This window comes from Pristis pectinata, chromosome 33 (assembly GCF_009764475.1).
Source record: "Pristis pectinata isolate sPriPec2 chromosome 33, sPriPec2.1.pri, whole genome shotgun sequence".
Taxonomy (NCBI): Eukaryota; Metazoa; Chordata; class Chondrichthyes; order Rhinopristiformes; family Pristidae; genus Pristis; species Pristis pectinata.
The window spans coordinates 12,355,408-12,427,496 of record NC_067437.1 but is presented as its reverse complement, the minus strand read 5'-3'; the positions used below and the strand labels follow the sequence as shown (position 1 = coordinate 12,427,496).

The 72,089-nt window shown below is 42.1% G+C and overlaps 3 protein-coding genes across 3 annotated transcripts; 2 read left to right on the top strand and 1 right to left on the bottom strand.

Annotated features, from left to right (window-relative positions):
• Positions 1–13,139: 13,139 nt before the first annotated feature.
• LOC127585657 (WW domain-binding protein 11) lies at positions 13,140–32,283 on the top strand. Its single transcript, XM_052043291.1, has 11 exons — positions 13,140–13,332; positions 15,734–15,765; positions 17,308–17,401; positions 17,914–18,110; positions 20,666–20,799; positions 21,686–21,885; positions 22,012–22,212; positions 23,942–24,043; positions 25,584–25,865; positions 28,231–28,413; positions 30,204–32,283. Exons 1-11 carry the CDS (start codon positions 13,269–13,271, stop codon positions 30,617–30,619), a joined length of 1,905 nt encoding a protein of 634 aa, XP_051899251.1. The 5' UTR covers positions 13,140–13,268; the 3' UTR covers positions 30,620–32,283.
• Positions 32,284–36,605: 4,322 nt separating this feature from the next.
• On the top strand, positions 36,606–59,913 carry ccdc96 (coiled-coil domain containing 96). Its single transcript, XM_052043222.1, has 11 exons — positions 36,606–36,636; positions 39,834–39,944; positions 40,739–40,888; positions 41,644–41,690; positions 45,981–46,170; positions 50,955–51,052; positions 51,920–52,070; positions 52,678–52,871; positions 55,119–55,331; positions 57,968–58,105; positions 59,476–59,913. The coding sequence occupies exons 1-11, from the start codon at positions 36,627–36,629 to the stop codon at positions 59,728–59,730; spliced, it is 1,557 nt and encodes a 518-aa protein (XP_051899182.1). The 5' UTR covers positions 36,606–36,626; the 3' UTR covers positions 59,731–59,913.
• Positions 59,914–60,491: 578 nt separating this feature from the next.
• LOC127585421 (retinal cone rhodopsin-sensitive cGMP 3',5'-cyclic phosphodiesterase subunit gamma-like) lies at positions 60,492–70,609 on the bottom strand. The gene is made up of 5 exons (XM_052042845.1): positions 70,534–70,609; positions 68,484–68,555; positions 63,033–63,129; positions 61,747–61,787; positions 60,492–60,716 (listed from the first exon to the last, which is right to left on the bottom strand). Exons 1-5 carry the CDS (start codon positions 70,607–70,609, stop codon positions 60,640–60,642), a joined length of 363 nt encoding a protein of 120 aa, XP_051898805.1. The 3' UTR covers positions 60,492–60,639.
• Positions 70,610–72,089: the final 1,480 nt, after the last annotated feature.

Below are 72,089 nucleotides of genomic sequence, written 5' to 3'. Positions count from 1 at the left end.
GACACGGGGAGAACATACAAACTCCTTACAGACAGTGGCCGGAATTGAACCCGGGTCGCTGGCATTGTAAAGCGTTACGCTAACCGCTACACTACTGTACTGTATCATTCTATGGTGTATGATTGTAATTTCTATCATGTAGTAGATCAAAGTAACCAAGGTGTATAATTGTTTTCAAAGAATACTTTCAAACCTATTATAACCAGCTTTCAGGTGATTTAATTAACCCTATATTTATTTTCCAATAAGCTCCGAAGCCCACACTGCATGCGATTTGCTCATCGCCTAGTTCAGTACTAGGAGACTCTGTTACATTCACATGTAAAGCTCCTGGAACTGATTCACCCACACACTTCATGCTGTACAAAGATGGCATGAGTCTGCGATTCACAGGAACGGGAAATAGTTCTGTCATGGCCTTCGAGATCCATCTTGCAACAGTCTACGATTCGGGCATTTACTTCTGCCAGTATCAGATCTCTGAGACTGAGCTGTCGGAGTACAGTGATTATGTGCAGCTGACTGTGAGAGGTGAGTGAGCTCTTGTCCTCAGGCACTATTCCAACCAAGCTCAATGTAATCTCTAGGAGCACCATTTCATTCTTCAGCTGGGTACATTACAGCCATCCAGAATCAACATTCAACAACTTCAGACCATCCCTACTGCTCCAGACTTCAATTCAGAGTTGAAATCAACTTACATTTCTTACCTGTTCAGTCATATTGCTAACATTACCAGCTGAAGCCTCTTGTACTGAGTGCAATGGCCACTTTCCTACTGGTTCACTTCTGCTGGGTTGTTGGCACTGACACTTATAGACTTACTTTCACCTCGGCTGTAGCTGCTGGCTCTTGCCATTCACACCTCCTCTGGACCCATCCTTTGTTTCTTTACTTGTCCCTTGCAGCAACATCCCTATTGTCACTTCATCACTCCTCTCTTCCACCCACTGATTTATTCCTTCTCCTCGTCCATCAACTCTCCCTGTCTCGATACTTGCTTTATGCCTCTAATTATATCTCCAGTATATTCGTGTTTTGGATACTGGTCACTAACCTGGTCATATCTTTGTGTTCTGAACAAAGGTCATTGACCTGGAATATTAACCCTGTTTCTCCCTCTGCAGATGCTGTCTGACCTGCTGAGTGTTTCCAGCAATTTCTGTTTTATTTCAGTTTTCCAGCACCCACAGTTTTTTGTTGGTTTGCAGAGTTTATTTTCACCTCTGAATGTTGGTTTGGGAATGACAGAATACTTGCCAACCGAGCTTAATAAACTGAAATCAGTTTGCTATAGCCTCTGAGATCATAGACGCCACAATTCACTGCTAACTCAGCAGTGTTTGTATGAGAGATGAAAGGTTAGTTTGAGCAAGTAACTGGAAATATGCCCATGTTTATACTTTTAAAAGAATTTGGTAATAGATCACTGCAGTTCAGGAAAAGGGATGGAATTCATCTTTGATCTAACTCACCCTGGGAGAGCCTAATTGTAACATAAAAGCATGTGAGATTCAGCAGTGAAATAATTCACAACAATCAGGAAAAATAAAATTCCCATTCTTGTTTTGCTCCCTCCATGAGTTAGTTTTCAGAGATTCTAGCAAGCATGTTTCAGTTTATTAAACACACCACTGGAAAGTTAGGAAAACTCAGCCGGCCAGGAGCTGACTGTATCTGATTGCACTCCTCAGTTGTGTGACCAATTAAAACCAAACAGGGTTTCACAAAGAAATAAAAACGTGCATTTCTCTTGTGCCTTTTACCATCTCAGTATATTCCAAAGGGTCATACACCCTGTGAAATACTTCTGTCACCGCTATACCATAGTCATTTTCAGACTATGACATAGATTGCTCAAAGCTGATGATCCTATTCAATGTTAGCATGACTCAGTTGAAAGCACAGAGACACAAGAGAATGCAGAAGCTGGAATCTGGAGCAAAATAAAACAAACTGCTTAAGGAACTCAATGGGTCAGGCAGCATCTATGGAGGCAAATGGACAGTCAATGTTTTGAGTTGAGACCTTTCATCTGGACTGAGAGATAGAGGGGAGATAGTCAGTAAAAAGATAAGATCGTTATTAGTCACATGTACATCAAAACACACAGTGAAATGCATCTTTGCGTAGAATGTTCTGGGGGCAGCCCGCAAGTGTCGTCACGCTTCTGGCGCCAACATAGCACGCCCACAACTTCCTAACCCGTACGTCTTTAGAATATGGGAGGAAACTGGAGCACCCGGAGGAAACCCACGCAGACACGGGAGAACGTACAAACTCCTTACAGACAGCCGCCGGAATTGAACCCGGGTCGCTGGTGCTGTAATAGCGTTACGCTAAATGCTACACTACCGTACCTGCCCGCTCGGTGAGGGGAAGGGGTGGAGCAAGAGCTGGCAGGTGATAGGTGGATCCAGGTGAGGAGGGGTGATAGGGAGATAGATGAGGGGAGAGTGGAGACAGTGACAGCGGCCGGGAGGTGAGAGGTGGAGGCGACAAAGGGCCGCAGATGGTGGAATCTGATGGGAGAGGAAGGTGGAGCCTGGAAACAAATCAGGGAGGTGGGGAGGGCAGATGGGAACAGTGGGGGGGGGGGGACCCAGTGGGAGAGGTGTGTGGGTGGTGGGCAGATGGAGGGGGTGGAGGAGGGGAAAGGGGAATGAAACAGGGTGATGCGGGGCTGGGGGTGGGTGTATCAGGAGGGAATATGGACAGAGGAAGAGCAGGTTACCTGAAATTGGAGAATTGAAAGCACCTTTACCTCTGGGCTAGATGAGTCTACCTACAATATAGGGCTGGACTGGCATCACACAATAATGCTGAGAGAGTTCTGCACCATTGGAGGTGCTATCATGGAGGAAATACTGAGTGGAGTCCAGGAAATCTTGTCTGCTGATCAAAGTTGGCCTGAAAGATCACACAGAAGGGGATCTCCTCAATGTGATGGCAGCAATTTATAGGGAATCAGGAAAGAGAAGTTAACCACTACAAAAGCAGGAAATGCTGCAAATGCTCAGCAAGTCAAACAGCATCTTCAGAGAGAGAGAAAAAATATTGTTTCAGCTCAGTGAATTTTCATCAGAAGTAGAAAATGTTAATAATTATATTTTATGCTATAGAGAAGGGTTTGTGGAAGGAATAGTGCTTTGGGGAGAACAACAGGGCAGGACTGTGGCAGGGTAGGTTAGAGCAGTGATTAAAAATCTTTGGGATTTTCCAGTTCCTCATCCCAGGCATAATAACAATGATTACACTATAAATAGTTTTTTTTGTACAGTTCTTAGCTTGTGATTAGGATCAGAGACTCAGAAAATTTTTTGTCCCTTTTGCTGCTAGGTGTTTGAAATTGCAAGAATCTAAAATAGCCTCGCAAATCTCAATAGAGATTAAATTATTTAAAATGGTGAATATTTTCGGTGGATGTTGCTTTATTGTTCTGAAAGTTAATTATGTCCTTGTTCTCTCCATTAGAACTGCTCTGGCCAATGGCAGTGGGCTTTCGATTGATGATTGTGTTCATCCTACATGCGGTTGTCCTCGTTACTTGGTTATTATACCCCGATGGTGGGGAAGATTCAAAGAAAAACAAGACAGAGATGAGAGTACATGAATATGTATAATGTTCACAGATGACTTTAAAGTTAAGCAGAATAGAAAATAATGAATTATTAAATCTTTTAGTAAGCTTCTTCAGTCTGTGGATGCATAGCAACTAAGCACAAATACAACTAATTGTTCAAAATAATTGCACTGCTTGTTCATGGTAAGATAAATAATTTTAAGTAGAAGATGCAAATAAAAGGCTTGCTGGTGCTATATTAGCAAGACCCAATGCTAGAAGCTTGTCAGTAGCCTCTTGAATACAACTGCTACCTTGGCCTAATAGGACCAAGCACTTATCGTAATTGTCATTGCTTAACCATCATGTTATCATGGATGGTATTAACATTAAATTATGTTGATTATGCATCATTATATCTCAAATCATCTGTGGCAACTTGACAACTGCAGTATACTCAGCTTCTACTGCCTGCTAATTCAAAGAGTATTGGTTTTGGAATACAGGATCAAAAGCCCCTGAGCTCGTTCTGTGGCTGATCTACTTCCTAAATCCATTTAACTTTTATCCATCCAAAATTCCGAATAACAAAATAATGTCAATTTCAGAATTTGCTGTTTGCAGAAAAGAATTTCAACTCTCCAACACTCTTTATACATAGAAGAGGTTCCTAATTCCAGTCTCGAAAGCAAAGAAAGTTAACTATGTTCTGGTAAAGGATCTTTGACCTGAAACATTAACTCTTTCTCTCTCTAAGACACTGGCTGACCTGCTAAGTGTTTCCAGCAATTTCTGGTTTTATTTCAGATTTCCAGCACCTGCAGTCTTTTGATTTTTTAAAAGGCTTTAATTTTAAGACAATGCCCACTGATACTAGACTACTAGGAGAGAATATCTTGAAAATTCCAGTCAAATAATCCCTTTACCTTCTAAATTCTGAGAAATAATGACCCTGGTTGGTGTAATCTCTCCTCAGAATTTAACCTTGGAATCCAGGTATCATTTTGGTAAAAATATATTACTCTCCATTCAAGGTCAATATACTGCATCCTTCCTAAGGTGTGGTGCCCAGAACCCCAGCATAGTCAAAGCAGGGATTTCTTCACATGTGGCATTGTATCTATATATCCTCGGATGCCAGTCCTCCAGATATAAAGGTTCCATTTGCCATTCTGATTTTTTTCCTGCACACGTCTATATTTTAGTGGTGTATGGACGTGAACCCCCAGTCTCCCTGAACCTCCACAGATTCCAGATTTTTGCCATGTAGAAACTCAACTTTTTAAAAAAATTTTATTTACAGAGTGGTAACAGGCCCTTCTGGCCCAAAGAATCCGCGCCGCCCACTTTAAACCCAAATTAACCTACCCGTATGTCTTTGCAATGTGGGAGGAAACCGAAGCACCTGGAGGAAACCCACGCAGACACGGAAGAATGTACAAACTCCTTACAGACAGCGACGGGAATCGAACCCCGATCACTGGTGCTGTAATAGCGTCGCGCTAACTGCTACGCTACTGTGCTGCCCCTTCCTTTTATTCTTTTTGGTTCCAGAAAGGATGATCCAATTTGTCTATATCAAAATCCATTTTTCAGAGATTTTCTATACTATTTACATGGCAACTAAGCACAAATATAACAAATACAATAACGTGATATTGTCCAACTTGGATCCATCTCTTTCGATCCCATCAGCTAAGCTATTAGACACTGAAAGTAGTTGTAGCCCCTACACAGTTCATTGCAGGATTCCACAGTTTGATTCCTGTCAATTTGATCATCTGCCCATTAACCCTACTCTCTGTCTCCTTGTTCCTCATCCTATGTTCTAGTTAGGTCAAAAGATTGACTTCAATTTTATGAATTTCAACTTTACCGTCTTATAATAAATTTTATCAAATGTCTTCTGGATGTCCATACAAACATTCATGCAAGAGATAATAAGTGGCATTCATGCCACAATTGTGCCAAGCAATGACCATCTTCAACAGGAGAGAGTTACCCATCTACCCTTTACATTCAATGGCATTACCATTATTGAATCTCCCAACATTAATATCCTGGGGCTCTCCACTGACCAGAAACTCAACTCAACCAGCCACGTAGAAACCATAGATATAAGAGTGGGTATCCTGCTGCAAGTGCCTACCTCTTGAGGCCCCAAAGTCTTTCCATCATCAATATGGGCATGTTGAGAATGTGATGGACTACTCTTCACTTGTCTGGATGAGTCTAGTTCCAGTAACTCTCAAAAAACTTGATGCCATCCAGGACAAAACTTGATTGGCATCCCATTAAACACCTTACCACTTATTCCCTTCCCAACTGGTGTACAGTGGCTGCTGGTGTGTGCCATCGACAACATGAACATAAGAACATAATAGGAGCAGCAGCAGGTCACCTGGCCCTTCATGCCTGACCTGCATTCAATATGAATATGGCTGATCTATACTGGCCTAAACTCACCTTGTGCCGGTTCCCCTCAGCCCTCAATTCCTTGATCTTTTGAAAAATGTATCTCTAGGGTAGATAATTCCACACATTTACCACCCTCTGTGAGATGAAGTTCTTACACACCTCAATCTTAATTGACTGCTACCTTTTCATATAACTATGTCCACTCTTTCAACATTGTCCCCTGGTGGGAACACCTCAATATCTACCCTTTCATGACCTCTCAGGATCTTATATTTTTCAATAAGATCGCCTTTCATTCTTAAGATAAGATTTCTTTATCGAAATACACAGTGAAATGCATCTTTTTGTGTAGAGTGTTCTGGGGGCAGCCCCCAAGTGTCGCCATGTTTCCGGCACCAACATAGCATGCCCACAACTTCCTAACCCGTACGTCTTTGGAACGTGGGAAGAAACCGGAGCACCTGGAGGAAACCCACGCAGACAAGGGGAAAACTCCTTACAGACAGTGGCTGGATTTGAACCCGGGTCACTGGTGCTGTAAAGCGTTATGCTAACTGCTACACTACCGTGCCTGCTTCTAAGCTCCAAAGAATACAGATCTAATTTCTTTAGCTCCTTGTGGTAGGACATTCCAGGAATTAGACTCATGAATCTTTTCTGGCCTGCCTCTAATACTAGTATATCCTTCCTTAAACAAGGGGACCAAAACTGTGCACAATACCACAGGTGTGACTAACACCCTGTACAATTGTAACAATATTTACCTATTTCTAAACTTCAACCCTCTTGCAATAAAGTTCGAAATGCCATTTGCCTTCCTAACTATCTGTTGCACCTGCCTGCTAAATTTTTGTGATGAGTACACAAGAACACCGGGATCCTTCTGTACTTCGTCATTTCCAGTTACTCACCCAGACCACTCCGTCAGCAGCTACAGTCTCTGGAACAAAGAAGAACAAGGGTCACAGGCACATGGGAATACCACCATCTGCAGATTCCTTCAGGCATGGTAGTTTAGAGGGCAGGCATGGTAGTGTAACGCTATTACAGCGCCAGCAACCCAGGTTCAATTCTGGCCGCTGTCTGTAAGGAGTTTGTACCATCTTCCTGTATCTGCGTGGGTTTCCTCCGGGTGCTCCGGTTTCCTCCCACATTCCAAAGACGTACGGGTTAGGAAGTTGTGGGCATGCTATGTTGGCACCGGAAGCATGGCAACACTTGGGGGCTGCCCCCAGAACACTCTACGCAAAAGATGCGTTTCACTGTGTGTTTTGATGTACATGTGACTAAAAAAGAAATCTTATCTTATAAGTCGCACTCCATCCTGACTTGGAAATGGATCGCTGGTCCTTTGTTATCACTGGGTCTGATTCCTGGAACTCCCTCCTCTAAAGAGCCATGGGAGCATCTTTACCAGACGGGCTGCAGCAGTTCAAGAGGCTGCTCACCACCATATTCTCGAGAGCAATTAGGGATGGGTAATAACTCCTGGCCTTGCTCGAGATACCTAGACCACAAAAAATGAATTAAGAATAATAAATAACATTAATAGACACCCCCCCACCCCCATTGACCACCCAAGTTACATCCTCAGAAATGTTCAATCAGGTACACGAGGTAAGACCAACTCCGTACAAATCCATGCAGTCTTCCTAATCAATTGAACAAACTCCAATGCATTTAGTAACCTCATCATTAATGATAGGCTCTGGTAGCTTCCTAACACAGATGTTGATCTAACCACTCTCTCATTCGCTAGGATCCTTTTTCACTTTTCTTAAATAGCATGGTTACATTAGTAACGGCGGCATCGTAGTGTAGCAGTTAGCACGACACTATTACAGCACCAGCGATCGGGTTTCGATTCCCGTCGCTGTCTGTAAGGAGTTTGTACGTTCTCCCGTGTCTGCGTGGGTTTTCTCCCACATTGCAAAGACGTACAGGTAGGTTAATTTGGGTTTAAAATGGGCGGTGCGGACTCGTTGGGCCGGAAGGGCCTGTTACCACGCTGTAAATAAAATTTAAAAAATTTTTTAAAAAAAGCACAATAACTTACACAATTTTCCAATCTAAGCAAATTGTTTCCAAATTAAGAGAATATTGGAAAGAGTGTAAGTAGAAAGTCTGCAATGTTTTCCACTACTTCCTTTGAACCCTGGGATGGAAAACATCTGATCTTGGAGGTTTATCAGCCTTAAGCGCCATTTATCATTGTTTATTTTGCATCTGTTAATTTTGATGAGTCCCTGTGTGTGATTCAATATTACTTTTCTTGGAACATCTAGGATGAGATCCTCCTAAGAATTATTTATCTCACCCAAGAACAAGAAGCCTTAACTGTGGAGGTTAAATAAGGTGTAGAACAACAGGAATTACAGGTTCCAATCAAGTGTCTGAAGCACTTCCTTCAAAACAGACTATTCTCAGTAATCAGAAAAGTATCATTGCCAATGCTAATAAGTAGCACTTACTCAGCTATAACCTGCTCATTGATGCCCAGTAGTTTTTGCCAGGACCACTTGACTCCAGACCTCATCACAGCCTTTGTTCAAGCATGGACCAAAGAGCTGAATTTGAATTCTAGAAGTGAGGTGATAGTGGAATTGGAATTGGTTTACTATTGTCACATGTACTGAGGTACAGTGAAAAACTTGTCTTGCATACCGTTCATACAGATCAATTCATTACACAGTGCATTGAGGTAGTACAAGGTAAAACAATAAAAGAACGCAGAATAATGTGTCACAGTTACAGAGAAAGTGCAGTGCAAGTAGACAATAAGGTGCAAGGTCATAATGAGGTCAAGAGTCTGTCTCATTGTACTAGGGAACCGTTCAATAGTCTTAAAACAGTGGGATAGAAGCTGTCCTTGAGCCTAGTGGTATGTGCTTTCAGGCTTTTGTATCTTCTGTCCAAAGGGAGAGGGGAGAAGAGAGAATGTTCGGAGTGGTGGGGTCCTTGATTATGCTTGCTGCTTTACCAAGGCAGCAAGAAGTGCTCCTAACATTGAGGCTGAGTGTGGTGTTAAGGATTCCTTGTAAAACTGAAGGCATCAAGAAGAAACCACTCCAACAGCTGAAGTCATTCTTCACATGATGGATGATGGCTGTGGTTCTTGCAGGCAATCATCCCAGCCCCAGAACATCACTGCAGGAGTTCCTTAGGGCAGTGCCTAAGGCCAACCACCTTCAGTTGACTCATCAGTGAGCCTCCTTCTATCATCAGGTCAAAACTGGTGTTGTTCGCTGATGATTGCACAATGGTCAATTCATTTTGCTTCTCCTGAACAAATGAAGCAACCCATGCTTGCATGCAGCAAAACCTACCCAATATTCAGCATGAGCTAATAAGTGGCAAGTAACACTTGTGCCATGGAAGTGCCAAGCAATAACCATCTCCAACAAGAGGGAGTCTAAACACATACCCTTGATATTCCATCATGAGGTCCACACAATTAACATGTTGGGGGTTCACCATTGACCAGAATCTTAATTGGGCAAGCTACATAAATACTGCATCCATAAGAGCAGCTCAGAAACTGGGTATCTGTGTTGAGTGATGCACCTCCTGATACTTCAATGTCCTTTCACGATCTACAAGTCAGACGATGAAGTCAAAATATATCACAGTTCCTTTTTTGTTGCTGGGTTTAAATCCTCAAACTCCCTTCCCAACTGCAGTGGTGCCTTTTCACAAGAAGGACTGCAGCTGTGTGTGTGTGTGTGTGTATCTGTGCTTGTATGTGTCTGTGTATGGTATTAGAATATGTCTGTGTGCAGATAAAGTATGAGTAGGCATCTGTATGTGTATATCAACATATATGTTAAGTCAATGCAGCAGAGTCTGGTCTCCAATTACCTTAAAGCTCTTTGCAATTGGACCAAGGCCTTGCACTGCCTGGCCTGTGCAGTAGCTGGTGTGCAATGGCCAGCCCACGTTTAAGGAAATAATGCACAGGCATCTTCCACGTCTTCACACCTGAAGCCCAGGTATTGCTCAAGAAGAAAACCAAGAAAAACCTCTTCTTCTCCTACCACTGTAATCACTGATACAAAGAGATCATTGAATATATTGGTCATTTTCTAGCTTTTACTTATATTATCACAATCATCCATTTTAGGGGCATATTGCTTCTGACTACCTTCTTTATTTAATACCATTGTAAGCAAGTAGTCTGTTGATTTTGATCATGAACATTTGACATGAATAGGAGACTGCAATCCAGTTTAAGTGAGCATGCCATCAGAGAAAGGAATATCAAGAAAGAAGCATATAACAAGCAGTCTATCTAATAATAGTTCTGCACTCTGCAACCACCCCGCCACCCCAACCCCTACCCAGCACTCCAGCCGCAGAGACTGAAGTTCATCACAACAACCATGTCCAGGAAGACAATTTCCCAATTCTACTTGATTGAGAGATATTTTATGCAGGCCAGCTCAGCACATACACCAGAATCTGGAATCTGCATAGAACAGGACAGCAGAGGAACAGGCCCATAGGACCACCGTCTGTGCTGACCATGATGCCAATCTAACTAATCCTATTTGCCTGTATATGGTCTGTATCCTTCCACTTTCTGCCTGTTCATGTGTGTCTAAATGCCTCAAATGTTGCTATCATATCTGCTTCCACCATTTCCCCTGGCTGCATGGGCTCCAAGCAGCTACCACTCTCTGTGTAAAAAACCTGCCTCATAAATCTCCTTTGACCTTCCCCCACTCACAAACCTATGTCCTCTCACATTTGACATTTCCACCCTGTGAAAAAGACTCTATCTACCCTATCTATGCCTCTCATAATTTTGTACACTTCTATCAGATCATCCTCAGTCTCCAACATGCCAGAAAAAAGCAATCCAAGTTTGTCCAACCCCTCCTTATATTAATACACTCCAGTCCAGGCAACACCCTGGCAAACCTCTTCTGAACCCTCTCCAAAGCCTCCACATCCTTCCTGTAGTCCAGCGACCAGAACTGCATGCAATATTCTAAATATGGCCTAACCAAAGTTTTATAGAAAAGTAAGAACTGCAGCTAAGGAAGAATGAGCAAGTAGGTCAGACACAGGATTGTCATTGGCTAATAAACCAATGAATTATGAGCTATCATTAAAACTCAACCAGTTCACCAGTGTCCTTCAGGAAAGGAAACATACTGTTCTTGCCCAATAGTGGTCTATATAGTTTCCCACCAACACCTCACAGCCACTTTTACTGACACCAATAATTTTATTTCCTGATTTTTAGGATGAATTAAAATTCTGAGATTTTAAGTCATGTTCTATATGGATTATCAGCATCTGGACAATTAGTAAAATAACACAGTCGTTAAATACAGCACCTACTAAAATCAAGAACACATTATAAATGTAGATTTTTGTGTAAATCACTTTGATTTGTTGTTGACATAAGGAACTGTGGAAAGGAAATTAATTAATTGAAATTAGCTTCAAAAGCTGAGGAAGAAAGAGATTCTTCAAGAAATTATATACTACCAGTGGTAGTTAGCAGTACTCCAATATTTTATAGCTTTATAAAGCATGTAGCTCACGGAAACAGTCCATTCATCCCCAGAGGTCTGTAATATGTTTATGCTCAACAGGAGCTTCCTCTGACCCCTCTTTATTGCAGCCCATGTACCTATTCTTTTCACTTTCATGTGTTTGAAATTAAAAAACTAGATGCTAGAAATCTGAAATAATAACAGAATAATTGGAATCACAGGAAGTCATGCAGCATCTATGGAAAGAGAAACTTTGTTAAAATTACAGATCTAGAGCCTTTGCCAGTCTCAGAAAAATGGGTGGAACACCTTAGAGAATGGGGCCAGTTGTGCAGCCAGGAGGTTGGGGCTGGAACCTGACTGGGAATGGATCCAGGTTTGTGGGCAGATCATGCCTGGGAACAGGGCTAGGTATGCTGACAGAGTGCAATGGGGAATAGGGCCAGATGTGTGTCTGGGAGCCAAGGATTGGAGCGCACCCGGGACTGAGAAATGGGTACCAAAGCATGGTCAGGAAAATGGGCAGGTGTGCTCAGAGAGGCTGAAGGGAGGCAGCCTGTGGGAGAAGGTCAGAGAGCTGAAGGGGATAGAAAAATCTTAGTGAAAAGGTTGAAACAAATACAACGTCAGGTGTGAGGAGTGAAGAGGAGGATAGTGAGATGGACTGGAAGTGAGGAGATACCTTTGTCCTAGACCACATGCGTGTATGTGTAAGAGAGATGGTGTAAGTGCATACTGATTGGCACAATGTGCACTAATGTACCGTTAAATCTCTGTTGCATAATTATTTTCTATCTCATAATATATTTTATTGATTAAAAGTTTATTTGTACATAATACAGAACATACAAGTCAACATTTTCATCCCAAGTTATGTTATTCCCATTCCTTAACATTAGCAATGGCACCATTTATCATTTATATAACATGCTTGAGCAAATAGTTCATTGGGTTTTAACAGATTCCAACTGCTTCATGTGCAAAGGTGGGAGGACCTTAAACCGTGATCCTTCCCCACAGAACCCTTACAGTTGCTGCACGCAGCCTCAGAACATAGTCCTGGACCTTATAGAGCAGGCCAGTTTGTAGCACTTGGTCATGGATAACACCTTGCTCTGGAATAAAAACAAAACAAAAATGTTGGAAGCTCTCAGCAGGCCAGGCAGCATCTGTGGAAAGAAAAATTAACATTTCAGCTCAAATGCCCTTCAATAGAGTTAGGGACATCAGAACTTGCTCTTGAAGACCTGAGCTTGGAGCAGATCAGAGGAGGCTTTGAGTCATTGGTTCTCCAGCAACAGTTGATGTTTATTTCAGTGAGTGTGTGACAGCAGCCCATTATGTAGTTGATCTGGATGAATACCCCTGCATCTTCCCCCGTCAAAAGTATATTCTGGAATGAGATGTGAAGAGGTCTCACTTGACTGCAGTGGGAGGTGTTGTCCATACTCAGACCTGGCAGGGATGATGTGATGGGCACCAACCAAGCAAGGTCACGGTGCTCGCTTGAAAGGTCCGACGGGATCCATCGCTCCTCACCTCCTCGGCCTCCAGGGCTCGAATATATTAACAGTGGCTCTCACTTTGAAGGTTTTAGTGTCAAAGTGTCTCTCCCTTGCCAGAAATAAAACTCACTCGGAAGCGGAAATAACGGCGAGCCGGGTGAAAGGTCGTTGCTAAGATGAAGATGGCGGGCAGGCGGGGTGCCTGAGGTTGCGGGTGCTCTTGAGTTGCGTTGGTTTTTTAATTTCGGCGGCGGAGGGAGGGAGAAGAGCGGCGCCAAGATGGGTCGGAGATCGACCAGTTCCACCAAGAGCGGGAAGTTCATGAACCCGACGGACCAGGCCCGTGAGTGCGGGGAGAGGGACGGGGGAACCGAGGCCTTGGCTGGGGTCCGGGGTTGGGGCCTGGGCTGGTTTATCGCGGATAAAACATAGTCTGGGACGCTGGATTGTGAATAAAATGTCGAGTTGTGGGTAAAGAAGGCCCCAGACACATCTAAAATTAAACCAGCTTTGACTCCGCACATTAGATCTGCAGCATTAGACTGGTACATCGTACATTGCACTCAGTCTCTCTAATTTTGCTGATCGTGTGTCCAGTGGGGAGCTTTCTGCTCACAGGTTCATGCAGAGACTTGGGCACATCATTCGGGCTGACACATGTTGTTGATGGAAGGACAGCATCACTGCTCTCATAGGGGTAGGGCTGAGGGGGTGCTGCGTTGTTGTAGGACCTTAGACTGAATGCAAGACATCTTCTCAATTTTTCACAAGTCCAATAATATTCCACTACCAGATGCAGATTTTCCTTGCAGCTTCAGCATTTTGAAGGGATTGCTCCCTTTGCAACCACCCCCCCCGTTTGCTCTTCAGTCCCCACCAATCATTCTGTGTCCTTTGGCACTTTCGCATGCAACAGCAGGAGATGTGACACCTGAATTTTCACTTCTATCTTTCTAGTGAAGCAGTGATTTACTTGCACTTTTTCCAATCTAATGTACTGCATTCAATGCTCACAATGTGGTCTCCTCTACATGGAAAAAAGAAAATGCCAATTAGGTAATTGCTCTGTGGAGCACCTGCATTTGGGCTGCAGGGGCAAGCATGAGCTCCCTGTTGCCTGCTATTTTAATTCTCTATCCCACTCCCACTCTGACCTCTGTCTGTGGACTCTTGCACTGTTACAATGAGGCCCAACGTTAGCTTAATGAACAATTGGCAAGTTGGAGCCTTTTTGACAATGTTGGGTTCTCTAACTTTAGGTAACTCCTTTTTTTTTGTTGTTTCTATCAGAACTGGCCTTTTCTGCCAGTCATTCGTCTGTGTTTTTTGGCTCAGTTTTTTCACTCTATTCATATAACCTGGCCTGCTGTATTTGTCCCACAACCCTGCTGTTAGTAACATGTAACACACAAAAAAGCACATGTGATTCTAACTGCTAAACTAGCACATTAGCTCATTTGATCTCACCTTATCAAAGATATTCCCTTTGTCCTACCCATCCTATCTTTACTGATACTGAAAACTAACTTGTTTCTCTCCTTCCCAGCTCTGACAAAGGGTCTTGGACTTGAAACATTAACTCTTTCTCTTTCCACAGCTGCTGCTGTCTTGTTGATTGTTTCCAGCATTATCTGTGTTAATGTCAGATTTCCAGCATCTGCAGATCTTTTGGCAATAGTTGAGGAAGAACAAGCAACTATTTCCTGGTGGCTTGACCATTATTTATTCCTCAACCAACATCACTAAAAGGGATTATGAAGAAAAATACTGCAGGTGCTAGAAATTTAAAATAATACCAAAAATACTGGAATTACTGGGAGGTCTGGTAGCCACAGAGTCATACAGCATGGAAACAGTCCCTTTGCCCCAACTTGCCTATGTTGATCAAGATCCCATCTAAGCTAGTCCTATTTGCCTACGATTGGCCCATATCCCATTAAACATTTCCTATCCATGTACCTGTCCTTTAAATGTTGTTATTGTTCCTGCCTCAACCACTTCCTCTGGCAGGTCATTCCATATACAGACCCTCTGGGTGAAACACTTGCCCCTCGGGTTTCTATTAAACCTCCCTCTCACCTTAAACCTATGCCCTCAAGTTCTTGATTTCCCCAACTCTTGTGGGGTGGGGGGGAGGTGGGGGAAGCCTGTGTGCATTTACCCTATCTATGCCTGTCATAATTTTTCCTCTCCACTGGGGAAACCAAATGCAAATTGAGTGACCACTTTGCAAAACTCCTGTTGCTTTGATCCTCCATCCCACTCCTACTCTGATCTCTGCCTTTGGCCTCATACTGTTTCAACAACAAACTCGAGGACCAGCGAATGATGAAAGAAGGCAGACTTTGTGTTTGTAGTCAGATACCTTTCATTAGAACATATTTCTAAGTAAAGGTTATTGACCCGGAACATCAACCCCATTCCTGCCTCACTTCCAGTGTATTTACAGACAGATTTCTATCACTTTCTGTTTTCATTTCACTAAAATTGATGGTATATTCATTGACACCTTATGGTTTTTGGTAGTTTGCTCTGCAGAAACTGCTGTGATTCTTACTTAACAACAAAAGCTTTGTACTTTGAAAAGTTGTCATTGATTTTAAAGCCTGTTGGGTGTCTTGAGGTTGTGAAAGGTTCTGTAGAACTTGCTTTGGGAAAATTTATGTAGAAGATTGTTCTTTCTTTTTCTTTCATCTAGTCTTCTGTTCCAATCTAATTCACAATTTTTCTTTATTTGAAAACAGGAAAAGAGGCCAGGAAACGGGAATTGAAAAAGGTGAGGCAACTTGTGTGGTATAGCAGAGCTGAAGAATCATTGCTTTGATGTTTTTTTTGGATGTATTTAGTGCAAACCTTTGCATGATTTATGTGCCATAGAAGATAAAGGAACTATTGCATTAAATATCGAACTGCATGAAACCATAGATCAATCAGCTCACCAGGCCTTGTTGGGATATATCCTCCAGGTGAACAGTTGTTCTAATTTTCTTGCCTTGTTGCCATTTCTAGAACATAGAAACATAGAAAACCTACAGCACAATTCAGGCCCTTTGGCCCACAAAGCTGTGCTGAACATGTCCCTACCTTAGCAATTACTAGGCTTACCCATAGCCCTCTATTTTTCTAAGCTCCGTGTACCTATCCAAAAGTTTCTTAAAAGACCCTATGGTATCCGCCTCCACCACTGTTGCCAGCAGCCCATTCCACACACTCACTACTCTCTGAGTAAAAAAAAAACTTACCCCTGACATCTCTGTACCTACTCCCCAGCACCTTAAACCTGTGTCCTCTTGTGGCAACCATTTCAGCCCTGGGAAAAAGCCTCTGACTATCCACACGATCAATGCCTCTTATCTTATACACCTCTATCAGGTCACCTCTCATCCTCTGTTGCTCTAAGGAGAAAAGGCCGAGTTCACTCAACCTGTTTTCATAAGGCATGCTCCCCAATCCAGGCAACATCCTTGAAAATCTCTTCTGCACCCTTTCTATGGTTTCCACATCCTTCCTGTAGTGAGGCGACCAGAACTGAGCACAGTATTCCAAGTGGGGTCTGACCAGGGTCCTATATAGCTGCAACATTACCTCTCGGCTCCTAAATTCAATTCTACGATTGATGAAGGACAAATACACTGTATGCCTTCTTAACCACAGAGTCAACCTGCGCAGCTGTTTCTCTTCAACTTCTTTTTCTTCAATCATTCAAGTTTTGAATGCTGAAATGGCTTCTGCCCAATTGCAAACTGCACGTAAAGAAGTTTTGCCTGGCTTTTCTAAATCTATTGCACTCTCAACCCTTTCTTCATATAATGTTCCACTGATAGTTTGATATGTTTATTGAACAACTTGTGAATCTGAGCCATTCCCAGCAGAAGGTCCCAAGGTTAATCCCTGGGCTCTGCTGTTTTAAGCTGGATAGCAGTTGAGGTTCTGCAGTTAACTTCAATGTTCCTGGTTTTGGAAGTGGATGGAAGGAAAGCATTTTGTCCTAATTTTCTCTTCATAACTATTGAGTTTAAAGAGAGAAAAATCCAAAGGAGCAATGACCATTGTAGCATGGAGAGAATAGAGAGCAGAAAGATTGCAAATTGGAATGGGACGGATTGAGACTGGTGATATTTTCAAAAGAAAAACACCTAATGGATTAGTTGTCATGTGCCAACATGCACGTAATCTTAGCTGCATGGTTTCTTGGCTTCACATTGTGTTAATTCAGTTAAGTTTCTAGCAATGTTTTTTTAAAATGATCTGCAAATCATTCTGGTTTTAAACTTAAGCGGGAGTAATTCCTGGGTAACTTGTGCTTTATACCTAACAGAACAAGAAGCAGCGAATGATGGTGCGGGCAGCTGTGCTCAAGATGAAGGACCCCAAACAAATAATCAAAGACATGGAGAAACTGGATGAAATGGGTAAAGAAATTAGAAGAATATTCCAGGAAAGAACAATAGGATAACTTTATTTAAGAATACATTTAAGATATTGGGGTAACTGTTCTTGTTTTTGAAAAAAAATGTTTCCATTATATTTAAATTATATTGCTGTCCATTTTCATGCTTGGAGTGAAATTGACAAAGGGGTTGGATATCTTGAGATAAAACCCTAATATTCCAATCACATAAGCAACAATCATGCCATTTAAGTCTAATTTCCATTTTGTTTTGTGTATCCAGCACTATTTATGATTATCCAGTGTTCCATTTAGAATGAACAGCAGACTCTGGCTCATGCTTGGAGGAGACCACAAGGATACATCACATTGCTGGGTTGGGGTTTGGCAGATTGTTTTTAAGTGCTTACACCAGGTTTTTGATTGTATTTAGTGTGCAACTTTGGTGCTTAGTACTGTCAGTGTGCACAAAGTAAAGGTGTTTGTTTTGCATGCTGGTTTGAGATGTCTGACTTTTTCTCAAATATTCTGCAGAGTTCAATCCTGTTCAACAACCCCAGCTTAATGAGAAAGTATTGAAAGATAAACGGAAAAAACTCCGAGAGACATTTGAGAGAATCCTGCGTCTGTATGAGAAGGAAAATACTGATTTTTATAAGGAGCTGCGGAAGCTTGAGACCGAATATGAACAAAAACGATCCCAACTCTGCCAGTTCTTTGATGCTGTCAAGGTGAGGGATGTTGGAGCCATTTCTGTGTTACAGAAACGTTTGTATTTAATTTTTTAAACTAGAATGTTCCTTCTACTCGCTTCCATTGAAAGCTCTTGATTATAAAATAATGACATTTCTTAATCACTTAGTTTTAGTGAATAGTTACTTTGCTTTATGTGGTACCTTGTTATTCCAATGTTTAACTTCCTTTACTGGAAACATGCCCTAGTTCTGTGCATTTCTGCTTTGGCCTCTATCTCCTTATTGTGCCGGTATAGTGTTACAAACCAGCAACAAAAGAAACACACTGAGTCATGTCTAAGTGTTTAAAAAAGCTATTTTATTAATAACTACTTATGATAATAAGAAAAATAAAAGTAAAAATGTTAGATCTTAAACATTAACCCCAAAAACTAAACTCAAGTATGTGTGTGTGTGGCAAATTCCCAAACTCCAAGTCCAGGAGTAGTTCTCAAAGTTCAGTTCAGCAAGTCATAAGGTGAAACGTGAGCAAAGTCTTCTTCAACAACCACTGTTGACTGAAGACAAAACGTAGAGAGAAAATAGAGAGTAATTACGAAATGCAAATGTTCCACGACAGAACCCATATGACACCTCTGTCTACTCAGCAGTGACTACTCCGCTGCTTTGTTCCAAAGCATCTGCCACGCCGAAAGGCACTCAAATTGTGGCCGTCCACACAAATACCTGTTTCCTTCTACAGGTCAACAACAAAGTGGACTCCACTGGATTATTCCAAAAATCCATACGTGGATTGTAGTGACAGGCACAGTTATTGTTTCTCATCCATCGATAGAGACTAGCAGACTGGTCTCTCTCGCTCTCCTCCAAAAACGTCATTATGTCCTTATCGTCTGTTCTTGTCATCATCACGCCCCACACACACACACACCCACACACACCCTTATGTCCCATCATAAAGGGACATACCAATAGTAACCTAGTGCATAAGAGTAGAATGCAGCAGTAAATTAAATGTATGTTTTGTTCAACTTTATGTTGTTTTTAGTATGTTTGGAGATAGATTGGAGAATATTTGTTTCCATATTAACAACATCACTCGCAAAGATCACAGAGCTATTGGTGAGGAATATTGTCACTCTAGTTCAGTGGTATTTCTCTTTCAGGATTGAGGCACATTGCTCAGGCAGGATATGAAGTGATGTGATCTCTATTTAACTGTGCTGTACCCCATCTGGCAATATTGATGTGAAACTGAGAGAGGAACTCATCTGTTTTAAGAAAAATGTATTCTGCCTTCTGTGTTTGATTTGTTCATCTGTGTACAATTCCAATTACTGTCATTTTCCATTTTTTTTAAAAATCATTATTTTACGTCTTGTATTCTTTGATTTGAATGCATACAAAGTAGTTGTATTCACATCAGCTATGTGGGAGTATCTAACCATGGATTTGATTGCGATCTGTTGAGCCACACCGGTAAATCTCTGATAAGTTTTTGGTGTAGTCAGCCATTGTTTTATTGGCGCTATGATTTTGCAGTTCTTGGGGTGTGCCACTAAATGTTTGAAGCCAGGTCTCTCCAGGGTCTATGGTGCTATGATCGGAGTTTGTCATCTTTACTTTTCCTTTTGCTTCACACCCATGACTAATGGATAAAATAAACTATAAAGCAGATGCATTGCATTGACAAAGTGAAGAGGTCAAGACTTCAGTCTACATCAGGAGACAGTATTTTAATATTGCACATTGCTCTGTTGACCTTTTTGAAGGTGCTGGTTATCGACCTTTTCTCCTGTCTTCTGCAATGAAGACTAATGCCTCAAGATGGAGATGAGGATTCCAAAGGGGACTTGCATAACTTTGTTAATGGAAGAACATTGCCCCGTGGCAAGGCTCTCTGTTGCAATTATTACCAGATGTTGCTTTGGAAGAGGCTTTCACTTAGAACAGATATTTACAGATGGTGTTTTACGCGTGGAGCTGTACTGAAATCAACAGGATGAGCGTAGCACATTGTATTCTGTAGCCTGGCTCTGATTCAAGATCAAGGGAGGACTGAGAGCAAACTCTGAGCCCAGTAGGAAATGACAAAATGGGAGTAGTTATTATTGGTGAGCAAAGTGTGGTTAAGGATTTCAACTAACGTTATCAGAATATCTTGTTTGTCCTTTCTAAGTGACAAGGGATTGATTGGTCATAAATCTGTGTATTTGAAAATAAATACCTTGTGCTAAAGCAGTCCCTGAAGATGGTATTGCTTTCCTCTGGTTTTAGTCAAGCTTTTAAACCTCAAGCCATTTATTTGGTCCACTGATCAGGGGGAAAAAAATAAAACAACTCAATTGGTAATCATTCAGGAGACCGTCCAAACCGATCCCTGCTGCTGCGGGATATTTATAATTCCAGTGCAGTTCTTGGTAGGTTTCTGTCTGCTTCACTTTTTGAAAGCATTCAAAGCAAAGAAACCTGATTGGAATAATGTATATCAAAGATCATTGTTAGTGCTATAAGATTGTGACTATCCTAAAACAAAATACATTGTACAAAGGAACAAAGATAAGCATGTGGCTGTTTGCTTGCTTGAACAGAATGCCCAACATGTGGAGGTGGAAAGTATTCCGCTACCGGATATGCCTCATGCGCCATCAAACATCATGATTCAGGACATACCCCTTCCTGGAACTCAGCCACCATCCATATTGAAGAAAACATCAGCTTATGGGTGAGCAATAATTAAGTTGTATGAGAAGCTCCTTTGGCAAGCACTTGAACAGGGAATGTTTAAAGCAAGAAGCATTGGCTTTGGGATATGAAGCTCAGTGTTTTCTATTGACATCCAAATCCTGAAAATATTAAACAAAAATTTGGGGGTACTTAATGTTTCTACTGGGCTTGTCAATCAGGAGAGACTTCAGGAATTTATTCTAGGTAAGTGTGAGTAGTGAAGTGAAGAGAGCAGGCAGCTCATTGCTTACTGAGGCTGCCTGGATGGAAGTTACTTCTTTAATGGGTTATACCATTCATTGGAGCTGAGAGGAGTTGGCTTGCAGGTGAGACGTGTGTGACATTATGAAGGTTCTGGCTTGGATATTAGGACTTGCATACACGTTGCCTTTTCCACACTTGATTTTATGGTAGGATATAGTGGAAATGTTTATGATTTACTCATCAATCACTAGAGACATTACACAAGTAAAATCATGATAAAGTGAAGCAGTATTTGAGGGTGAGGATTAATTAAAGTTGGTTGTAGTTCAGGAGGAACAAAGGACTGCAGATGCTAGATGAAAAATGTGATGCTGGAGGAACTCAGCAGGCCAGGCAGCATCCGTGGAGAAAAGCAGGTGGTCAACATTTCAGGGTCAGGACCCTGAAGAGGGTACATGGATGGTATGGAAGGTACATGGATGTTTTTAATATTAATATCCATGCAGAAATGAGACCAATAAACTGTGGGTTTTATCTTAATTACTATTGATAGTATGTTAGACTGAGTACTTGGAACTACAGACGTGCATTTAGTGTTGGGGCAATATGAAGTGATTTTCTTTTTTAGTGGGTTTTAATAGGAGGGGGAAATGTCATAAATCATTTATTTTTGTTCGCAGACCACCCTCCAAACCCGTTACACTCATGCCCCTTCCTTCATATGGGGTTCCACGATTGCCACCTGGGAAGAAACCACCCGGTCCTCCCCCAGGTCCTCCTCCACCACAGGTGTTAGCACTTTATGCCCGAAGAATGGGCCCTCCTCCAGGTTTGCCTCTGAAGGGAAAGGATGAAGATAATGTCTATGATCCTGAAACCGGTAAGACATCTTTTACTGAGGCTGGTGGTTGTCTTGTTGTGCTGCTCGAGTGTAATTTTGGAAATGTAGTTCTGCAGCGTCTGTGGATATTGTGTACATTATCCCAACCAGTCCTTTGCCTTTTAGCGATTCAGGATATGCAAGAGGATGACGAGGAGGAAGACAGTGGGGATGATGATTACAACGATGGTATGGAGCAGGATCAAGATGGCGATCGAGAAGATCAGGACGAAGACAGTGATGATTCAAAAGATAAAGACAGTGATGATGATGATGATTTTCGGCATCGAGATGAAGATGATGACAGGCTGGATGATGATAAGCCAGGTATACACTGCATTGTTTGGGTTGTTGACTCATAATTGAATTATAGTGTTACATACTACACATGGTCAATTTGTGGAATGGTCAAGTTTGACCCAATGCTTCACTGGTATGGATTTATTATTGTCACTTGTACCGAGGTACAGTCAAAAAACTTCTCTTGCATACCGATCGTACAGGTCAATTCATTATACAGTGCAGTTATATTGAGTTAGTACAGAGTGCATTGAGGTAGTACATGTAAAAACAATAACAATAAACAAATAATAACAGAGTAAAGTGTCACAGCTACAGAGAAAGTGCAGTGCAATAAGGTGCAAGGTCACAACAAGGTAGATTGTGAGGTCATAGTCCATCTCATCGTATAAGGGAACCATTCAATAGTCTTATCACAGTGGGGTAGAAGCTGTCCTTAAGTCTGGTGGTACGTGCCCTCAGGCTCCTGTATCTTCTACTGGATGGAACAGGAGAGAAAAGAGAATGACCCGGGTGGGTGGGGTCTTTGATTATGCTGGCTGCTTCACCAAGACAGCGAGAGGTAAAGACAGAGTCCAAGGAGGGAAGACTGGTGTCTGTGATGCGCTGGCCTGTGTCCACGACTCTCTGCAGTTTCTTGCGATCCTGGGCAGAGCGGTTGGCCTACCAAGCCGTGATGCAGCTTGGTACGTAACATATGTCATAGTAACATACATTGATCTCTGCGGTATTGCAGCACTACACTGTCAATCGTGTTTCCAATTTGTTGACGGATGCATTGTTCAAAAATGTACATTTTAAAAAGTACTTTTGTGAACATGATTTGAAACAGCTTCTAATTGAAGTAGAACCTGGAGTGGCTGCTTTACAAGTATCACATGCGTTGTCATTCATTTTGACTTGGCTGCTGAAACCCAAGTGGAATTTCATTGACGGACCATTTTCAAGAGAGCGGGGATTGGTGGCATTTCCTTATAGCTTGTGTCACGAACCAGCAACAAAAGAAACACACTGAGCATGATTCAGTGTTAAAAACTATTTTATTAATTACTACTTATGATAATACGTAAAATAAAAGTAAAAATGTTAGTATGTTAGAATTCAAAAATGTTAAACCTCGAACGTTAACCCCAAAACTAAACTCTTCGTGTGTGTGTGTGGCAAAGTCCAAAACTCCCAGTTCCGGAATGGTTCTTAAAGTTCAGTTCCGCAAGCCATAAGTTGAAACATGAGCAAGGGCTTCTTCAACAACCACCGTTGTCTGAAGATTAGACGTAGAGAAACATAGAGAGAGTAAATACGAAATCCAAATGTTCCACGATGGAACCCAAACGACACTTCAGTGTTTACTCGGTAGTGACTTCCTCACCCCGAAAAGCATCCGAATCGTGGTCGTCCACACACAAATACCTGTTTCCTTCTACAGGTCAGCAACAAAGTGAACTCCACCGGATTACTTCCAACTTCCATACATGGATTTCAGTGGCAGACACAGTTATTGTTTCTCATCCATCGATAGAGAAAACAAACAGGCTGGTGTCTCTCTCCCTTCTCTCTCTCTCTCCTTCTCCAACGTCATTACGTCCTTTATCTTCTATTGACGTAAGCACGCCCCACACACACATACACACACACTCTCTATCTTAAAGGGACTTTTACTGAGTCCGTAACACTTGACTGCTGTGCCCTTCATTTTATGTTGCTATTTACCAGAACATTGAAATATTTTAATGGATTATGTACTGTTTCTCCATAGGGCGCATTGTGCGGTTTGCAGATGTGCAGGACAAACACAAGAAGAAAAAGAAAAACCTGAAGGAACTGACTCCTCTGCAGGCAATGATGCTTCGGATGGCAGGTGAGTAATAATGCCCCTCACTGGAGAGGGTGGTGGTCCATGTAGAGGGAATGAAATGGTGGTACTGATGCAAGGGCATGTTGCTTCACATGAGAAAGCAGATGGTAGTGTACAGGGAACTCATACAAGCAGTCTAGGTAGCTGCTTAAGTAATGTTACAATTGTTTCTTTTGTCTGGCAAGCCCAGGAAAGTCCTAGCATTGATCTGCAGAGAATGCATGAGTTGGCTGATTATGGGCAAAGGGTCAATAGGTAATACTAATGTGGAAAGCAATACTGCAGCACTATAGATTGGAAATATTTAACATCAGGAATTGAAGTAAACAGAGAAAGGTACGTTCCATCATGTGTGTGAATTAATTATTGGCAATGTCTAAAGAATAGGATCTCGGGTAAGAAATAAGGTGTAATTTTTGTCAGTTGGAGATGTTGGGATCTGGAAGATTTTATAAGTGGTTGCCTAATTCTATAAGTAAATATAAAAGGGAGTTTGGCAAGAACTTGCAGAATTAGGAACAAATAGCAGGAATGCAGGAGTAGGCCATAGAGCCCTTGATCCTGTTCACCTTTTGGTTATAAGACCTGGCCAGACTAAGTACAATTACTCTTTCAAAGACGCAGCACAGACATGGTGGTCTGATTGTTCACTTTTGTACTATAAATATCTATGATTTTATGAGGAAAGCTCATAATATTGAAATGTGTAATTTATTGGCTCCCCACACATGGTCTTGGCTATTACCTCAGGGAAAATTCAGCTGCTGTCCAATAGCTAGAGATACCTTTACGAACATTAGTTCAGGGTTACCTCAGTATGTGAAATAGCCTGTGATCCTTGACAGATAAGCTACATGAAGAATGGCCAGCTGCTGCAGATGGCAAAGGATTTGCTTTTTGTAATTGAACTGGAACAACAATCGATGTAGTGGAAGAAAATTAATTTGGGTTGAAGGGTTTGCGGGGTGAGTGGAAAGAGTAAAGAAAGCCCTGAAAGGTCAAATAGACATGAGATAGAAACCACTTCTGTGATGTAGAAGTGGGCCCTGAAATTCCACAGTGGTTCTCTCAATTAAATATGCATTTTATCCTTTTTCTCTCGAGTTCATGTCTCCTGCTGATGTTATAATTGGAGACTGATAGAGATCTTGTAGAATTTAAGGGCCATGTATTTTACAACTAATATAAGGCAGCTAGCGAGAATTACCAGGATAGTGTACCTGAAACCACGGTATTTGGCTTTGTTGTGCATGTGGATATCATGCAAACTCTCTCACAAGGAATTGTTGTATAAGATTAGGATTCATTGAATTGGGATGATATATTACTATGGGTTGGGTGTTGGTTAATGGAGCAACTGGGCATCAGATGTTTACCATTCATGTTGTTGTCTTAGAATATGGGAACAAGTGTAATGTATCTATATTTCCTGTCAGTACAAAGCTAGTTAGGAAGGTAACCTTGGAGGGTGCGCTAGAGGCTGTAAGTGTAGCTTTAGGGAAGTGTAAATAGAAATTAAAATGCAGTATCTGCTTTGTAATAGGACAAGACTTCCCAGAGGATGAAGAGGAAGAGGAGGAGGAGCCCAGTACGGAGGGGGGCACTGAAGAAGAGAAGATGGATACGGAGGAGCAAAATCATGAAAAACGACAGCTGGAGGAAACCCAGCCAGAGGGACCGCAGGTACCACCACCAACTCAGATGCCTCCCAGAGCACCGATGCAAGCTCCACCAATGCCTGGGCCTCCTCCACTTGGACCTCCGCCTGCACCTCCGCTGAGACCCCCAGGGCCACCATCTGGTCTACCACCAGGACCACCCCCAGGTAAGAAACAAGATTGAAGTAGTGAAACAGCTCTGTGTTGTAATGGTGGGAATAACATCATTTATAATGGAAATTGAACATTTGAGAGTCCTGTTGTCGCACTGCATTTAACCAAGCATCAAGCTGTGAGCTTGCACTGTCTACCTTGCCAGGGGAAGTTGCTCAGCCTGACTTGAATAGAACTGAACTAATGCAATTCAAGCGTATACAGTTGAAGCAGAGTGGAGGACTTGGAAGAGTTAATGTTTAAACTGACACAAGGTTTTCTCTTTAAGCATTGCAGAATTGATTCTAACCCACAGGCAGTTGACTTTTGTGACAATCAGCGATGCAGTCAGTATAGTAGATTAATACTTTTTAAAGTAATGATTACGTTATGAATAGCACTTTCTCACATCTTGTCATTGGTGAAAGTGAAATAATTTGTGAGGGAAGAATGGATCTTTGGTGTGAGATCTTTGCCTTGTGTGTGTTTACGCCAGTTTATAGATTTCTAAGCCTTGAATAGCTAAAGGGCAATAATGTTTGAACTGGGATATGATATTTGGTAAAATAAAATTCAAGTAATTGAATTGAAGGAAGTGAAGCAAGCAGCAAATTTAATTTTGTTTTATTAATTGGATGCGTGTGTTGGCCTGAGGCATATTATTGCTAGTGCAGAGAGACCTGTACGCTGCATCTATCTATGCTGAATGCCCAAGTGCATATTTTTCCCATTGTGTGTCTAAAATAATGTTCTGTTCTTCATTAGTGATAATTCTCCCCTTTATCAGCTTAATATTCACCCATGCTTGGCTTTGGAAAATATTCTCCCATCCATAATAAATCTTTGACTCCTGTGCTTGCTCTGTCATTGACCAATTACCCAATTTGCAAGTTGTTCCAACACACTTGGAGTGGTATTTAAATTTGGACTCCTGAAATGTCCCTTAAATTAGAGTCATGTATTTGAAATTTTAAAGAGCAATGTGGAATCTTTTATGGGACATTATAAACATTGTAAACAGGATGGAAAACAGGAGTGTAGAAGATTCAGCATTTTGATGAACCATAAGAGCAGCAGCATAAGAAATAGAATCAGTAATAGGCCATTTATCCATTTAACCTGTTTTTCCATTCAATAAGATCATGGCTGATCTTTTACCTCAGAACTGCTTTCTTGTCCAAGCCCCATAATCTATTGATTGCCTTAATATCTAAATATCTATTGATCTCTGATTTGAATATACTCACCAACAGACCCTCCACAGTCCTCTTGGACAGAGAATTTCAAGAATTTATTGTCCTCCGGGTGAAGAAATTTTTATCCTGATTAGCCAATGACTTATTTCCAGATTGACCCCTAGTTCTGGACACCACAGATTGGGAAAAATATCATCCCTGCCAATCTCTCCTGTCTAACAAAGTCACCACTCCAGGAATTCATCTGGTGAACCTTTGCTTCACTATTTCCATTGTCCTTTGTTCTGAAACCAGACCTATTCACAACATAAGTGTACTCTCATTAGAACAGTCTATAATTGGAGCAAGGCATCTCTGCTTGGGTACTGAAATATTGTTGCAGTCAAGGCCAACATATTGATGCTTTCCAAGTTGCTTGCTGTACCTGTCAATTAACTCTTAAGTGATTCATGTACCAGGTCACTTTGAACCTTTTCAATTTTTCAATTTAAAAAAAAAATTCTCTGTCATTTTTCTTGCGGTGGATGACCTCACACATTTATTCCACTTGCCATGTCCTTGCCCATTCGTTTAACTTGCCTATATCACCTCAAGGCTTCTCTGCATTTTTCTCAGCCCAGACTGTTGCCTATCTTTGTATAATCAGCAAACTTACCTATATTACACTTGGTGCTGTCATCCAAGTCATTTGATCTAATTTGTGAACAGCTGGGCCCCAGCACTGATCCCTGCTACCATGGTTTGCAGCCTCCCAACCTGAAAATGACCCTTTTTACTCCTAATGTTGTCTGTTCGTTAGCCAATCCGCAATGCATAAATTACCCCCATTCGTGAGTGCTCTAATTTTGTTTAATAATTTCTTGTGTGACTCCTTTATTGAAGGCCATCTAAAAGTCCAACTAGTTTCATCTATTTTGCTAGTTACAACCTCAACAAAAAACACCACCAGGTTTGTCAAACATGATAGGTATTTGCCCTGCCCAATCCTGTTGTTATTTTAGGTACCTTGTTACATTAATAATAGATTCCAGCATTTTCCCCACCACTGTTGTCAAGCTAATTGGTCTATAGTTCCCTGTTTTCTCTCCTTTCTTAAATAGCAGAGTAATGATTGCTATGCCTGAATTGTGGGAGCCATGGTAGTATGTGTTTAGTCTGACTAATTGTGTGCTATTCATCACAGGGGCACCTCCATTCATACGACCACCAGGGTTGCCTGGAATCAGAGGACCGATTCCACGGCTGCTTCCTCCTGGACCACCACCTGGGCGACCTCCAGGCCCACCACCAGGACCCCCACCAGGCCTTCCTCCGGGCCCACCACCTCGGGGTCCCCCTCCAAGATTGCCACCACCTGCACCCCCAGGTAAGTTAGAATCCTTTGGGTATGTATGTTTATAAACAGCGGTCAAAACACTAATATACTCTTTCAGTCAAGATGACGGGTGTCAGCTGTCTATTTCCCTCCACATATGCTGCCTGACCCGCTTTGTTCCTCCAGCAGTTTGTTATTTGGCTTCAAGTTCCAGCATCCGCAGTCTCTTGTGTCTTCACTAATCATATGGTACCTGCTGGGTCTGTGAACTTACTGTCCATCTCCCACTTAACAGAATGAAACTGTTGCTAGCTTTACATTCAGCAGTTTATTTTCCTATTATCCTATCAACCAGATTAACTTCATCCACAGTTTATCTCCGTGCCAACCCTGGCCTTGCCCGATCAGAGATGCTACCTTTGTCCTCTCCATCCATCCCTTCCCACCCTCTCTACAATTTAAGACTAATGTTTTCTCTCTATCCCAGTACTGACAAAAAGTCTTTGTCCTGAAATGTTAACTGTTTCTCCTTCTGCAGATGCTGCTTGACCTGCCGAGTGTTTTCAGCATTTTTTGTCTTCGTTTCAGATTTACAGCATCAGCAGTTTTTGATTTTTAAGGGATTTTATTTTCCTATATTTAGTAGACCACTAATTGACTGGAAATATCCTATTTATCTTGAATATTGTTAAATGGACAAGAAAATGAAATCATTGATGTTTTGGAAGACAGGTTCTTGTATGCAGTCTCATAGCGATCAGTATGAAAAGCAACTGTTTAAGCAAACTCGTTTCTAATTCCAAAGCTAGTGTGACTATCAGTGATATGTATTAATAACAAAGTTTAGTTATTACTGAATGTAGGATGGAGAGTAAGCATTTTTAGACCCCTTTGTTCTACTATTCAATAAGACCTACTACATCAGTAGTATCTTGTTTTTCTAGCCCAAAACTGTTTCTCCGTGGATGCTGCCAGTCTTGCTGAGTATTTCCAACATTTTCTGTTTATTTCACTTATGAAAGCCCAAGCTCCAATTCTTAGACTGTGCCCTCTAGTGCAAGATTCTCTTGGTCTACTAAGACATCCCCTGTTAATATCTTGAAGGCTTCAATCAGATCAGAACTAAATACAGGGAAATATCAACAAAAGCTTGCTCTCTAGACGATGAGCACTGTCCCACTCCCTTAACCTATCAGAACCTTGAACTTGAGTTAGACATCTGTGCTGCCTAATGAGCAGTCACTTAGAATTATTACATCACCACTGCCCCCAACACGGCCCTGTTGAATGCTACCTTTTATAAAGCAGCTGGAATAAACATGCTTTTAAATGATGTCTGACTTCAGTAGCACAAAATTGGTACTTTTCTTATGTAAAATAACACCTTAAAAAATGTATAATGAATTCGCAAAAGGTGCGGAAAGAAAATGTATTTATTCATGCATTGGGTACAGATGCAGTATTTTGTTAGCTGGAATGCTATTAAAAATCAATCTGCTTCATGGGAGCCTTATGGCAATTTCTCTGAAGTACATTGGAAATAATGTACTGCTTCTGAACAAGTTACAGTAAACTGAAATTGACATTTGAAGTGTCAGATGAGTCATGAACAATCTGTCCAGACTGAAATTAAAGGAAGTTTATATTTAGATTAGTTTACTTTTATTTGATTTTATTTTGTGTTGCATTTCATGTATGTATCGTGCATGGTTTGACAACTTACACTTTAAAATGAAAATGAGTCTGCATTTCTATTTGTACAGTATGCTGAAAGAAAGTTCTTTGAGGAAACAAAAATCAATGAATAATTATCTGAAGTTGTCTAAATTTTTTTTCTCAAGGTATCCCACCTCCTCGACCAGGTATGATACGCCCACCGTTGGCTCCTCCACTTGGACCTGCACCACCGGGATTGTTCCCGCCAGCCCCTGTGCCGAACCCTGGTGTCCTCAGTGCTCCTCCAAGTCTCATCCAGCGACCGAAAATGGATGAGAATGTGACCACCATCGAGAAGAAAGCAATCGCCACGATCAGTGCGAAGCCCCAAATCACCAATCCAAAGGCAGAGATCACCCGCTTTGTGCCCACTGCCTTGCGAGTCAAGCGGGAAAGCAAGAGTCAGGTGCCACTGAAGAAAGGAGAGGAAGAGATTGTTGCCCCAACAAAGCCAATACCAAAAGCTGCACCTGCTGTCTCAATCCAAACAAAGGATGATATATATGAGTCTTTCATGAAAGAAATGGAAGGTCTTTTATAACTAACTCAGACTTGGCCCCTCCTTGTCCTAGACTACCATCCTCTCAGCAGTTTTCTTTATGTGTATATTCATCCCAAGTTTGCTTTTTCTTAAAACACATTACTGTAATATGAATGTTTATGTGGTACACTGATTTAACAATGGTTTTATATATATGTATGTAACTCAGCCCTGTAACCTGTACGGTTAGGAATTTTGCAGCTGAGAACAGACCCTTACTCAAGAGCTTTCAAACACTGTGGCTGAAGATCAGACTTGCTGCCTGCTTACAAGCCTCTAATGGCAGTTTAAAAAAAAGGGTTCCAGTAAAATGTTGTATCACATGTAGAGTTAAACATTTGTGGTGGTAGTTTGTTAGAATAAACATTATTATCAAAACCAGATTTAAAAGACGGCTGCTTCAAGGGTAAGGGATGTCAGGAATGACTTGTAGAGACGTTTCGCAGCAAATGCTGGGAAAAATATCATTTTCATTTGTGCATAACTTAAACCCAGGAGTCCCCAATGGTAGGTGTTTTATCCTTTAGCACTAACAATTTGAGAAAACAGTGAATAAAAAGAAGTTTGGAGCAAATCAGGTATCAGTGGTCATGCATTAGCAGTCATGAATCCCTCCAGGACAATACCTTAGCTCAACTAAATTGCTTTGAGTTGCTACAGTTATTAAACTGGCGGGCAAGGTGAGAGGGGACATTCTCCTATGGTTGTTTCCTGAAACTATTAACTAGAAATCTTACCTATTTTGTGTCGTGTGTGTGTGTATATAACCTTCAGTAGTATCTCTGCCCCGTCTTCCTCGAAGTGAATGCTTACTCTCTTCCTATTTTCATATTGTATGCTAATAATTTTGGTACTGTATCAGTACTGGTGTATACAGAGACAGAAGTTGGACTGGACTGGTAATAAGAGCTCCCACTAATCACTCTTGTTGCATTATAATAAGAATTCTCAGAATACCATTAAGATTTTCTTGGAAATTGATTGGGGGGGGACAAAAATAACCTGGTAATTCATCTTTTGCCGGGATGCAATGTGACATTAAAAATCTTGTGTTTAATTTTATTAAAAGCTTTTCTATGGAAAAGGACAACAATTTTTTGACATTCTGGAAATGAGAACTTTGAAAACAGTGTCCCAGATTTAATTTTTATTGGCATATTTGTTACAATTACTCTAGAGCTCATTGACCCCTATGTACAAAACCTTTTTTTCTCATGGTTTCACATCCTGCATTGCATACATTTAGGGCATGGATCGTTAAAGGCATCCCAGTACTTGTCTGTTGTCATCATCTGCATTCTAGGAGAAATTACTGAATGTTCATGAATGAGCAATGCTATTCTTGTGTGCCACTGCTAATTTATCATAAAAGTGCTGTAATGGTGGACCTATAGCCACCAATATTTCAGCCTTCAGTGAGAGATTTCAAAACATTCGGCATAAAGCAGGTAGCATCTGCAACTGTTGTATAAAAATTTTGTAAGTTTCCTATTTACACATTATGGAAACGGGTGGCTAGTCCAATTCAATCCAATATTCCAAGGACCTAATCAGAAAAGCACTGCAATTTTAAAAATGTTCATTGAGGTGAATTATGGTTGTATTGTTTGATCCTTTTGCTTTGTTTGTGTTCTACAGGATTGAAGTAAATAGAATTGGTTCAATTATGGAATCTCTTGTTTTTATTTGTACTTAAAATGGGGAATATTATACTAATTTATTTTGTCACCACAATCCACCTCTATCCTACAGGAGGAACAAGTGTTTGTTTATAACTTGAATAGCTAGTATATTAGTATCTGTGCCTCAATGAATCTGAAGGGTTCAAGTTCCACTCCAGGGATGAGGTTAAAAAGTCCAGGCTGATTTGTAGGGTAGTTTTGAAGAGAAACTGCACTGTTGGAGAGACCATCTTTCAGATGAGATTTTAAACTGAGCCCTGTGCTCTTGGGTAGATGTAAGCTCTGCCAATATTTATTCTTCACTCGACACTACTTAAAAATGATTATAACATTTCTGGGAATTTACTCTGTGCTAATTGCCAGCCACATTGCCTACATGTCAACAGAGATTGCATATAAAGTACTTCAGTGGCTGAAATGCACTTTGAGATGTCCTGAAAGAGTTGCAAAAGGTGTAATTGAAATGACAGTCTACTTTGAATAGCTAGTTTTGTTTAAATACAGTGTACATTGTTGTCTTTGCCTACCATTTATATGGAGAATATACGAATAAGTATATGTGCTCCTTTTGTCACATGTTGCCACCACCTGTCCTTATTGTGAAACAGTGTCCCCTTTCCCTCAACTCCTCAGGGAACAGTCTTCCCTGCATTTAGTCTATCAAACCCTTTAAGAATATTGTATTTTTCAAAGAGATCATCTCTCATTCTTCTAAATTCTGGAGAATAGTGCCTTTCTGTGTACAGCAAACCCTTCATCCTTGTAACTCATCTATTGAATATTTATTGCATTCCCTCTATGGTAAGAACACCTTTCTTAGGTAAGGAGAACAAAAGTGTACACGATACCCAAGGTCGGTCTTACTAAAGCCCTGTGCAATTGCAATAAGATGCCTTTACTCCTGCATTCAAATCCTCTCGTAATAAAGGTTAATATACCATTTGCCCTCTTAATCATTGCTGTAACTCTTAATCATTGTTGTTAGTCTTCAGCAAAGGGCACACCTAGATCCTTTTGAACATCAGCACTACCCAATCTCTACCATTTAGCAAATTCTCTGCTTTTCCATTATCTACACCAAAGTAGACTAACACTTTTTCCACATCATATTCTGCCTGCCATGTTCTCACTCATTCACTCAGCTTGTCGCTATCCCCTTGAGGTCTGTACATCCTCTCCCTAGTTTGCAAGCTAGCTTGGAAATATTTGAAAATAAAAAAAAATGAAGATGCTGAAAATCTGAAATAAAACATTGATTGGAAATATAACATTTGGTCCTTGATAGAGACTCTGAATAGCTGGGGCCTTAGCAATGATCCCTGCGGTACCCCACTAGTCATCCCACCTGCCATTGAGGACACCTTCAAGACACTGCCTCGAGAAGGCAGCATCCATCATTAAGGGCCCTCATCACCTGGGACATGCCCTCTTCACGTTACTACCTTTGGGGAGTAGGTGCAGGAGCCTGAAGACCCACGCTCAATGTTTCAGGAACAGCTTCTTCCCCTTCGCCATCAGATTGCTGAGTGGTCCATGAACCCATGAACACTACCTCGTTATTTCACTTTTGCACTATTTATTTATTTTTGTAACATAGTAATTTTTATGTCTTTATTTCTTGCACTGTGCTGCTGCTGCAAAACAACAAATTTCATGACATATGTCAGTGATGATAAACCTGACTCTGATTCATGACCTGCCAACCGGAGAATCTGTTGATTGCTAATCTTTGTTTACTGATGACCAATTCTTAATCCACGGCAGTATATTACCACCACCGCCCCCCCCCCACCCACCAATTTCACGTGCTCTAACCTTGTTGAGCAACCTATGCGAGACCTTATCTAACTTTTTCCAAAAATCTAAATGCATCACATCCACAGAGCTCCCTTGATCCATTAGTTACATTTTCAATGAAATCCAACAGGCTAGAAAACATTTTCATTTCATAAGTACATTGCTGCCTCTGCTCAAGCCTGTTACTCTAAGGTATTCTGTTATAACATCCTTTATTTTAGCTTTCTAATACTGGTGGTAGGCTAACAGGTTGGTAGCTCCCTGTCTTCTCTCTCCTTCCTGGCAATGTAAAAAATATATCCCCACAACCATTTGTAACCTGTCATGTTGGGGACTGTCCCTTTAAATCAGGGGATCGTCGTGCTGCGGGAACCGCTGGGATCACCATAGCAACTGAAACGCCAACATGGTGCAGTTAAGTGAGGTAAATGCGAGCTACGCGCCGTTTTACTGACTTTTAATCGGGATAATTCTTTCAAAGGGGAACTAAAACAGTTCCGATAACAAACTAACGTGTCCAACTGTTTATCCGAACTTCTCTCCAACAGATATAATCAAACCTGCGCTTTATTTACGAGCATAACGAGACCCTGGTTAAGCGCCCGCCCTGGAAACTCAGCTATTGGTCTATGAATCTGTCGATCAGAGTAGCTCCCGCCCTTTCATGATAGTTATTGGTCTTTATTTGTGATTGACATGAGATATCGTATTTTGATTGGCGGTCGGGACAAGTTCTATTTCATAATTAATATTCAGGGTCGTAGGAACATAGAAACAGGCTCTTCGGCCCGAGGAGATCTTGCCGACCATCAAACACCCATTTAACACTAATCCCATTTTACTCTCCACGCATTCCTATTCATTTCCCCACATTTCCTGGAGGAGGCTAAGGGGCGACCTGACGGAAGTATATAGAATTATCAGAGGTATTGATAGGGTAGATAGGTAGAGTCGTTTCCCCAGTGCAGAAATGTCAAATACTAGAGGACGTAGTTTTAAGGTGAGAGGGGGTAAGTTTTTTACACAGGGAGTGGTAGGTGCCTGGAACACGCTGCCAGGGGTGGTGGTGGAAGCAGACACAATAATGGTGTTTAGGAGGCATTTAGACAGACACACGAACATTCAGGGAATGGAGGGATACGGGTCATGTGCAGTTAGATAGATTTAGTTTAATTTGGTATCATGGTTGGCACAGACATTGTGGGCCGAAGCGTCTGTTCCTGTGTTGTGCTGTTCTGTGTTCTGTTCTGTCATTCACCTTTACACTAGGGGCAATTTACAGTGGCCAATTAACCCACCAACCCACACATCTTTGTGATGTGGGAGGAAACTGGAGCACCCAGAGGAAACTCATGGAGTCACGGAGAATGTGCAAACTCCACACAGACAGCACCAGAAGTCAGGATTGAACCTGGATCACTGGAGCTGTGTGGCAACAGCTGTACCAGCATGGAACAAGGACATTTAATCCAATGAGCTCATACCCACTCTATGTGACCCAGTCCAATTAGTAACACCCTGCTATCCTCTCTGTGTAATTTTTCCCCTGTTGATGTGTATCTAACTTACAATTTCCAAATTTGGAGCTCTAGTGAACTATGAGGATAATAATAAATTTCACAGAGGTATAGACAAGCTGGTGGAACAGGCAAATAAGTTGGAGGTGAATTTTAATACAGAGAAATGTGAAGGAGAGGTAATATAAATGAACTGGCACAATTCTGGAAGGGATACAAAAATTTAGAGATCTGGGAGTATAGTACATAGTGTGCTGAGAATGTGGTTAAGAAAATGGATTCAGGGCTTTATAAAGAGAACGGAGACACAAGAGACTGCAGGTCTTGGAATGGGAACAAAATACAAACTGAGGGAGGAACTCAGCGAGTCAAGCAGCATCTGTGGAGGCAAAAGGATGGTCAGTGTTTTGGGTTGAGACCCTACATTAGGTTATGATTAAAGGGATGTCAACCATCCCTTTGTCTCTCCAAATGCTGCTTGACCTGATGAGTTCCTCCAGCAGTTTGCTTTTTGCTTTATAAATTCAACACACCATCAGAAGTGTTCCAAGGCTGAGACTGGCTGTTGCAATGGTCAAGACACCAATTAACTTGAAGCTCTTCATAAGATAAGATATCTTTATTAGTCACATGTACATCAAAACACACAGTGAAATGCGTCTTTTTGTGTAGAGTGTTCTGGGGGGCAGCCCGTAAGTGTCACCACGCTTCTGGCGCCAACATAGCATGCCCACAACTTCCTAACTCGTATGTCTTTGCAATGTAGGAGGAAACCGGAGCACTCGGAGGAAACCCACATAGACACGGGGAGAATGTACAAACTCCTCACAGACAGCGGCGGGAATCGAACCCGGGTTGCTGGCGCTGTAATAGCATTACACTAACCGCTACACTACCGTGCCTGCCCATATCTACAGTGTCCTAGTCTATTCTTGTACAAACATCAGTGCAAACTTTTGACATATTCATTTTCTTCTCCAATAGCAACAGGCAGAAACAAACCAACCCCACATGAAGGAAGGTGAGTGTTACTGTGTAAACCTGGAGTAGTAAGAATGGGCTTGATAATTATATTACTTTCCTACTGATGATAACTATATGTAATTCTAGATTTATTTAAACACTTAAATCTGTATACCCAGCTGCTATGATGCATTTGAACGTGCCTTTGGATAAAAGAAAATCCAGTAACTTAAATGTTACTGTTCCTGTAATTATACCAACTTTGGATAAAAATTAATGTTGGATCTGTTCATTTGGTATCATCTGAAGTCTTTTCAGTTCGTACATTGTTCGTGAAACAATTGGAACAATCTGATATCTTTGTATAATAAGCAAAGTTCAGAAAGATCCCCACATTCCAGTGCCTTTAAAAGGAGGCAACAGTTTTACTTCAGTGGATGTTGTGTGATGTCTCCTGGATAACTTAGTTAGCACATCCAGAATTACCAGTCACAGCTCTGTCACAGCTCCAGTGACATCTAGCAACTGCAGGTTTGTGTTGGCTTCCAGCAGAGCAAACCCATCAGTCCCACTGAAGACACAAGAGACTGCAGGTGCTGGAATTTGGAGCATCCTGATGCAGGGTTTCAACCTGAAACATTGATAATTTCTTTCCAACAATGGATGCTGCTTGACCCGCTGAGTTCCTTCAGCAGATTATCTGTTGCTCCATCAGCCTCATTCCCCCTCTTATTTCCCTGAAACCTATCCTCTCTCACATGTCCATCAACACCCCTCTAGCATAGCTAATTAACCTACCTTTGGGATGAGGGAGGAACCCAGAGCACACAAGGGAAACCCATATGGTCACAACGACAACACACAGATTTGTCCTAATTTATCCTATTCCAATTCTATATCTCAATGTATTCCTTCACTGTGCTAAATGCCGGAGGGATAGCCTAACCTTCTGGTAGTTGGAACCACCCTTCCACCTGATGTAGAATTTATATTTAATTGTTGTTGAGCTGGTTTAAATATACAGCTTTGTCCATAAGTATTTGTGAAAATATAAAGAGTGAGAGATAGACAATGACAAGATAAGATATCTTTATTAGTCACATGTACATCAAAACACACAGTGAAATGAATCTTTTGCGTAGAGTGTTCTGGGGGGCAGCCCGCAAGTGTCACTATGCTTCCGGTGCCAACATAGCATGCCCACAACTTCCTAACCCATACGTCTTTGGAATGTGGGAGGAAACCGAAGCACCCAGAGGAAACCCACACAGACATGGGGAGAACGTACAAACTCCTTACAGACAGCGGCCGGAATTGAACCCGGGTTGCTGGCGCTGTAAAGCATTATGCCAACTGCTACACTATCGTGCATGCCCTTTATGCTACTTTATGCTTGGAATCGAGAAGATAAAGGCTTGAACTATCTTGGCTTTGTGTGCTAGTGTGCCACTAATGAACCATTTAATCATGTCTGATATTTGTGAATCAGAGCAAATAAAGTACATGGTCTATGTGGATTTAGAAAATCCTCAGCAGATAAGGCAAACTTCTATTTACCCCAGGCATTTGTCAGAATCTGTCCACTTACAAGTAAAATTGCCATTTCCAAAGGGAAACCAATCTAACCATTAAATAGGCTGCTCTTAGGAAAATTAGAACGCACAATGTCCCATAGTACTTAACCAATAAATTATTGTTTGAAGTGCAATTCCTGCTGGAATATAGTCAAACCCATTTACCAGTTTATGTATAACCTGTAGCAAGTGGAAAATGAATGATTAATAATACATTTGAAGTGGTGATTGTTAAGAGAATGCTATCCAGGTCACTGAGAATTTCTGCTCTGCAAACAGTGCTGTTGGATCAAGGTACACAGGATCTCAGTTTATTGGATCCAAAATTTAGCATCTCCAGCAATGTAGCACTCTCCAACTGCTGCATTAGTTTCAACCTAGATTACATACTAAAGTGTGTAATAAGTCTTCTGCAATTTTCTGTCCCCTCCGCTCTCGTGAGCTATGAAGCAATGTTTTGGCCTTCTCCTAATCTCATTACCAAGGAAGATATAAAAAAGCAAACTGTTGGAGGAACTTAGTGCGTTGAGTAGCAGCTGTGGGGGGGACAGGAGTTGTTGATGTTTCAGGCCGTGATCCTGCATCAGGACTGAGAGTGGAGAGGGAAGATAGCCGGTATAAAGAGGAGAAGGGGAGGGGTGAGACAGGGGCCAGTAGGTGATAGATGGACCGAGGAGGGGTGAAGAATAATAGGCAAAAGGAACCAGGTGGGGAGGCGATAAGAGTGAAGGTGGACACGGAGGCTGAAGGGTGATAAGCACAGACACAAAGGCTACAAGTGCTGGAATCTGATAAGGAAGGAAGGTGATAATGGGAAGCTTTAAGGGAGAGATGAAGGGCAGATGGAACAAGATGGGGAAGGGGATCCGGTGGGTGAACGTTGACAATTCCTTTCCCCTCACAGATGCCACTTGACCCGCTGAGTTCCCCCAGCAGTTTGTCTTTTCCAACATCTGCAGTCTCTTGTGAATCCAGGAAGGAATGATCTTTATCCAATTAATGTGGAAGTCCATATAAAACTATAGGATTGTACATCGTCCTCAATATTACGTTTGTTTTATTAATCATATATGGGCATCATGACAAGATCAGCATTTATTCTACATCACTAATTGTCCTTGAAAAGTTGAGCTACTTTCTTGAACTGCTGCAGTCCTTGTGATGAAGGTACTCCCATTGTACTGTCGGGCGGGAAGTTCCAGGACTTAAACCAAGTGACAGTACAGGAATGATGATAAATTTTCAAATGAGGATAGTATATGACTTGGAGGAGAACGTTGGGCTGTGAAGATGATGTGCAGAGCAGCCTGGGTGATTAAGTGCAGTGCATTTTATGGACTTTGCACTGTAGTTCGTCAAAGGCACAGCAGGTGAATGGTTAGGGTGGTTGATAGGGTGCTAATAACATGGGCTGCTTTGTCCAGCATGACATGGAGTTTGTTGTTGCACTTATCATGCATTGCAACAGTGATTACAGATTTGACAGTGATGATGCTGGGGAAGGCATGAGGTGTGAAAGTGCTTTGTAAAAGCATGATCTTTTTATTTACTGTGCAATTTTTAATGTAATACATACTGATTGCGTCTTAATTTAAAAATGCATATCCTGGCTAATGCCAGGCTAAAGTGTTTGCTTTTAAATCTCACTGTGAAAGATTGCTTTATTTTTTTCTCGCCTTAGACCAACTTATTGAAGAAAATGAAGGGGAAATTGAGGATGCAGGAGGTCCACAGACAGCGGAAATCCAGGCATCTGCTGCTGGCCCTCTCGGGCAGAAAGATGGACAGGAAGGTAAAAAGAAAAATGCATTTGGCTGAACGTATGCAATAGACAACGCACCTCTCTCAGAGAGAGGTAGAAATACTACTGCTCACATGGTTGGCCACTTGATGCAAGAGAAAAGTTACTGGTCATGTATACCTATTGCCTATTTTACAGACTTACTGGGATCCTTAGTTTTCTTGATCATAGAACCATACAACAGAGAATTGGACCCCACAGCACACAAAGTCCTTGCCAACCATCCAGCACTCACCTATGCTAATCCTACATGAATCAAGTTTTTATTCTCCCTCAATTATCATCAATTTGCCCCAGATTATACCACACACCTACATACTCAGGGTAATTTACACTCATCAACATGCTCTGGCCAATTAACTTACCAACCTGCATGTCTTTGAGATGTGGAAGGTAACAGGAGGACCTGGAGCAATCCATGCAGCCACAGGGAGAACATGTAAACTCCACACCCACAGCATCAGAGGTCAGGATTGAACTCTGGTTGCTGGAGCTGTGAAGCGGGAGCTCTACTAGCTGTGTCACTGTGCTGCCCTAATGTTCCATTACATACTGATTATCACGTCTGAGACAAAAGAGATGTTCATGCGGAATGGAGGGAAATTAAGGGAATTATTCTCCCTTAATTATCCTGTCTGATTTTGCATAGGTAAGGAGAGAGACTGACGATAGTCATGGAGCAATTCTTGGCATATACTTTATTTTCAAGCTGGTGATTATATATACAGTCCAAGTGTTCTTTGATTCTGCTGGAAAGAACATAATGGTTTTGTTTCTCTGTCTAGGTTCAGAGATCCTACAAGAGGAGAGAAAACAAGTGGATATAGTCAAAATAGTTAGAGATGATGGGGTGAAGGAAGTAAATCTGCTGTCTGGCAATGAAGAAGCTTCCCAAGAAATTTCGGGATCTAAAAGTGAATTGAGTAGCTTTGTAGGTACGTTTGTCTTTATGAGTATAAATGAGAGAGCAATCAGAAAGCTGGTTACCCCTAGGTGGTGCAGTAATCCAAGTGCTGAGTGTGTTATCTCCTGTTGGGGAGATTTTGATCTCTGCCTTTTCTATCAAGCAAGCACCAGCATGGTATTTGTGTTTGAAAAAAACGAATGGAGTGACTGAATGTGTTGTTTCCATTGAATACAATTGTTGTTCTTCTCAAGAACAGACTCAATCCAGAACTGCAACAAATAAATGTGAAGGAATTATCCCAGAACAGGAATGAATTGGCTACCTTGGAGGAAACAAAAAACAGGGGAGCAAAAGTTTAAAAACATTAAGAATTATACACCATACCACTTACTGTGGAAGGAATTTCTGTTAATTTTAATATTAGTTAACTGCCTTAAGCTAACAAGTGATATAAAGTCTCAGAAGTACAATGTGAACTAAACTTAAAAGTGAGGAAAAGACAAAGCAAGAACCAATGATTAAGATTCAGTGTGGATGGTTTTAAGCCTGTAAATTTGTGGATGAAGGAAAGGTAGGTAAGTTAAGTAAAACTGAGATGGAGAGAATAGTAGGGTGAGTCTTGATTTTGAATTAGTTAAATTGAACAAAGGAGAAGAATATATAGGGATGAGGAGGAACAAAGAAGGTAGCTTGGAATTTATTAACTTTTCACTGTTAGTGCATTTGGAATATTTTATTTTTCTAAAAGTCATAATGTTAACTGCTTGTCTTTTAATTTAATAGAACAAGAGATAAAAGATACCCTGCAAGTGATTATTACAAAGATTTCCGTGAGTACCCGCTCCTGTTTCACAAAATACTCAGTGATTTAAAGAAAAATTGTGGTAAATAAGGCTGGTGAACTACAGGCACAGAAAGCTGTATGGAAATATAATGCGGTGGTGATAGCAATGCATATGACAAGGGTCAAGTTAAAAATACCAGCAAACACCAGGCTGAGTAGCAGACAATCAGAGGGGAAGTGAACATTAAGAGAGGCAACGTGTGTGTGTATGAGAAAAAATTAGCTGCCAAAAGTATTCCGTAGGCATACAGGTAGTCAAAGGGTAGTACAGAGAGGAGTAGGGCCCATTAAAGAGCAAAAATGGGAACTTGCAGATGAGGCTGAGGTCACTATTAAGGAGCTGAATGAGTACTACCTTCACCAGGGAAGAGGGTGCTTCAAAAGGAACTGTGACAGAGTAGATGTTTAAGACACTGGATATGTTAAAAATTGATACCATGGAGGCACTGGAAAAGTCGGCTGAATTTAAAGTAAGGAAGTCAGCAGGACTGGATTGGTGCATCCTAGGATTTCAAGCGAAGTATGGGAGGAAATCATGTGGGCAATGAACATAATCTTTTAATGCTCTTTGGACAAGTAGTGGTGTTAGAGGACTGTTCAGAAAAAATAGAGTAAGAATACTTAAGTCTGGCAACTAGAGGCCAGTCCGTTTAACATCAGTGGTGTGAGAGCTTTGGGAAACAGAAAAGGATTAATAATCATCTGGAAGAAAATGGATCAATTAAGGCAAGCCAGCATGATTTGTTCAGGGAAAACCGTGTTTAATCAATTTGGTAGAAATTTTTGATGAGAAACAGAAAGAATTTGAGAGGGTAACATAATCAATCTGGTGTACATGAACTTCCAGCAGGCTTTTGATAACGTGCCACATAACAGTCTCATCAGAAATTTGAAAGCATATTGGTGGTACTGGAGTCTCTAGTCCTCGGCCTCGTCATCAAAGGGAACAGCCTCCCATTATCCACTCTGCCCACATCCCTCATCATTTTATATATTTCTATCAGATCTCCCCTCAGACCCCTCAGGTTTGAAGTTGACTAAACAGCAGACAGCAGAGGGTGAATAGTTTTTGGACTGGAGCAAAATGAATAGTGGCATACCCCAGGGATTGATGTTGTGATTGATGCTATTGTTTGATCCATATTAATGACCCAGACTTAGGAGTGCAAGGCAAAATTTCTAATTTTGCAGATGACTTGAAACTTAATGGTATTGTGAAGATAATAGTGACAGATTGTGTCAAACTATACAGGTCCTCCCAAGCTTACAAATACCCGACTTACGTACAACCCATACATACAAGCGAGCATTTAGGAGACTGGTGGGATGGATTTACCAGCTGCTGTGGGGCTGCAAGCAACTTCTGCCGGGTGGGAACTTGGGTCGCGGCATTTCCAACTTGCGAGCTGTTCAGGTTATGAACTGTGCACAGGAATGGTACCCTGCCATAACCTGGAGAGGACCTGTAAATGGGCTGGTGGAATGGCAAGCAAAGTTTACTGTGGAGAAATATGAAGTGGTGCATTTTGGTAGAAAGAATGAGGAGAGGCAACATAGAATAGAGGATCCTGTTGTAACGGGGTGCAGGATGAGAGGGACCTGGGGATATGGGTGCACGTCATTGAACATGGCAGGGTAGTTTGAAAAAAGCAGTTAATAAAGTACACATAGTTTGGGACTTTATCAACAGAGGCAAGGAGTATAAAAGCAAGGAAGTAATGCTAAACTTTTATAAAACACTGCTCTGGCTTCAAATGGAGCATTGTGTTCAATTCTGGTCACCGCATTATAGGAAGGATGTGAAGGCCTTAGAGAGGGTCCAGGGATGAGGGACTGTGGTTACAAGCATAGATTAGAGGGGCTGGGACTGGTTTCATTGGAGAAGAGGAGGCTGAGGGGAGATCTGAGAAGGACATAAGACAATGAAGAGTCTGGACAGGATGGATAATGGGAGACACAAGAAATGTTGGAATCTGGAGCACTGCTCTGATAGAGAGCTGGTGCAGACATGATGGGCTGAATAGCCTCCTTAAATTTTTCTTTAAAATTTTAAATTTTTGAATTTTATTTACAGCGTGGTAACAGGCCCTTCTGGCCCAACGAATCTGCGCCGCCCATTTTAAACCCCAAATTAACCTACCCGTACGTCTTTAGAATGTGGGAGGAAACCAGAGCACCTGGCGGAAACCCACACAGACACGGGAGAACGTACAAGCTCCTTACAGATAGCGACAGGAATCGAACCCAGATCGCTGGCGCTGTAATAGCGTCGCGCTAACTGCTACACTACCGTGCCGCCCACCTTGTTGTAACCATTCTATGATTCTATAATCTAAACATATTCCTGTGTCTACATTTATAATGGAAGATCCCTATGTAGAATCCTAGAATTACACAGCATGGAAAAAGCCCTTTGGCTCAACCCGTCCTTGCTGACCAAGGCGCCTACCTGAGCTAGCCCTGTTTACCTGAATTTGGTCCATATCCCTCTAAACCTTTCCTACCAATGTACCTGTCCAAGTGTCTTTCAAATGTTATAATTGTACCAGCTTCTACCATGTTCTCTGATAGCTCATTCCATATACCCACCACCCTCTGTGTGAAAAACTTGCCTGTCAGGTCCCCTTTCAGTTTTTCTCCTCTCACCCTAAGCCTATGCCCTCCAGTTTTAGTCTCCCCTACCCTGGGAGAAAGATTGTATTCAATCACCTTATCTATGCCCCTCATGATTTTATTGACCTCTAATAAGACCATCCCTCAGCCTCCTTTGCTCCAGGGAAAACAGTCCCAGCCTATCCGGTCTCTCCTTATAACTTAAGCTGTCAAGTCCAGGCAACATCTTTGTGGATCTTTTCTGCACCCTCTCCAGCTTAATCACATTCTTCCTATAGTATGGCAGTCAGAACCTCACAAAATACTCCAAGTGTGGTCTCCCCAATGTCTTGTACAGCTGATGTTCCAACGCCGATACTTATCATACTACAGTTACATCCTGTAAGATTCTGCCAATTCTAATTTATTTTACTTTCAAGTTAAATTTAACTGAAGAGACTTGTTCATGGCCAGGACAAACACCACCATGGCTACAGGCATATTGGTTATGAGCACAGCAGGTTTATTAAGTAAGTTACATCCAGTACAAAGGAGCAATGCTTAACAATGATTATAGTCACAATCTTGTGACAATAATCACAAGGTTCCTTGGAAGCTTGGAGGCCCACTCCCTGAGTGACTGAGAGGGATTATGGGGAAACCTTCTCAAACTTGGCTGTCCTTAGAATTTCTTTAACATTCTATGTCTGCTACATGATGACATGCAAGGGTAATCCTAACAACAGGTCTGCCACAGACCCAATCCCAGTGCAAACTGTGGTCAAGAAAGGCAGCATTAACTCACTTCTCAGTCTTCCTTGTTGCAAAACTGGGCCTCTCCTCCAACAAGCTTCTTGCTGAAGTGGAGTTGACTTGCAGGATGAGCAGAGAACTGTTTGACCTACGTGTCCACTTAAGAAGCAATACCATCCTTACTTCAAACCTCGATTTACAGGTGACGCTTGCATTTTTAGATAAGCTGCTGCTTCAAGCATGTATTTAGTCACAATATCCCTTTGTTTGGCTCAGAATCAAAGGAATTGGTTTCCAGTACTGCCTTGTAGTTTGGTGTGAGCTACACACATGTAAATCAGCTGGACAATCCCAGTCATGCTATTGTGGATTAGCATTGACATATTCTCTTTTTAAATCTGATCTGTTTTAATTATTGAAAAGTTTATTCCCCATTACTACATACACTGTGACAGAGGTGAAAGTGTAATCGAGATAATGAGTTGAAGTCATGTCATCACTTGACTGATACAATGACCCTCTGAACAAATATAATTGGGTAAATATAACAGAGGTAATTTTCTATTTTTTCTGACATTGTGAAATATCTGTTATTTAATTTTATTTACTATATTAGAAAATTGTAATCTGTTATAAAACCTGTATTATTTCTTTTATTAGCATTGCTCAATAAGGTGTCTGGTTTACAATGATAATAGTCACATAAGGTATTTATCGTGAGTGATTTCTTTTGTATGAGGTAATAAAAAATGCATCAACATCTATGTAGGATGTAATGTAGCTGGGCAATGGCAAATATATTGGATTGAGGAAGATTACACACCAACCCACATCCTATATATTGATATTTTCAGTCATTCTACTGCTTCAGTGATTCACCAGTTTTATTTATACAGTTTAATATAAGTGACTTTTATCCATAACTAATCAGAGTGAAGAAACAAGTGAAATGGAGAGACAGAGCACATCTGCTTTACCCAGTACTGAGAGCTTTACAGAAGGAGAAAAGGAAGGATCACTGCCTGTAATTGGTGAAGATTTATCTCCTGAGAGTACTCCTGAAGAGGGGACATTTACAAGTAGTCCACCAACCATTGAAACTGTGACACCAGAGACAGCAGGTATTATCAGCCTTCATGTGGATGGCACAGAGTGAACTATGCACTTGGAATGTTACAACTTCTGATTAGGATGGATTATGAGATTATCAAGGAAAGCAGAACCACTTTCATTGGATGGTGCTAGGTTGAAGAGAAAGGGTATAGCTTCCAATAGAAGGCATATTATCTCAGATGAGTGGGACTTGGAAGGAAGAAGGTAGTGGCTCATTGAAATCCCTGATCTAAACAAAACTTGAAAAATTATGTTGCTCGTAGTAAATGATTAACAATGTATTTTGGCTAAACAGTGATATGGAATGCATATTAGCAGCTTGTACATTAGAAATACTATTGGTAATGGTTAAAGATATTAAAGAATATAAATTTGCCCTTGGTTGCTTGGGCACATTGTGTCATATGGCAGCGGGTGTCCATTACATTTAACTTATGAAATTCAGTTACAGTCAAGGATTAGTTGCAGTTCTGTTGTCCTGGTTATGTGCTCCTCTCTATGGTAATTATATTACAGTAATGTCCACAGCCTTTGTAAAACCTAATTAATTCCATGCTTCCAGCTGATGAAGGTGGAAAAAACTGTAGGGCAAATGAGCTTCTAAGTTTTGATTTATACTAGGGGATACAAAAGGAAGTAATGCCAGATTTAGAACATCAAATACAGTTTTGGCACTATTATAGAATTATTAGTGAAGCCATGAAAAATGTATGAAATACAGTTTAGGAGTAAGAGTAGGTTGCTTGGCCCCTTGAGTTTGCTATACCATTCATTAAGGTGAATGGCAGATCTGATTGTATCCTCACCTTCACATTCATGCCCACCTCTGGTAACCATTCACCCCCTTGGTTATCAAGAATCTATTTAATTATAGAGTCGTACTGCATAGGAACAAGCTCTTTGGCCCACCATGTCCATGCCCACCACGAACCTATCTATACCAGTTCTATTTACCAGCACTTGGTCCATAGCCTTCTATTCCTTGGCAATTCAATTGCTCGTCTAGATACATCTTAAATATTGTGAGAGTACCTGCATTCACCACGCTCTGCAAGGAGAGAGTTAAATTGAGCAAAAGTCATATTTGATTCCTCCTTGGTATGTGCAAAAGTGTGTAACTCTAAAATGGTGGTTGTAAGACAAAATGGTGTCAGCGTGGAATGTGGGGAACGCTTTTAACACCTGCAGGAGTACTGATGTATAGCCTTGGGAGCAGGTAATGATGGCGAACATGTCTTTCTGCTGTCACCATCTTTGAGATATATCATGCTCTCTCTGCCTCTGAGATATGTACCCAGGCCAAGTGTCATCAAGAGATAAGTGGGTACAGATTGGTACCATAACTGTAAAGTACTGGTGTAGGAACTATGCTAGGTTTTGAAAGGTATAAAAGGAGACAGCTTCCTTGTGCAAGTTGGAATCTTCACTTAGGCTGGGTTGCGACCAGCACTAAGAGACAGAGAGAAGGCTGTGTGAAAGGCTGTTGGACACCTGGGCTTCCCTCTGGCATTGTGTAGATCGGTTCACTGGTGAGTATCATTTTGTTTCCTTCCCTATTTTATTAAGTATCTTTCTTTCTTTCTGTATGTTATTCTTAATATAACTGTAATGAAGTAGTTTTCTGTAACCTTTAACACGTGTATAGTACCTCCTTTGTTTGTGAATGCCTCTTGTTGCTTAATCAGAAAAGAACAAAGAATGAATTTTAAAATAATTTCATTGCACCTTCTCAGGGAGTGCGTTCCAGATTCCAATCTCAGGTTGAAAGGTTCTTCCCCTCTAAACTTCTTACCCTTACCTAAACACATTGTCGACTTTTAAATACCCTTGCTACGGGAACAGGTTTCTACTGTCTACCCTATCTATGTCCCTTATAATTTTGTATACTTCTGTCAGCAGCCCCCCCTCAGCCTCCTCCGCTCCAAAGAAAAGAAACACTGCCTATCCAGTCTCTCATTCTCAGATGTTCCATCCCAGGCAACATCTTGCTGAATCTCCTCTGCATCCTCTCCAATGCAATAATGTCCTTCCTATAGTGTGGCAACCAGAACTGTACAAAGTACTCCAGCTGTAGCCTAACCGATGTTTTATAAAGTTGTGTCTCCCAGCTCTTGTATTCTATGCCCTCACTAATGAAGACAAGTATGCCGTATACCTTCTTTATCACTTTATCTACTTCTGGGATCCTTGGACTTATACACTGAAGTCCCTCTGTTTCTTAATACTCTTTTGAGTCCTACCATTCACTGTATATATCCTACTGTAATTTGTCCTTCCAAAGTGTATCACTTGGCATTTATCAGGATTAAATTCCATCTGCCGTTGCTTTGCCCATTAAATTTGGCAAGGACTACTTTCACTTTTGCTTTGAGGAAGAAAGTTCCAATAACTTATGACCAAGTGACAGAAAAAAATTCACTTCATTTCTATCTTAAATGGGTAGCTCCTCATTTTTAAACAGTGAACCCGAGTTCTAAATTCTCCCACAAGAGGATTTCTCTTCCCCACATCCACCCTGTCAAGATACCTCAGGAATTAACAAGTTTCAATCATGCCACCTAAACTCCAGAAGGTACAAGCCTTTTCTTTATGAGACAGCCTCCCCATTCCAGTATACGGCTTGGAATGGCAACTGCTCTGCCCAGGACCGCAAGAAGCTGCAGAAAGTTGTGGACACAGCCCAGCGCATCACGGACACCAGCCTCCCCTCCTTGGACTCTGTCTTTACCTCTCATTGTCTTAGTGTAGCAGCCAGCATAATCAAAGACCCCACCCACCTGGGACATTCTCTCTTCTCTCCTCTTCCATCAGGTAGAAGATACAGGTGCCTGAGGGCACGTACCACCAGACTTAAGGACAGCTTCTACCCCACTGTGATAAGGCTATTGAATGGTTCCCTTATACAATGAGATGGACTATGACCTCATGATCTACCTTGTTGTGACCTTGCACCTTATTGCACTGCACTTTCTCTGTAGCTGTGACACTTTACTCTGTACTGTTACTGTTTTTACCTGTACTACATCAATGCACTTTGTACTAACTCGATGTAACTACACTGTGTAATGAATTGACCTGTACGATCGGTTTGTAAGACAAGCTTTTCACTGTACCTTGGTACAAGTGACAATAATAAACCAATACCAATACCAAAACCTTCTGAGACTTGCTTCCAATGCACTTACATCTTTCCTTAAATAAAGCAATTAGTACACTGCATAGTTCTGTATGTGTGGTCTCACCAATGGCGTACATAATAGAAGAATAATCTCCTACTTTTGTGTTCAATTCCTCTAGCAATAACCAATAAGATTCTGTTCCTAATTACATGCTGGACCTGCACATTAGCCTTTTTTGAATCATACACTAGGATCTCTCTGCGTCTCAGAGCACTGCAGTCTCAGACTATTCACACAATAGATTTCATTTTTATCTCCTTGCCAAAATGGACAAGTTCACATTTTCCAATATTTTACTCCATTTGCCAAAACCTTATCCATTCACTTAATCTGTCTATATTCCTGTTTAGCAACTTTATGTCCTCTACACAGCTTACTTTGCTGCCTGTCTTTGTGGCATCAGCAAATGTAGCAGCTGTACCGTCAGTGCCTTCATCCAAGTCATTTATATTAATTGTAATAAGTTGAGACTCCAGTACTAATCCTTGTGGTATACTGCTCGTTCTATCTTTGCCAACCAGAAAAGACACATTTATGCTTATTCTCTGTTTCCTATTAGCCAGCTAATCTATCCTTGCCAATATGTTATGTTTTTTTATTTTCTTCAATAACTTCTAATGCAGACCGTATCAAATGCCTTCTGGAAATCCAGCTCTTCTATATCCATACTGCATGTGACTTCTTTAAAGAACTGCAATAAATTAATCTTCCTTTCATAAAACTATGTTGATTTTGCTTGAATTTTTCTGCTTTAACGTCTTTAACAATAGTTTCTAACATACTGTACCCCTGTGCCAGATGTTAAACTTGCTGGCCTGTAGTTTCCTGCTTTCTGTTTCCCTGCCTTTTTGAATAAAGGAATAACATTTGCCATTTTCCAGTCTAATTAAGATTAGTTCAACAGAATGGTTCTGACGAGTGACTTGCTGCAGTCGATTATTAATTGTAATTAGCAGTAGGACGTTTGACAAACCAATGATTTCTCATATATGCCAAGCGATACATCTCCATCACTGTATAGATAAGATAAAGTTTCTTTATTAGTCACATGTACTTTAAATTTCACAGTTCAGTGAAGTAGTTCCTATTCCTCATTGGTTTTATACTCACTGAGCACCACATGCACAGAGAATAACAAAATAATTCTTGCCTCCTTACTTTGCTCATAGTCAACCCAGTTAAATGATTGTAGGAGTTTCAGCAGTTTGCCATAGGGTACATTTTGCTGGCCTGTGCCTAGTGTCCCATATCTCCCGGGTGCAACAAACTTCAGAAAGTTGTACAGGAAGAGACACACAAGGAAACTTGCTTGAGGTTCTTCCTATTTAATTTACTGCTCTACAATCACATATGTTATCCAGGCCAGTTCATTGTAGACAGGCAATCCACTGAAGCCAGGAGATTCTATGCATTCAGCTTTGCCAGCTTCGAAGGTTGGGTCCAGTGTCCCCCATGCCCACTGGTGGTTCATTCAGAAGGGCTGGAGCAAAGTAATTTTGTAATTGGAACACTTGCTATTGTAAGGACTGTACATTATAATTCAGAATTGCAACAATGAAATGCTTGTACCAGCCAAGAACTCACTTTAAAGAATGCTTTTCATGTTTTATTAGCGACACCTGTGACAGAAGTGATAGATGACCAAAATGAAGAAGATGAGCAAGATAAACAGAAAGGGGGTCATCGTAAGGAAATGGAGTTAAAATATAAAGTAAATCTCTTATTTGACTTCCTTTCTCACTTTTACATTGCCTCCTTATCCCCACTCAGTTATTTGTTTTGTTACATTCTCTACTTAACTTTCCTCTTCTTTTGTCATATATTCCTTTTGGGTAGTTGGATGCTAATCTCACTGCATGTATTGGATCTTGTCCTCTGCAAGATTGCTTCCACATCTCTCATCCCACCTAGAGATAAAGGAGAAAATGCTGGAGCTACTCAGCAGGTCTGGGGGGATCAGTGGAAAGAGAAACAGAATTAATGTTTCAAGTCAATGACCCCTCATTAGAGTCGGAAGAATATTGAGCATGTATTCCAGGTAGACATTCAGATGCATCTTTCATATTATAGAATCATACGGTGCAGAATGATTCTATAGGATTGGTGCCTGTTATTTTGAAGGAAAATTTAGTTAGTCCAATTTCCTGTTCTTTCCCCAGATCCCAAGGAGAAAGCAATTTAGCTTCTACTGAAATCAATTTCCCATTATTTATTCTGTCTGAACCCTTCATGATTTTAAACACTCAAGTTTGCTCTTCATCTTCTCTGTCTAAGGTGAACATGGTGAGGCTTTAAATAGTGATTTTTAAAGGCACTTAACTTTGATGTGATGTGATCTTTGGCTCAATCAAGGCCTCCCCTTTTCTACCCTACCATCCAGCAGCTCTTTCCAAGGGTCACTGGGAGAGCAAAGGAGAACTGTCCAAGATCCAATCTGTTTCAACTCTTACATAGTTTAAACTATACACCTTGCAAATCACTAATAATGTGCATTCAGATTTACTAAGTTATTTGGAAGCAGATTCACAATTGTAAAACACACAGGAGAATGAAGTCCTCTTCTTCCACTGTTATTCAGGACTTGATTGCAGAACAGGAGAAGTTGAAGAACGACAATCAACAAATACAAAACAAGCTAGCTGATTACTATAAGAAGAAAGCAGAGGAATCAAAGATTGAGTTAAAGAAACCCCAAGCTGATTATGATCAACGATACCTGAAGTTCATGGGTAAGGCAAAAATTAGGACCCGAAAAGGATTAACTGACAAGGAAACATTGTCTTGTTGACTCCAGGGAATGAGGCCGTGAATATTTAGGATAGTGGATGTAGTGCCAGACAAGTGGACTGCTAAGCCTTGGAAGTGGTCAAGCTTCCTGGGTATTGTTGGGAGCATTCATTCAAACTCCTCATCAACAAACAATGTGCTGGGGGAACTCAGCAGGTCGAGCAGCATCTGTGGGAGGAAAAGAATTGTTGATGTTTTGGGTCGAAACCCTGCATCAGGACTGAGAGTGGAGAGGCAAGATGGCCAGTATAAAGAGGAGGAGTGGTGAGAAAGGACTCCGAGGTGATTGGTGGACTGATGAAGGGTGTAACTTGGCAGGTTGCACCAGGTAGGGAAGGGGAGCAGGTGTGGAGTTGGGAGACAGCGGCAAGTGAATGAGAGATGGAGGTGGACAGAGAGAGAAAAAAACTAGAATATAGAATGAACGTGTATTAGTGTCCAGTGTCCAAGGATGGTTTTCCTTCATTAATTTTTACACTCTCAGGAAAGGAGGGGAGAAAGACAAGCTGGGATGGATGCCATTGACTCATGTTTGCTTATCTGGCACAGACCTTCTGGCTAAGGTGCAGGTTACTTATAAGGAAGAGCTTGCATTATTCGAGGAACAGATTGGTGATCTCAATGCTAAATGCGAGGAGCAACAGCAGTTGACAGATTATGCATGGAAGATGTTTCAGTCCAAGAAGAAAGTTGTAGCAAAGACTGCAATAAACAAACGACCAGGAAGACAAGCAGCACTCCAGGTAAATTGATTCTTGCTCAATGCGGTTTCTAGGAGTGATAGAGGACTTGTTGCTTTGCACAATGTGTTTTGTTTGTAACAGACCAGAGCCTGAATTAATTATCACTCCCTTGCTGATATATCTCTTGTTGATCCCCCCGCTGACTAAATTATTTTGTTATGCTTTTCCACAGCGCTTCATGTTAATGAAAACTGGTGTTTTTTAATTTTGGGTCTGAAACTGAGAAATTAAGGCAAAGAGCTAAGGATACCAATGAAGTTAGGAAAGCAAGGGAGTAGATAACAGAAACCAGAAATGGCTGTGGATTTAAAATCTCTTGAGAAGAGAGAATGGAGAGATTTTATGAGGCTCCACAACCTTTTTTGCCTGTGGGCATGGTCAGATTGCGGATCTGACTCCTGCATTGTTAGTTAGTCCTTCTGGCCGCAATACTTAAACAAAAAGTACTGATGGATGGTTGTAAGAAGGGTACAGCTAAGCTCTGTATCCATGGCCCCGGACCTCATTCAGAAATTCCCTTACAGCAGATCTGCCATTTGGCCCAGGCCTGGGACTTCTCAACATTACTCTGCAGGATCTGGGGAAGTCATCCCACCTTGCCATGCAGCATAGTGAAAGAAAAGGCAAAGTCAAAGTCGAGTTTATCGTCATATACACAAGTACATGTATGCACAAGTGCAATGAAAACCTTACTTTCAGCAGCATCACAGGCACATATAAGCAGCATTCTCAAGAAAAACATAAATTAAACATAAATTATACACAATTTTATAAGAAAGAACACAATCAAAAACAAAAAATAATTAAGTTTTAGTGCAAAATGATCAAGGTGGTTATAGTGTTGCTAAACTGTAGTGATTAGGGTTGTGCAGGTTGGTTCAAGAACTGTGTGGTTGAAGGGAAGTAGCTGTTCTTGAACCTGGTGGTGTGGGACTTCAGGCTTCTGTACCTCCTGCCCAATGTTAGCTGTTGCATACCATATGTCTGCTGTGAATAGTGAATGGTGAATGAGTATCTGTCACCACAGCAACTCACCTTTTCTTCTTGCAGCCTCGAAACCTTTAGAAGCCGTGACTCCTTGTGTTTACACTGCTATACCATCACAAGCAGTGTTCTGCCCACTGAGCTAATACTCAGACTGGCCATTTCTATCTCTCCTGCAAAAACCGGGGTTTTAATTCTAAGGAATTCTCAAAGTAAGGAAGGAAGAAGAATACTGTAGGAACAAGAATATAAAAATTCTAAGACCAGAGCAGTGCTAATCAAAGCAAGAACGATGGGATAACTGAAATGGAGGTGGAGAGAGGTTGGAGGGTAGAGGGAAGCAAGCAAGATGATGCTGGAGAAACTCAACAGGTCAGGCAGTATCCGTGGAGAAAAGCAGGCGGTCCTGCTTTTCTGGATCCCTCTGGTCCTGACCCAAAACGTTGATCACCTGCTTTTCTCCATGGCTGCTGCCTGGCCCGCTGAGTTCCTCCAGCATCACAGTGTTTTTCATCTAGATTCCAGCATCTGCAGTCCTTTGTTCCTCTAGATTCTATTTTAATTCTGTCAAGGACAAAGAGTGCTGGAAGAGCTTCCCTTGATACTGGAATATTGGTCAGGGTGATTCTGTGAATGCACACTCCCAATTTCAAAGGGAGCACAGGTCAGAATGAGAAGGACAAGACTCCTATTTTCTGATCCAAACCCCCACAAGGGGCATCAGATAATAAATCTCCCTTATTGGATTCTGACAGGGGTGAGCTTTATAGATGGGGGTGGAAGTGGTGAGCCAATTCACCTGAAACGTTTTGATGTAAGAAGGCACTAAATGGACGTTGGCAATTTTAGAATTTCATCTGGGAGTTGTGGAATGATTAGTAACTTGTCCTGTCACCTTCCCACTGCTTCACTTGTAACCAGCAAACTTGCACAAAGAGCATTTAGAATTATAGCTCTTCAAACTCTGAACCAGGGTGGACATCTGTTGGTGAATCAAATGCGAAATGTTAGTGCTTGGGAATGAGAGACTTAGCAATGGGAGATCCAGGGTCAATATCAAGCCCTCCTAGATCAAGGATGACTTGATTTCAACGTAGTGTAAAGACTCCACTCCAACACAACAATATTCCTTGGTTCCAAACGTACAAATGCAGTTCTTAAACTCAAAACAGAATTAAAGCCAAATAAAAACAGCTCATTATCTTATTTTCTCTGTGTGTGGGTGTGCACGTGTGTGGTGTTTGCATGCGTGTGCATGTGCAGGAGTTAGAACACATTCAAAATGTTGAGGAGCAGAAAGAGAAGGAGATGAGGCAGACTCGATTCCTGACGATCAAGATGAAGAATAAGCTGAAGTATTATGAGCATCAGCTGAAGGCGAGGGAGGAACTGGCAGATGGGCTAAATCTGATCGACTATGAGCAGCTGAAAATCGAGAACCAGTCTTACAGTGAAAAGATTGAGGAACGCATGGAGGTAAGCAAGGTCAAAGAGCTAAAGAGAGTGTGATCACATTTATCACTTATGTGGGCCATGTAAGTTAGTGTTGCAGTAACTCGGTTCAACAGTGTGCATTACAAGTAGTTGTCCAGACTGCAATGTCAGGTTAACTCAAAACAGAGATGAAGAGAAATTTCTTTAGCCAGAGGGTGGTGAATTTGTGGAACTCCTTGCCATGTACAGCAGTGGAGGCCAGATCAGTGGGGGCATTCAAGGAAGAGATAGATAGATATCTAAATAGTCAGGGTATCAAGGGATATGGGGATAAGGCCAGAAATTGGGATTAGAATAGGTTTTTTTTTTCTCCCCATTCCCCATTTCTTTTTCCCTTTTCCTTGGAGCAGACTCGATGGGCCGAATGGCCTGCTTCTGCTCCCTTGTCTTGTGATCTTGTGAGTACCCTTAGAATGGAGAGGGAAGTGAGTCATACTGAATTCTGTTCAATGTGCATGGGGCAGTAGGTGAGGACAAGATTCTGCTCAACTATAAGTCCCTTCCCATTTTGAAGTACTCCACCTCTCTTCCTGTTAAAGGCCATTTAAAAGGGGTGGCAGATTGTAACCAAGAGCACTTTCAAAAGCAGGGAAAGAAAACAGGAATAACAAAGTGTCGTGAAAGAATGGAGATGCCTTACTGTCAGTAAGCTGAGATGCTCCTCTGAGCCTGATTTCCTCTCTTTGTTCCTGAAGCTGCTAACCAAGATTCACTTTGGTGGAACTGTATCCAATAAAAGCTCAGCTGAAGTGGAGCTATCCCAGTCTGGGGAAGAGGAAACAAAAACAATCTTGGAACTTTTTCACTACAACATGATTTGGCCCAAGGTGCCAGGATATCACTGTGCACTACAAATGTCAAACCCTACTGTATAGTTGTTAGTTAAATGATATTCGTAATATTTCCTAATGTGAAAAACCCAGGGTTCTGGATTTTTTCAGGGCCTGAGATATAATTTGTCCTGGAGTGCAGTGAAGAGGGAAAGAATGGGGGAAGGTATGAAAACTCAGGGTGAACACGGCCCACCTTAATCCAAAAGAACTCATGTAGAGGAATGCAACCATCCCAATCCTGGCTCAGTTCAAACACACACTGACTGTATACAGCAACCACATGAGAAATAAGGTTGAGAATCAGAACAAACCAGAAGAATTGGAGCAAGGATAGGCCACACTTCCCTCCAAACCTGCTCCACCATTCAATAAATTCATGGTGATCTGACTTTGCACTTTACTTTCCTGCCTGTACTCCATAACTTCATAACCTACATTCCAACGTGTCTGAATCTTTGGAATTTTCTGTCCCTAAGAACTATGGCAACTAAATCACTGAACATAAGCAAGAATGAGATGGATTTTCAGTCCAGAGGAGAGGAATATGCAGAAAACTAGAGTTGAAGCCAAGGTGAGACCAGCCTTAATCGTATTGAACCCGGAGCAGATGCAATGAAGCACATTTCTGCTCCTATTTCTTCTTTTCGTAGATCTATCTCAATTAATACATTGAATGATTTAGCTTCCACAGCTCTCTGGGGCTCTGCCTTTGAGGACCAATCCTTTACTCTGAGATAATGCTCCCAGTTCCCAGGCTCCGGCTTGTCATGCCCCATCAGAATCTTGTGTTACATGAAACCTATCTCTCATTCTTCTAATTTTCTTTAATAAGCTTTGGTGTGGCACCTTACTGTAGGCCATCTGAAAGTCCAAATACATCATATCCACCCGTTAACCCTTACCTACTCTGCTGGTTGCCTCAAAAAACTCATTTGTCAAACATGATTTCCTGTTTTCAGCATTCCATGCTCAATCCTATTATTATTTCCTATGTGGTCTGCCACCACTTCCTAGAATTTTCCCAAATTCTAGCTTTTTCCCCGGTCCATAGTTCCCTGTTTTCTCTCCCTCTTTTTGTTTCTTAAACTGCAGGATTACATTTGCTACCATCCGATCTGTGGGAATCTATGGGATTTTACAGGGTCACAACCAGTGTACCCAATAAATTGAAAGCCATTTTGTTCAGAACTTCAGGATGCAGGTCATCAAATCCTGGGGATTTATTAGCAGCAATCTATGTGCACAAATGCTAAAAGGCAAATAAACCGGTTTGAGGTAGATATATTATAGGGAGCTGCAAAGGGCAGAATTGAGCACAAATAATTCAGTTTGCCATTGCTGTTGTTATTTTTCTTTATTTTGACAAATGGAAATCCCGACAGCGAGAGGATCAGAGCTTCTTTGAGATGGAATTCCCGGTGTAGAAGTGGCATTGAAACAAATAGTAATTCAAAAGCAAAATACTGCAGATGTTGGAATTTGCTTTGGAGCATCTGCAGTACTTTACATTTGGATCCCGGTTTCTATCACTGTCCACAGATCGATGGTGGTGAAGTATGTGTGACAAGTGGATGCTTACTCCTCGTATCCCAGTGATGTATGGACTTACTCAAAGGTGGAGGAGCAGTGGAAGGATGTAAAGTTAGGTGTGGTATGGAAATAGTTGGATGGTAACTCGATTTCAAAATTGAAAGCTTAGCACAGTGAGGCCATTGTTTTGCATTTTACTTTGCTATCAAACATGTAACTGAGATATCAGAGCAACGACCCTGGTACTAATTGCAGGAAGTCACCAAAATGAAGAAGAAAATAGCAGCTACCATTGAGGTGCTGACTCACATCAGGGAAAAGCTGGAGTATGTGGAGAAAGAGAACGCGGAGAAGAAAACTCAACTCCGGGAGGTTGAGGCCGCTGTGGCACAGGTAATGGTGGTAGGGAGTGGCTGTTGGGAGGGAGGGTGTTGGAGGGAGGGAGGGAGAGAGTGAGAACTGCAGGCAGGGAGAGGACAGGAAACAGAAGGAGGGAGCATCCTCTGTAGTGGGTCCAGGAGGTGGGATGGTGGGACAGTGTGAGTGCAGTAAGCAGATGGGGAGAGCAGATACAGGAGAGAGAATGGATGCAGGGGGAATGGAGGGGTACTAGAAACACAGTCCAGATCCAGGTCTATATCAACCATATCCAACTCTGGACACATTGTACAGTACTAGTGGGCACAGGTCTGTTACTGTATGACAATGGGGTACAATACTCAGGGTTTTGGCCACTAGTGTTATACAGTGACATACATGCACCCACCATTACCATAACCCAGTGTTATTACAGTGACAAACCTGTGTCCACCAAAACTGTACTTCAGCGTCATACAGTGAGAGATCAGTTCCCAGCTTTGCCCAGCGGTACAGTGCCCTAGCGTGACACAGTGATAGACCTGTGTCCAAGTACTGTACCTCTGTGTAAAGAGGTACAGATCCATGCCTACCAGTACTGTATCCCAATTTTAAACAGTGACAGATCTTCGTCTGACAGTACTGTGACCCATTGTCATACAGTAATAGACCTGTGTCCACCAGTGCTGTATATTGTGTCTAGAGCTGGATGTGGTTATATAGACCTGGATCTGGACTTGGGCCTGACATGGTCAATGTATCTCATCCCAGTGTCCCTGGTTCTGACATTAGGTGGGACCCGGGAACCGAGCTGTCAATGGTGGTGGTGTGATGCTGCCTCCACAGTGCTCCTCTTGATATCCGTACAATTCTGCCCGATAACATCATGGGCACCTTTTAAGGAGCTGCCATGGTGATCCCTGGCAACTGTTGGCCATCCTACAGCTGGAGTAGCTGGCTGGGCTGGGCAGAAGAGGGCCAAGTGGATCGGGAGCCCCATTGGGTCCTTCAATACCGGCACGTTGCTGAACATGGGTGCAGGCGGACTACTTGGAGAGAAACTGTTCCTGTTGAGAGGGAGAAACCATTTTCGTTGGTAGAAAGGTGAGATTGGAAAAAGTACAAAAAGCGATGTGAGGTAAAGTTCTTTCTGCATTGTGATTGGTTAGATTCGGAACGGCACTGCCGGGGTTGGGTAGTGGAGGCAGACTTAGTTGTGGCATTTGAAAGGGAATTGGGTAAATCCTTGAAAGGAGAAAGGCTGCAGGGCTGAGGAGAGAGCTCAGGGGTTGGGGCTGTTGATTTGTTCTTGCATTGAGCTGGCACAGACTTAATGGGCTGAATGTCCTCCCTCCGCGCTGGGACTTCTGATTCTGTAACCCAGCTTCCGTTTGGTGTTGTTACAGAAGAGGGAGATCCTGACCAAAACGAAACAGGCACGGGACAGAGTCCGGACCGCCAACCTGGAGTTGAAGGAGAAGTGTGGGCTGCTGTGCAACAAGTTGTTGCTCCGTGACCTTGAAGACAATGTGGACGCCAACGAGAGACTGCAGCACAAGCTGGAGGAACTAAAGAGGCGCCACACTGATCTCACGCTCAACTCCTATGGAATCAAGAAGAAAATTGAGTGGGTGAAGCTGGGACAGTTACAGGCTCAATGAGAGCCCCTCAGGGGCTGGAGAGGGAAGAGTTTCCACTCTATTCTATTACGATAAATGTTAAATCAGGCGGCATCTGACTTCATTCTTAATTCTTAGTTGTGAGGAGAAGACATAAAAGGGATGGTTCTACATGTATTGCAAGCCATGAAGTACCAGATCTACCAAGACTTGGAGCAACACGCAAAGCGCTGGAGGAACTCAGTGGGTCAGGCAGCAGCTATGGAGGGAAATGGACAGTCAATGTTCCGGGCCAGGACCCTTCATCTGGACTCCCGAAACCTTGACTGTCCATCTCCCTCCAATAGATGCTGCCTGACCTGCTGAGTCCCTCCCACATTTTGTGTGTGGATCCAGATTCCAGTTTGGTTGCCAAGGGGACACCAGGGCTTCATCCGATGTACGATCCAATTCTTGTCCACTTCAACAGTAACAAAAGTTTTAAATCTTTTTTTATTTATTTTCATTCTCTACATATTGATGCACATTCCAAATTAAACACAGCAATGGCAGCTAAGTGAATTCATTTGGAGGAGTGGTAGAAATCAGTCCCTCCCATTCTTCCTGGAGAGAGTCCAAACAGACTGTTTAACAAATGGAACAGAAAATGATTGATGCAAAGATCAAAGTTCTATACTTAAAAGTAGAACTTTACTGTACAACTTTCCTGAAATCCATAAAAGCAACTGAACCCATGACAATACATGGTGACTCTACACTGCTCCTCACAGTCGTTGTCTGAAAACTGACAGCTACATTAATGTTCAGGCTCCTGAGGGTGAACAGTAATGGTGAAGTACAGCACACAGTGGCTTCTAATAGTAACTCTGCTCCATCTGCCTCACTAGGGTTAATGCTGCAGCGGAAACACCGGCCACTCCCTGATGTTCGGTTTGCAGTCTGATGCCTCTGTCAGACGATTCCATATTGAGCCAGTTCGTGAAGCTCCAAGTGGCTGAATGCTTCCCATGGGCAAATCACAGTGATATCTGGAAGTGGAGCGAGAATCAGGCACTCATTAATCAAAGTTCCTTTCATTGAATACAATCATAGAATTGTTATGGCAAAGAATGAGACCATTCGATCCATTCAGGTCATGCTGGCTCCTGATAGAGAGATTCTCTAAGTACCTTTCCACTCCTGTATCTTTGCGCAAAAGATGCATTTCACTGTGTGTTTCGATGTACGTGTGACTAATAAAGATATCTACCTATCTATCTATCTAAATCTGTCTGTCTAAATCTATCTATTTTCCATCAAATGCACATCCAATTCCACCTTGAAATCCCATATTGACTCTGTTTCTATTATCTGTGCAGGCAGCATTTCTAGATACTAACCATTCTCTGCAACAAAAGATTTCTTTGGTCCCTCACAAACAATCTGTGTCCTCTGGTCATTGAACCTTGCACTGATGGGAACAATCTATCCCTATCTAAAACCATCATGATCTTCTGCACCTCCACTGAACCTCCCGTCAACCTTCTTTGTTCCAATAAGAACAACTTCAGCTCATGGTTGAAATTCCTCATTCTAATAAATAATTTCCCTATTCTCTCTCCTTCACACCCTCCCTACAAGTAATACTCCAATTGTGACCCAAGCAGTGTTTTATAAAGATTCAACATAACCCCTTTGCTTTCATATTCTGTGCTTCTGTTTAGGAAGTTCAATATTCCATTTGTATTACTAACCACCAAATCCTCCAAGTTGCAAAGATTTATGCATATAGTCAGTCCAGGCCCTCTGCTCCAGCACACTCTAGAACTGTGCTATATAGTCTATGTCGTCCCTCCTCATCCTTCCTTCCAAAATGGATCTACATCAGTTTTCTCCTTGCTGATCTTTAAAGCACTGACTCTTTTACCAGTGCCTGGGCCAAGTGGTCATGTTGAAGCGTCAGTGGTTTGATTGACCATGGAGAGCCTCGTTCACCAGTAAAAAATGGAGGATGTAATTGGTGTGTGTGTAGACTTCAGTAGCTGTCAGTGAAGGGCTAGGAATGATCTGTGTACATACCTGTGCCTAGTCCCTCCATCCCAGGAATGTCATCGCCAAACCTGCAAGAGAATTGAGAATAAATCAAAGTCTGACACCTCAGTGAACCAGCAGAATCCCTGATCACCTGCAGAATATCACACAGCACAAAAGGAATTGAAAGCTCCCAGTGGTCAGGATCAAACCCAGGGCAACACAGCAGTGCAGCTAGTAGGGCTGCTGCCTCACAGCTCCAGCAAGCTCAATCCTGACCTCGGTTGCTGTCTGTGTGGAGTTTGCACATTCTCCACTGTGACCACTCATACATCACAAAAGATGTGTTTGTCGGTTAATTGGTCACTCTAATAGGATTGGTAGATTTGTAGGGAACATGGGGAGAATAAGTTGTAGGGAAAATTAATGAAGGAATGGGAACGCTCTCTGATTGTCCAGTTCTCCACAATCAATATCCTGTGGTAACCATTTACCAGAAGTTCAACTGGACCAGCCATATAATTGCTGTGGTTACAATCACAGCTCGGAGACTGAGCACTGTGTGGCAAGTGACACCCTAACTCTGTGATCTCCACCACCAAGAAGGACAAAGGTAGATGGTGCATGTCAACACCAACCCCTGGGGTTCTTCTCCAACTGCACACAATGCCAGCCTGGTAATTTATTACTGTGTCTTCATCATCTGAGTTTAAATCCTGGATCTCTCTACCTTGCAAAACTATGGGAATTCTGTCACCACTAGTAGTTTAAGAAGCATCTTCTCAAAGCCAACTAGGAATGGGCAACAACTGCACGCCTTGTCAATGGTACCCACATTCTGCAAATGCAATAATAAAACTGTACAGAAGAGTTGGAACTTTTCTGCATCGTTTTTTAAATTCAATTTGAAGGTTCATTCACATTGAACCCTCTGTGTGGATGGATCTTTACAATTCTTGGTCTCTTCAACTCATCAACTTGACCTCAAGGCTCCTTTTGCATGCACTGGACTTAGTTCTCCAGATAATGGAGACAAACAGGCTGAGATATGACTAGCTCTTTGTCAAAGATTTGGACAACCAATCAGTGCGCTTAGCAGATTAAATACCCCAATGAGCAATATGCTGAGAAGGGAGAAAGGCAGGTCTGAAGCTGAATGTCTTCATGTCATACCGGTACTTTACTGGGAGGCTACAGAATGAATGTTGCCCATCACTAGGAGGCGAAGACTGTGTTTTGGTGTTGCGCCATTCCAAAAACTACACACAAGTCATAAAGAAAATTAATGTAATTTTCCCCAAGCTCCAATATACAAACAAGCTTTTGGCTCATACCCTTTCACGCCTGCCTTTGGGGGTTTGCTCTTGAACTGCCGGGTTGCTCTTTGTTTGAACTTTGGTGGCCCTTTCCTGGGCGAGGTTGGGCCTCCAGCTGTGTTGGTTGGTGCATTGATGGAGTTCATTTTCACAGAATGTTATCAGTGAGGCAGTAAAATCTTCCCACGGATCTCACTGGAAGAGAGAAAAAAAATCATAGTTAGAGCAGAAGGTTCTCCCTGAAAGGATGGCCAACTCAAATCCCATCCCTCCAGTTCCCCAAATTTGGGACAAGTTACCTGAGTTTATGGATAACATCTATAAAATCCAGTACACGGAAGGTTATGCAATATATGTGCCAAGATTCTCATCTAGCAGATTTGTTCTATCTGGTTAAGTGTGGAAAGCCTCCATTGTTTCTTCTTCTCCTCCTTCTGAGGCAGTCCCTCGGGATTGAGGATAACTTGCTTCCACTCTGTGGGTTCTGAGGTACCGGATGAGGCCAATGTGTGAACCACAGACACTTGCACAGGTGGGGCAGGAGGTACCTGAAGGGGCGGGCAAGTGGGTAGTTTGTGAGGTGGTGGGCTCCTTCTGCTTAATTACAAGGAGCTTTTGTCTGATCCCAGTGCATGGACTCGAGGTTCTTGATAACATCTCGAATACTCCTCCATATCAAGGGGTCATGAGCCTGAGATTCCCAGGAGTCAGTGGGGGGTTGTTGCATTTCTTCAAGGAGGCTTTGAGCACATCCTTTAATCTTTTCCTCTGTCCTCCCATAACAGAGCTCAGAACAGAGTGTCTGCTTTCTGACAGGCATGTGGCCTCTCAGTGTAGCTGACTGTCTGTAACTTGGAACTCTGCTGTTTCATAGCAGTAATCCCTCTTTAATCTGCAAGATGCATCGGCTGGTCTGGGTTTCAATGATTTACTATTTAACGCACTTTTCCAGATGCTAAGGCAAGTCATGCAACTGGAAATGCATTAAGCATGGACAAAGATTGCTGTAACACAATCTAACAAAAGTCACCAAACCCACAATGGAGGTATGAGCGTGGGGTGAATAAAAGAGGTGGGTTTTAAGAGGGGGGTTTAAAGAAGGAGAGGCGCAGAGAGAGAGAGAGTGTGTTCAGGGAGACATCTTCTGTATTTAGACTCTTTTCTGCTGAGGAAAGGACTGTCAGTGTAATATAGAAAAGAATTTAGGAGCACGTCAGTAAAATGCAGATTTTAGTAAGGTTAGTGATTACACAGAGACAATCTACAACATATTAGTCAATGAATTTTGAAAGTGCAATGAAGGGCAAAAGTGACAGTAAAATCTCACCTCTGAGCTTTCCCAACAGAGGACTGGGCTGTTTATTCCTGGGAGGGGGGTTAGAGTGATAATTTCAGGCAATGAGTGTTTGGCTATCACACGAGTGTTGAGGCACATATACAACCTGAGCCAGAGCACTAATAGTGCAGGCAGCTACATAGATTAAAATAGAGTTTCGTAACACACACAAGGTTTCTGACCATGTAAAATCAAAATTAATCACAGTCTGCAACTGGGTTTATTTTGATCTCATTCTCCATAATTTTGTTTAGTGTAATTCTTTGAGTCTTTGTACTTTGCTGGATTAGCCTAATGCATGTAAATTGGACTATTTACAGTTTAATGCATGACAGCTCTTTCACTCGTGTGCTCTCTCGTTATCTCTCTCCCTAATAAGTACTTTAAAATAAGATTTGTCAAAGGCTGAAACTATAAGCAGATTTTCTCCAGAAAAAAAACACATCTATGGAAAGGTAATTTAAACTGGAGCACATGTGAAAATTAAAATGTCATTCACCACAGATTTGACTCACACTGAACAAAAAAGGCAAGGATATTGCAGAAAGTTCCACCAAAGAAACAGAACATCCAGACCATAACATGTGCACTGCACGTTTCTCTCCATGTGAGCTACCTTGTTTAGTCCCACTCTCTCTCACACCCCATGTTCTTTAATATCCCACTTAATCTAATCCCGTTCTTTTTCCCTTTAGTATCCCGTCTAGTCTAATCCCACTCTCCTTTTGTTTCCCATGCCCTTCATTACTGCTCCATGTAATACCATTCTATCTTCATTCCCAAATCCCACCCAGTATCACCTTGATCTTCCTCACTCCCCTAAATCCAACTCCTCAGTCCGTCCATTCTGTCCTCAGTACACACTTTAATGTCCCACTCAGTCTAACCTTGTTTGTCCTCCATATTTTGATCTTTTCCCAGCAATTATTAAATTTCCATTTGAAGCTGATCTCATCCTAGTATTATGTAAAACAAAGGAAATTCCAGGGTTTGGGAAAAGGGGCACTGAATCTCAACGTACACCCCATACACAATCCTCTACTCAGCACATACTAAATGCTGAACAATTTAATATTTCATTTAATGATATCTCAGCAGGTTAATTAAAAAATAACTAACATATTTGGGTATATTATTAACTGGGTAAATCACAAGGATTAATATAACGTCGGAAATGGAGTGAAATCCAGATACTAGTGGAAAATTGTTTCCTTAAACTAATTTGCATGTTGCTATGGAACCAACAGAATCAGAGAAGTTCATGGCACTGAATAAGATCGTTCAGCATATTGTGTCCATCTCAGAAAAAGAAACAATGACTAATCCCACCTTAGGTGCCGGTCTGTGGTTCATCAAGTACCCGCCCAAACCCTCTCTACTCTTTTCCTCAACTCCATTCCAATCTTTCTACCAATGAACTACGTTTCCTCATTATTGACTTCTCTATAAAGGGATGTGGGTGTTTTCTGTTTACCAGGCATAAAGTCTCAGAATGCTGTACACATCAGTTAAACCTTCCCTCAAACATCTTTGTTCCAAAGTATAATGACCCTAGCCATGCCAGTCTCTCCCCATTACTGTAATTCTCCACACTGGCAACATCCTTGCAGTCCTTTGTCTGCTCTTCTATTGCTATACCATCCCTTCCTCGGTGCAACAATTAGAATTCTAACTATAGGCCAACCATCTAGCACGCTTGTCCTGTTATTGTAGACCAAACCTTGGCCAATAAGGTTGTCTTTATTCTTAACCACATCTTCCTGCCCCCTCTGTTGTCTTCACTGCCTCTACGCTGTTTAGCATCCAGCCATTTGCTGCGTTGCCTCGTTTTCTCTCTCTCTCCACATGATCTTCCATGATTTGAATGAGTTTTCCACCTACCTGACCAATCCTTTGGCATCTTCCTGAACCCTACAAATTCCTTCCTCACCACCAACCTCACTGCCAGATTTGGTATCCATGTCAAACACCTTACCTGGGCCCCTACATTTGTATATACCATGAACAGAATGATATGCCAGACTTGGACCCTGATGCTACTACAGATTTACATCCAAATCAGAGCCTGAAATAAGTCAGTGCTGATCAGCCCCATTTCAGGCCCTCGGTAATAGCATTTCAGGATTTAATTTCACTTAATGGATTTGACTAATCATCTTGCTGAGCTGCCCATCCAGTATCACAGGAGCACGTGTCCCTCTTGATTCTGATTTCAGGTAATCCTCATTATCAGCAGCAAACTCACGTTGAACAGTCACACGCGGTGGAGGACCCTTGAGTTGCTGTGAATAACTCCCCTTCGGAAGGCTAAATCCCACTTACATGAAAGCAGAGAGCACTGGGAGTACTCAGCATCTGTGGAGAGAGAGAACAAGAGTCAAAATTACAGGCCAACTATCTTGAAAATCCCAGTTTCTCTCACTCCAATATTCCTCCTATAGGCTTTGCTTTCCACATGTGGAAATAACTGGGTCCAAAGAGAGAGGGTGAAGGACTCTAACAACTAAAATAATCATGAAAAGTTCTGCTGCTCTGTGTTAAGTGGGATCACAACATAGGCTGAGGGGGGACCTGATGGAGGTATACAAAATTTATGAGGGGTATAGATTAGGTGGATAGGGAGAAGCTTTTCTCCATAATGGAGATGTCTGAGAGGGCATAGGTTGAGGTGAGGAGTAAGGGGGGGGCAAATGTGAGGGAAACTTTTTCACCCTGAGGTGCTTGCAGTCTGGAACGTATTGCAGAAGAAGGTGGCGGAAGCAAATACTCCGACAACATTTAAAAAGTGTCTGGATGGGCATTTGAATCACCAAGACATGGAAGACCATGGACCAAGTGCTGCTAACTGGGTTTAGTATAGTTGGGTACTTGATGGTTGGCTGAAGGGCCTGCTTCTGTGCTGTAATACCCTGTGATCGAAATAGTGAAGAATCCCTTCATGATTCATTCATTTTCGAGAGTATGAGATATTCTGGGGCTCAGTCACATTATGGCACACCATGACCAAATGAACATCACCCATTCAGGAGAACTACAAAACAGTGAGACCAATGATATTGCTGTTAAATTTACAGCATTGCTTGTAAGCATTTTAAGTCTCAATAAACACCAACACTCTCCTGACTCTTAATTCTTGACTGGGTCTTAGATCATTAACCCACAGAATGCTGGGCTGAATGCAGACATGAGGGCAGGTGCAAGCGATTCAGTTCATTGAGTCTGTTCCATTATTTTATTAAGTCACAGCTAATTTTCATCTCCACTAAAACGCGGAGAACTAAAGTTCAGTGGTGGAGGGATGCTTTAAAGTTTACCCATGTGTATGGACAATAATGGTAAGACCAGGCCTTGACCTGAAACATGAACTCTGTTCCTCTCTCTGCAGACGCTGCCTGATCTGCTGAGTGTTTCCAACATTTTCTGTTTTTAACTCGAATGAGTCAATCCCATTTGGAATGATGACAGTGCCCCACAATATGATATTGTTTATTTTTGTTTAATTTTCCCATGACATACAAGAAGACCACTCAGCCCATTGAGTGCATGCTGGCTCTCGGAGCATTCCAATCAGTGCCTTTACTCCACACTTCCCTATAACCTGGTCTCTTTCATATGCCCATTAACCCCACTCTGACTCCCCTACCATTCTACCTACACTAGGGGTAATTTACAGTAACCAATTAACCTACCAACCAGCGAAAACCAAAAAAATAACTGCAGATGCTGGAAATCTAAAACAAAAACAGAAAATGCTGGCTGTACTCGGCAGGTCAGGCCACATCTGAGGGAAGAGAAACAGGGCTAACTTTCAGATCGAAGACCCTTTGTTAGGACTGCGTGTTCTGTTTTTACTTAACCTACCAACTACCACATTTTTGGATGTACAAACAATCTGCTGGAGGAACTCAGTGGGTGAGCAGCATCTGTGGGGGTAGAAGGAACTTTTGGCTTGAAAACCTACATTCCTTTCCCCCCACGGATGCAGCTCGACCCACTGAGTTCCACCAGCAGATTTTGTGTTGCTCCAGATTCCAGCGTCTGAGTCTCTTGTGTCTCCATCGTTGGATGTAGGAGGAAGCTGGAGGACCTGGAGGAAGCCCACACATTGCAGCGAGAACGTGCAAGATCCACACAGGCTGCATCAGAGCTTAGGCTTGAACCCAGGGGACTGGAGCTAGGAGGGACCAGCAATACCTGGTGCACCACTGTGCCACCCAATGAAGGGTGTCTTCAGTTGAAGAAGGTACTTGGTCTCCACAAGGACTGAGCTTAGTAGGAATCATGCAGTGGCAACTTAAATCACCATGTGGAGTCATAGCGAGATACAGCATGGAAACAGGTCCTTTGACTCATCAAGTTTGTGTCAACCATCAACCACCATTGACACCAATCCTACATTAACACCATTTTATTGTCCTAACATTCTCACCAACACCTCCCAGATTCTACCACTCACCTACATACTAGGGGGCAATTTACATCAGCCAATTAACCTACCAACCGACGTCTTTGGGGTGTGGGAGGAAATTGGAGCACCCGGAGGAAACCCACACAAGTCATAGGGGGAATGTGCAAACTCCACACAGACAGCACTGAAGGTCAGGATTGAACCCAGGTGGCAGTTGCTGTGAGGCAGCGGCTTTACTTGTATCCCAGGGAGCTGGGTGGATGGAAATCAAACCATTGTAATCATTAAACTGGCAATTTAATTATTAATCTTTCAGTGTGGTATCAACAACATTAACATTTATGACTATCACCTATGCTCCACACAGATTGAACAGGCTAAGGTGAAGTGCATCTGTGCTTTATGGTGGAAATTATGGTTCCAAAGACCACATAATCTCTGAATACTTTGATGAAATACTAGCATGTGATCACTCAGCAGATTATTCTTCATTGAACCTGATGAAAAGTGATTGACCCCAAATGTCAACACTGCATGTCGCTCCACAGGTTCTGCCTGACCTGCTGTGTCTTCAATACTTCCTTTTGTTTAGTCTCTAACATTTTGCATGAAATTAATTTTAATTGTAATTGTTTGATTCCAATTCATTCTTTTGATTTATTTACAGAGAATGCATCTTGGACTTAAAAGTCACTGATGTCATCCTGAAGCATATGTAAGATGGACACAAATTACTGCCAAATTTAAGGGAGATCCTCCCAGCTGATGGTTGTAAAGGTAGTGCTGTCCTCTACGTTTCTCTGCTTTTCTCTTGGGAGTTTCCTACACAGAAGGTGATGCTGTTCCCTGCATTTCCCTGCATTTCTCCTGGAGTTATCATGTGGTAAAGGTAATGCCCACTGCACTGCTGGATGGACGAAATTCCCACTGCAATTCTGGGAGGGGGTGGGTAAGGAGGACCCTGGTGCTGATCTTCCCTGTGGCAGACAGCAGGGAGACCCTCTGATGGTACCACTATCAGATTTGCCTCCTTTCTTGATGAGAGTCATAACTATGGCCTCTCTGAGCTCGCCCGGCAGATCCTTCTCAGTAACTCTATTCCAAACTCTATCACAGGACAGAGGAAAAGGCTTTTAAGGATGTGCTCAAAGTTTCCTTGAAAAAATGCACCATCCCCACTGACTCTTGGGAATCCCTGGCCCATGACTGCTCAAAGTGGAGAAGGAATACTCAGGATGGTATCGACAATTTTGGGTTCATGGGTTGGGAACACACAGAAACCCTGGGCAAACAGTGGAAGGAGGGAGTTACCTCCTGAATTACTTGGCCACCATCTTGAGCATCTTCCGGTTCCCACACTGGCCTCATCAGTCACCTCAAAACCCAGAGAATTAGAGTGGAAGCAGGTCATCCTCAATCCCAAGGGATGCCTGAGAAGACTGAGGGATCGCCTCAGTATCAGAGGGGCATTATTGGGGAGTGTTGCCCTGTTGGAGGGACAGTACTGAGGGAGCCCTGCACTGTTGGAGGGGCAGAACTGGAGAGTGCTGCAGTGTTGGAGGAGCAGTGCTGAAGGCATGATGCACTGCTGGAACAGGACAAAGAGAATGCTCTACTGTTGGATGGGCAATGCTGAGGGAACGCTGCATTGTCAGATGCACCATCTCCTGCAATAAGTTTCCATACATTGGCGTATCCATCCAATGTGGTTTGCAAGTTCTCAAGGTCCCTGATCTGATTGGTTGAGACAGATAAATAAATGAAACCATACTCACAGTAAAACGCTGCAGACACTGAAGGTCCAAGTGTGTCAGCTCTGCACCGAGCCCGGAGGATGTCTGACTGATCCATGGTCTCCCCTTTAATATTCTCAATCCTAATCCTGTTTATCGAATAGTGACATCGCTCTGGTTGGCTGTGCCGGTTCTTCACCTGGATTTCCCTTTCGGTCAGATGTAAAGGTTCGCTTTGGCAACTTGCCTGCACCTTCCACCATCTGTTACTGAATAAAAAGCACAGATTGGAGGTGTCATTTACAAAACTGCTATGTATCGGGAATAAGAACTTCTCCATTTATATCCGTCATCCTGGGAATTAATCATTTGTTTCATCCTGTGGCTGTCTGTAATGAACAAGATGTTCCCTTTATAACTCAGTTGGTGGTCAGCTGTCAGAGATGATGTTCTAATTTAGGTTACAAAAGGTGGTCCTGATGGGTGCATTGGTTTAGATTTTGATCATTGATTGCCTGAACACTGGGATGTAATCAGCACAGTCTGATAAAGAATTGCATGTATGCAGTTTTTTTCAGCATCCCTTCATGAATTGTAGTCACTTTGCAATGCAGGAAACGCGGCAGCCAATTTGTGAATGCAGCCCGTTCTCGAGAAATGAACGGGTTCTGTTTTTACAGATGTTCACACGTCGATTTTGTCTATAGGTCGGAAAATATGCAAAAAGTACTCGCTGTGGTAACCGCACCTCCGCGGTGTTGTAATGAATGGCATCAAAAGCACACAAGACTGATAAGAAAGAACAATTACTGAAAGTGGAGAGAGAGGCGAAGCTGGTTCTGCCATTTATAGGATCGAACATATGTACATATGTTGGACTTTTGAATTTAATAATATGGGAGCTCATTCGTACATAGGGGTGTCCGTAAATCAGCCGTTCATAACCCGGGGACAGCTTGTAGTTGGATTCCAAGAGCACCAATGTGATACTGATTGTGGGATAAATACTGGCTCAGGAACATTAACCAAGAGAGTTTCTTTTTCTTCCTTGAAAGTTCCACAGGATCTTTTATGCCCACCTGAGGTGCAAGCGGAGCTTCCATTTGGAGCATAACATGAAAGATGGTTCCTCCAAGTGCGGCACTCCCTCAGTACTGCCCCTCTGACAGTGCGGCACTCCCTCAGTACTACCCCTCCGACAGTGCGGCACTCCCTCAGTACTGCCCCTCCGACAGTGCGGCACTCCCTCAGTACTGCCCCTCCGACAGTGCGGCACTCCCTCAGTACTGCCCCTCCGACAGTGCGGCACTCCCTCAGTACTACCCCTCCGACAGTGCGGCACTCCCTCAGTACTGCCCCTCCGACAGTGTGGCACTCCCTCAGTACTGCTCCTCTGACCATGTACCATTCTTTCAGTATTGTGCCTCAGTATTTCCCAGGGAATGTCAGCTGAGCTGTTGGTACAAGTCCCTGGAGTGAGCCTTGACTCACAGCCACCTGACTGAGACAAGAGAACATTACCTGCTGGACTGGGAATTTCAGTCAGGAAGATTAGAGGCTGATGAAGAAGTGAATATTTTAAATAAAACCTCTCAGGT

Excerpts from the sequence above, each read along its gene's own strand:
- LOC127585657 (XM_052043291.1), top strand. The coding sequence starts at position 13,269 with ATGGGTCGGAGATCGACCAGTTCCACCAAGAGCGGGAAGTTCATGAAC. Across the intron at positions 13,333-15,733 it reads GAACCCGACGGACCAGGCCC|GAAAAGAGGCCAGGAAACGG; the intron begins GTGAGTGCGGGG and ends ATTTGAAAACAG. Across the intron at positions 18,111-20,665 it reads AGTTCTTTGATGCTGTCAAG|AATGCCCAACATGTGGAGGT; the intron begins GTGAGGGATGTT and ends TTGCTTGAACAG.
- ccdc96 (XM_052043222.1), top strand. Across the intron at positions 52,071-52,677 it reads ACGATACCTGAAGTTCATGG|ACCTTCTGGCTAAGGTGCAG; the intron begins GTAAGGCAAAAA and ends TATCTGGCACAG. Across the intron at positions 58,106-59,475 it reads TTGAGGCCGCTGTGGCACAG|AAGAGGGAGATCCTGACCAA; the intron begins GTAATGGTGGTA and ends GTGTTGTTACAG.
- LOC127585421 (XM_052042845.1), bottom strand. The coding sequence starts at position 70,609 with ATGGATCAGTCAGACATCCTCCGGGCTCGGTGCAGAGCTGACACACTT. Across the intron at positions 68,556-70,533 it reads AGTGTCTGCAGCGTTTTACT|TGGTGCACCAGGTATTGCTG; the intron begins GTGAGTATGGTT and ends TGGGTGGCACAG. Across the intron at positions 61,788-63,032 it reads CCAAAGGCAGGCGTGAAAGG|GTTTGGCGATGACATTCCTG; the intron begins GTATGAGCCAAA and ends ATTCTCTTGCAG.